Below are 72,089 nucleotides of genomic sequence, written 5' to 3'. Positions count from 1 at the left end.
TTTGTCCAGACTATTCATACTGTAGTTCAGTTTGAACTGATCATACCCGCTATGAAGAGAATGGAGGATGGTGTCTATAGCCATTTCCTGAGAAAATTGCTGATCCAGCCGACTCATATTCTCAATGAGTCCAATCATTTTGAGAACATGTGGACTTACGGGCTCGCCTTTCTTAAGCTTGGTCTCAAGAATTTGCCTATGAGTCTCGAATCTTTCGACTCGAGCCAGATTTTGGAACATGTTCTTCAACTCACTGATGATTGTGAAAGCATCTGAGTTGATGAACGTTTTCTGCAGATCTGCACTCATGGTGGCGAGCATTAGACATTTCACATCCTTGTTGGCATCAATCCAACGATTGAGGGCTGCCTGAGTGACCCCGTCTCCTGCGGCTTCGGGCATCGCCTCTTCTAGGACATACTCCTTTTCTTCCTGCATAAGAACTATTTGCAAGTTCCTTTGCCAGTCAAGGAAGTTTTTCCCGTTCAACTTCTCCTTTTCGAGAATTGATCGAATGTTGAATGAATTGTTGTTTGCCATATTTAAAACTACAATTGAAAAGAATAAACAAATAAATAACCATTCACAGTTTCTCTTAATAAACTTAAATTCTAGCATACATGCATAATTCAATGTTCATTAAGCATTTTATTCAAGTTATGTGTTCCGGCAGGTGTGAATAAAATGATTCCAAGATCCTAAAATCATTGAAGAACTAAGCACAGTTTGTCGACTTAATCCTAAAACATCTTAGGTAAGCAAAAGCCTTTTTCTAATAGTCTAGAAACTATTCTTGGTTGATAGGTACGTCTAAGAACTTATTAGGTAAACCTATCGATTTTGCCACGACATAAAAGGACTCCTTACTTATATCGTTGAGTTTCACCAAAACTAACATGTACTCACAATTATTTGTGTACCTTGCCCCTTTAGGACCAATAAGTAACACCTCGCTGAGCGAAAACTATTACTAGATTGATGTAAAGGATATCCAAGCAAGTGTATATTTTGGCATGACACCTTTTAACTCAATTTTTTAAGTTTGGAACTTAAGGCTCTTACTATGTTGGTTAGATTTTAAGTGAACTAAAATCCTTAATCATGCAACATAATCAAGCTTTTGATCTCATGCATTTTAAGACATATTTAAAAGCAATAAATAACTTAAAACATGCATAAGATAAATGTGATCTAGTATGGCCCGACTTCATCTTGAAGCTTTAACTTCAAAGTCCGTCTTGAAAATCTCCGTGGGAGGCACCATTTTCTTCAAATAGGATAAGCTATAATTAAAACTAATTACAACTATTTGATGGTACGCAGACCATATTTTAATTGAAAAACAACTTTGGTACTTTAGACCAATTACATTCAAATTAATGGTACGCAGACCATATTTTCTATCCTATTTGGGCCATACTAGTCACTTCATAACCTGCAAAACAGTACATATACAATATATACCATTCACCCATTCATTATCATGAATGGCCCACATAGCTGGTTAGTAAAACACATTATGCATCACATAAACATTTGCAGCAGTTAATCAAGGGTACCAATAATCTACAAATTATTCAGTCCTTATTAATTCTAATCAAGTTGTTTTAACCTTAAGGATTTGTAGACCTAATCAAGAGTTTATGACTAAAAGGGGCTCCCACTTAAACCAATAAATTCATATGCTTTACTAATTTTAAACATAAAAATGTATTTCTAGTCTAACCGGAAACATACAAATTTAATTAAAATTTAAAGCTCATATAAATTTATAATTGAATCCAAAAGGTTTAATTTAATTTCAGTCGTATTTAAATTAATTCATGATTTTAATTTTAGTAAAATAATTAGAATAAATAAATTTATTATAATTACAATATTCAAAATTAAAATCCAAGAAAATAATTTAAATTATTAATTTTAAAATTAATTAAAATTACGTAAACTGAAAATTTCAAATTAAAATTTCAAAATGATTTAATCGCAACGCAACAATCCTACGCAACGCACGCCCATGGGCCATACGCACACAGCCATCGCTGGCCATGTGCGCGCAGCCCATGCGCTGCGTCGCATCGCTGCTGCACACCATCGCAAGGCATCATGCGAGCTGGTGCTCGCTGCGCGCGCCAGCGCTCGACGCAACAAGCATGCTGCCGCAGCCCATCGCTGGGCGCAGCGCTCGTCGCACGTCGCAACAAGCAAGCTGCTTGCCATCGCTGGGCGCAGCGCTCGTCGCACGTCGCAACAAGCACGCTGCACGCCATCGCTGGGCGCAGCGCTCGTCGCACGCACAATAGCGCTCGCTGCGCGCGAGCGATCGATGCTGGGCATAGCACTCGTGGCACGCGAGCTTGCGCTCGCTGCGCGCGAGGCTCCGCACGCTTGCGCGAGGCAGTGCGCGCTGTGGCGCAGCTCGCTTGCTGCCCACACGCGACTGCTCGTGCCTTGCTCTCGCCCTCGCCCATTCGCCCATCGCACACAGCCCACGACACAAGGCAGGTCTGCTGCCTTGTGCTCGTGCACCATGGCCTTGCTCATTGCATACGTACCGCATGGGCGGCGAGCTCCCTTGCTCGTCGTCACATGCCCGCACTATACAACACCCCTTAAGGGTAACACGTAGCGTCCATTGCTTTGTGCGTGCAAGTTATATGAGCGAATCGCATAAAAATTTAAAATTTATATTCAAAATTAATGACAAATTAATAAATAATATTAATTTCATAATTTTAGGGCGAAAAATCGAAAATTTATTATTTAATTGATTTCCGATTAACATGGATTCAAGTCTAGGTCATAAAAATTTAAAATTTAACTTAAATTTACAATTTTTATGGTGGTTTTTAATCATAGGTATCTAATTAAATTATAACTAATTATGAAAATCAAATTAATTCTAAATTATTCCAATTTTCAACAAATTAATCATAATTACAAATTAGATTGCATAATTAACAAGGCTAGGCATTCAAACTTGTTAAACATATACAGTAGGTCAATCAAAAATTCAAGATTTATCAACAAGAATCGCAAATATTTAATTTAACATCTTAAATTTACGAAATTTTGCATTCGAAAAACTAAAACCTCCGAAAAGTCATAGTTAGGCTTCGAATTTGAGAATTCTGGGTTCGGCCGAAAAGAAACTATTTTTGTCAAAATTTTAGAATGCCTTTTACATGCGGAATTGACACAAAAATCACTCGTGTTGGATGAGTAACGAAGAAACTGCCGAAAAACTGCGTACGTATAATTAAATAAACGCAATTTGCAATTAATTAACAATTACGAAAATTAATCAACCCTTTTAATTCTTGCAAATTTGTAGTATTTAACCATGTTCATGCAATTTAGATTATGAAAATAATAAGAGGCTCGTGATACCACTGTTAGGTTATGATACATATGACAATACATAAATCATGCGGAAAAACCATAAAGTCAGGAAAGCATATTATTTACACATAATCATTTAGCATAGTTTAGATGCATACACTTTGTTGCGTGCCTTCCCTAGCTGCGCCCGAACCGAACAAGAACTAGTCTTTAGGACTCCAAGTGTCGTCCCTCCGTAGATAGTCCACAGCACGTCCGGATCCGCCTTAAGCTTGACCAACTAGGATCGCCCTTAAGGTACTTAGAATTTTCGGCTAGTATAGGCAATTGTATGACTGATTTTTTGCTCTCAAAAATCACTTTGAATACTTGAATACTCTATATAAAATAATGACCCTAGGCCTTTATTTATAGAGGTATGGAAAGGGAATCGTAATCCTATTAGGATACGAATTAATTAAACTAGAATCCTAATAGAATTCTTATTTAATTAATTCATCCTTTTAGGTTTAGGAATTTAATCATTAGTCGAAACCTGATAGCTTTAGGATTCGTATAGCACACCAACACACACACGCACGCACAGCAGCCCACGAGGGGCGCCATGCGCGCGCGCGCAGCCCGCGAGCTCGCAGCCCCATTGCCACGAGGCCACACGCTGCCGCAGCCTTGGCGCGCGCTGGGCCTGCCTTGCGGTGGGCCTGGCGCAGCCTTGGCTGGTGCGTTTGTGGCGCGCTGGCTTGCTGGGCGATGGCCCGGCTTCGTGCTGGGCCTTCGTCTGGCAGGCCTCGTCCGATGCTAATTCGTACGATACGCTTCCGATTAATCTCCCGATTCCGGAATTCATTTCCGATACGAACAATATTTAATATTTCCGATTCCGGAATTAATTTCCGTTTCGAACAAATATTTAATATTTCCGTTTCCGGAATTATTTTCCGATTCCGATAATATTTCCGATTCTGACAATATTTCCGTTTCCGGCAATATTTCCGATTCCGGCAATATTTCCATTTCCGATAATATTTTCCGATACGTACCATGTTTCCGTTTCCGGCAACATCTACGACTTGGATAATATTTATATTTCCGATACGATCCATATTTCCGTTTCCGGCAATATCATCGTTTCCGGAGCATTCATTTCTTGCCTGTGACGATCTCAGCTCCCACTGAAACCAAGATCCGTCGATTCCAAATATCCATAGATGGAGTATTTAATGCCATTAAATACTTGATCCGTTTACGTACTATTTGTGTGACCCTACGGGTTCAGTCAAGAGTAAGCTGTGGATTAATATCATTAATTCCACTTGAACTGAAGCGGCCTCTAGCTAGGCATTCGGCTCACTTGATCTCACTGAATTATTAACTTGTTAATTAATACTGAACCACACTTATTAGACTTAACATAAAATGCATACTTGGACCAAGGGCATTATTTCCTTCAGATTCCAACATGGTGGTCAACATGTCGACCAAAATGTCTTTGAATTGGTATATTCATTTGGGGATCTAAAGCTTAATGCTCCACTGGGTTGTTGCTTTGACGTCGAAAGACAAAAGGCGAGGGAAAGGGTCATTGATCTTAAAATGACAGATGGAACGCCAATTAAGGCTCATACAAAGAAAATGGTTGGGCTTCTCAACCGCCTTGAGCTACTTGGTGAGCCATTCCCAGATTCTGCAGCTGCGGGAATACTTTTGAATTCTCTTCACCCTGGTTATAAGAAATTCAAGCTACTTTATTTCTCCAAGAAAAGGGACAACACTGTTAGTGAGCTAATCTATTTGCTTAATCAATATGAATTGGACTTTGTAAATGATAAGCAAGCGTCACTAAAAGTAAAGAGTAAGAAAATCAAGAAAAAGGTTCCGGGGAAGATCCAAAGCAAGGGTGCATCTCCATCTACTCCTGGAGGGCAAGTGGCGCCCTCCAAGAGAAAAATGAAGAAGTTCTCCATCTTCACCGCAATGCTTCAATTGTAATAAAATTGGTCATTACAAACGAGATTGCCCTAAACTAAAGGAAGAAAAGAAGGACGGAAACGTTGCTTCTACTTCAGGTATGTATGTTATACATTGTAATCTTGCTAATTCTACTTCTTGGGTATTAGATACTGGTTTTGGCTCACACTTATGTTCCAATTCGCAGGGACTAAGGAGAAGTAGAAATCTTGATAAAGGCGACATGGATCTACGCGTGGGAAATGGAGCACGGATTGCTACATTAGCCGTAGGATCTTATTTTATTTCTTTGCCTAGTGGTTTTGTTTTGAAACTAGAAAACTGTTACTATGTTCCTAGTATCACTAGAAACATCATTTCCGTTTCAAGTTTGGATTCTAAAGGTTTTAGTTTTCAATTTAAAGACAATAGTTGTTCTTTTTCTTTGAATGAAATGTTTTATGGTTCAACACAACAAGAAAATGGTCTATATGTGCTAGATACGAGCAAACACATTTATAACATAAATACCAAAAAGGCTAAAACTGGTGATTCCGATCTCACATATCTGTGGCATTGCCGATTAGGCCATATAAACACAAAACGCATGGAAAGACTTCAAAGGAAGAGCATTCTAGAATCATTCGACTTAGAGAAGATTGATCAATGTGAATCTTGTTTACTTGGAAAAATGACAAAGTGACCTTTCTCAAAGGTGGGAGAAAGAGAAAGCGAACTACTAGGGCTAATACATACGGATGTATGTGGGCCTATGAGTAGGAAAGCTAGAGGTGATTCCAGCTATTTCATAATGTTTACGGACGATTTCAGTAGATATGGCTATATTTACTTAATGAAACACAAGTCTGAATCGTTTGAGAAATTCCGAGAATTTCAAAATGAAGTAGAGAATCAACATGGAAAGAAAATCAAAGCTCTAAGATCAGATCGAGGAGGTGAATATCTTAGCCACGAGTTTGATGACCATCTAAAAGAATGCGGTGTTCTTTCTGAATTGACTGCTCCGGGGTCACCTCAATGGAATGGAGTGTCAGAACGGAGAAACAGGACCTTACTCGATATGGTCAGGTCAATGATGGGTCAAGCCGAACTTCCTTTACAATTTTGGGGACATGCGTTGCAAACAACATTACTCACACTGAATCGTGCTCCGTCAAAAGTTGTTGAAAAGACTCCATACGAATTATGGACTGGGAAACTTCCAAAGTTGTCTTTTCTAAAGATTTGGGGTTGCAAAGCATATGTCAAGCGATTAATTTCGGACAAGCTCGAACCAAAATCTGACAAATGTTTCTTCGTTGGGTATCCAAAGAAACAAAGGGGTATTACTTCTACAACAAGTCAGAGAACAAAGTATTCGTTGCTCGTGACGGTGTCTTTTTGGAAAGAAATCATATTTCCAAATTGACAAGTGGGAGAATAATAGACCTCGAAGAGATTCGAGATGAAAAACGAACCAAGAACTCTTTAGAAGAAGTTCAAGGTGAAGAACCTCCAAGTCCTTTAGAAGAGCCAGTGGGAGTAGTTCCTCAAGACGTTGTTGCCCATCGTAGGTCACATAGAGCTAAGGTTCAGCCGGACAGATGGACAGGCGTTCTCTTGACTGAAAACTTAGATGTTCTCATATTAGATAATGATGAACCTATTACCTACAAGAAATCTATGATGAGCCCAAGCTCCACTAAATGGTTAGAGGCCATGAAATCTGAGATAGACTCCATGTCTGAAAATCAAGTCTGGGATTTGGTAGATTTGCCGGATGGGTTTACATCTATCGGATGCAAATGGGTCTTCAAATTGAAGAAAGACAAGGATAGAATTGTATACATGTACAAGGCTAGATTGGTAGCAAAAGGTTACATGAAATTTCACGGCGTTGATTACGATGAAACCTTTTCTCCAGTCGCTATGCTTAAGTCTATTCGGATAATCCTTGCGATTGCCACGTTTCATGACTATGAAATATGGAAAATGGATGTCAAAACTTCCTTCTTGAATGGTGTTCTTGAAGGACTGTGTTTATGACACAACCGGAGGGTTTTGTCGATCAAAAGAATCAAGGAAAGGTATACAAGCTTAAGAAATCCATCTATGGATAAAAACAGGCATCAAGGAGCTGGAATAAACGATTTGATGAAGCAGTCAATTGTTAGGTTATGATACATATGAACAACATAAATCATGCGGAAAAACCTTAATGCCAGGAATCATATTAATTGCACATAATCATATAATTAGTCTAGGATGCATACACTTTGTAGCGTGCCCTCCCTAGCTGCGCCCGAACCGAACAAGAACAAGTATTTAGGACTCCAAGTGTCGTCCCTCCGTAGAAAGTCCACAGCAGGTCCGGGTCCGCCTTAAGATTGACCAACTAGAATCGCCCTTAAGGTACTACTTATTTTCGGCTAAATAGGGCAAGTGTTTTGGCTGATTTTTCTGCTTAAAAATCCTAGCTTTGAATACTTGAAAACTTGTTGTATAAATTTGTGAACCTAGGCACATATTTATAGAGTCATGGAAAAGGATTTAGAATCCTATTAGAATACCAATTAGTTTAATTAGAATCCCTTTAGAACTCTATTAAATAAATTCTATCTACTAGGATTAGGATTTAATCATAGAACGAATTCCAATAGCTTTAGGATTCGTATCGCACACAACCACACACGAGCATGGGCACCGCACAGCCCGCGCAAGCCTCGCGGCCCACGCGAGCTGCACAGCTCGCAACCCATGAGCATTGCTCGCATCCCACAATGTGCGCGCGCCATGCCTTGCTGGGCCTGGCGAGGCTTTGGCAGCGTGTGTTGGGCGTTTAGCTTGCTGGGCGCGGGCATGGCTTCGTGCTGGGCCTTCGTCTAGCAAGTCTCGTCCGATGCTAATTCGTACGATGCGCTTCCGATTAAATTCCCGATTCCGGAATTCATTTCCGATACGAAAAATATTTAACATTTCCGATTCCGGAATTAATTTCCGTTTTGAACAAATATTTAATATTTCCGTTTCCGGAATTATTTTCCGATTCCGATAATATTTCCGTTTCTGACAATATTTCCGTTTCCGGCAATATTTCCGATTCCGGCAATATTTCCATTTCCGATAATATTTTCCGATACGTACCATGTTTCCGTTTCCGGCAACATCTACGACTTGGATAATATTTATATTTCCGATACGATCCATATTTCCGTTTCCGGCAATATCATCATTTCCGGAGTATTCATTTACTTGCCTTTGACGATCTCAGCTCCCACTGAAACCAAGATCCGTCGATTCCGAATACCCATAGATGGAGTATTTAATGCCATTAAATACTTGATCCGTTTACGTACTATATTGTGTGACCCTACGGGTTCAGTCAAGAGTAAGCTGTGGATTAATATCATTAATTCCACTTGAACTGAAGCGGCCTCTAGCTAGACATTCAGCTCACTTGATCTTACTGAATTATTAACTTGTTTAATTAATACTGAACCGCATTTATTAGACTTAACATTAAATGCATACTTGGACCAAGGGAATTATTTCCTTCATCAATAAGTTTGGCTTCATCAAGAATCATGACGAATCTTGTGTATACAAGAAGGTCAGTGGGAGTAAAATTGCATTCCTAGTCTTGTATGTAGATGACATACTACTTATTGGAAACGACATTCCTATGCTAGAGTCTGTAAAGACTTGGCTTGGAAAGTGTTTCTCAATGAAAGACTTAGGAGAGACACAGTACATATTTGGCATCAAGATCTATAGGGATAGATCTAAGAGGATGATTTGACTAAGCCAAAGCACTTACATTAACAAAGTGCTAGCTAGGTTCAACATGAAGGAAGCTAAGAGAGGTCATCTACCCATGACACATGGCACATATCTAAGCAAGACTCAGTGTCCCAAGACATCTGATGAGCGTAGAAAGATGAGTGGAGTTCCATACACTTTGGCTATTGGATCCATCATGTATGATATGATTTGTACAAGGACGGACGTTTCGTTCGCACTCAGTGCAACGAGAAGGTACCAGTCAGACCCAGGTGAGGCTCATTGAACTGCTGCCAAGAATATCCTAAAGTACCTGAAAAGGACTAAGGATCAGTTTCTGGTCTATGGTGGTACAGATGAGTTGATTTTAAAGGCTATAAGGACGCAAGCTTTCAAACCGACAGAGATGATTTCAGATCACAGTTTGGTTTTGTGTTCTGCCTCAATGGCGGAGCAGTAAGCTGGAAAAGTGCTAAGCAAAGCGCTATTGCGGATTCTACAACTGAAGCCGAGTACATTGCTGCCTCAGAAGCAACAAAGGAAGCTGTTTGGATTCGGAAGTTCATCGAAGAATTTGGGGTTGTCCCCTCCATTAAAGGACCAATGGCTTTGTATTGCGACAATAGCGGAGCCATTGCCTAGGCAAAGGAGCCTAGGAGCCACCAGAAGTCCAAGCACGTACTGCGGCGATTTCACATACTTCGAGAAATCGTTGAAAGGAAAGAAATCGAGATTTGCAAGGTTGGAACTGACGACAACGTCGCGGATCCATTGACTAAACCGTTGCCACAAGTGAAGCACAACGCACATGTAGCAACCATGGGAATCAAGCATGTTGGAGAATGGCTTTGATTTTCTAAGTTTTGTTTTAGAACATCTGTTAGATCTGTGTTTAAAACAATTGGTTTAACCATTTCATATTTATTAAATTCTTTATTTCATATTCATTTAATTTGGTTTAGTATTAAATGAAAAGTCCAAGTGATTTAAAACATTCAAATGGGATGTCAAGATGGATTCTTCGACAAAGAAACACACATAAGTGAACTTGAATATTGAAGTCACAAGGGATCCCTAATCCAGGTCCTTGAAAGGTGGACGACCAATGACTAATGAATATTAGATTGCAAGTAGATTTGTAGTTCGGTTTCTTGAACTAGATTGACTGGATGTCAGAATCTTTTTGCATAGATACTTCTTCGATCTTGTATCGGATTGACCATGAGAACACTTTAAGAGATTAAATTCATGTCATAAGCAGTTCTCATTAATGGTGATTAGAACCATTCCTCAGAACATGAGTAATTATGATTGCTCGTTTTGAGAATTAGTTCGCTCTAATGCTCGCAAAACGTCGCACTGTAAAAGGAGGCTATAAAAGTAGTTATTGGGCGTACTATGAATCAAAGTCAGTATTCATAGATTGCAAGAATGGATTATCCTCCTATCTTTGATAGGATATGGTGTTGTTGTGAAACAAGGCCTCTCGGAGAGTTAGATACTGTGAAAATGCATGGTCGTGCTCAGAATGGTTAAGGCTTAACCTTCTGTAAAAGTTTAACAGTTGAACTCAGCAATCCGAGAAACAATTCTGGACCTAATAAGGATGGCTTGGATCTTACCTTATGTTCAACAAGTAACACTAAGCGACAAAGGAATGTGAATGCACACTTGTCTGAATGACAAGTGGGAGACTGAAGGATATGTATCCTTCACCCAAGGTGCATTAGTCTAATACCAAGGTTCAAATTAATTACGAACAATTAATCAAGTGATCGGAACAGCTAGCTGGAGCAATGCTTCCGATCAGTGAGTTCTAATCTATATTAGGCTCACAGCTTACTCTTCACTGAACCTATAAGGTCACACCAATGGCATGTAACAGATCACCGGATTAAATGAATCAGGAATTCATTTAATAGCTTTTCAAGAATTAGTACGGAAAAACATAAATATACGATATGACGTTGGATCGGGATCGTATATCGTATCGCGAATATTTGTAAGTTAGGCGAAACGAATAATCGTATCGTACGACGGTGATTCGTCAAGTACGATACGATAAATAATAGCCGTAAGGCGTTGGTCGTGAATACGAGCTGCAACGAAGCTGTCGGCCCATCGAGCCAAGTGCGCATGCGCGCAAGGCCCAACGAGCCAGCAGCAAGCAGCCTGCCCGCAAGGCTCGGCGTGTGCGCGTAGAAAGGGCAGCAAGGCAGCGAGCAAAGCAGCGAGGCCCAAGGCCCACGGCTGCGATGCCCGCGTGCGCTATGGGCTTCGGGTGTGCGTGTGTTGTGGCCGGTTGAGGCCTTGTGCCTTGGCCGATCACATTATAACCTAAGGGTTATAACACACAACACAACTTATGTTTTTCTAACCCTAACCTAATTCTAAAATTACGTAAGTTCAGTTTTGCCTCCGTTCATAATTGTTCTTCCCAAAAGGCTAAACACTATTGAGCATTGTCTAAGCTACAAATCTCAAGACGGATCTGAACGTGTCGGTGAACCAAATAGAGGAACGACGATTGGAGTTCTTTGTTCGGGTTCGTGAATCGATAAACTAGGGAAAACACGCTTCGAATGTAAGTTTGCTCTGTGCTTTATACACGTTTCCTGGCTTTGGGGATTGTTCCGCACATGTTAATATGTATTTAACTGTATTCCCCTAAAACTGAGTCATTTAATCTTTCACACTTTTCCATTAGGATATTAAATTTTTCTCATTTTCCCAAAATCGGAATTTTTATAAAAGTGAAAACATTATAAATAAACGTAATTTGCATTGTTTAAATAAAAAAAATAAAGGAATCTCAATGTACATTAATGAGTCGTTAATAAACGTGTAAAAAGCAAACGTAAAGAACAACAAAAACGGAGGGAGTAGTACATAATTTTTAGCATTAAATTTTTATAAAAGAACAAATTTTTTCCCCTTTTTAATTGTTTTAGAGTCACAACTCACAAGTTCTATCACATTAACATATGAGAGGTCATGAGTTCAATGATAAGTAACAACTTTCTTTTGTGAGGACACAATAAACAATCATGTATGTGTATCACATGGCGTGATCATGACATGTCACTTGCCAATTCATCATGATACGTGGAGAGATGTCATGGATTTCCTTGGAGATTTAATAATGTAGTTGTCGAGTATAACAACTTATACTACCCTATACAAATGAGTATAACAACTTATACTACTAGGAAAGATAAAGGGGCATGAAATTTATTGGAGTATAAACTAGGGAAAAGTGTCATGTGTCCTTGGAGATTTAATCATGCCCCTTTATCTTTTAATATTTCTATTAATTTTAAGTAATACGAGTATAACAACTTATACTACTATTTTCACTTTTTTTAGTGAATCACGAAATGAAATACATTTAATCTTTTAGTTATATGCTGAATTGAAAATTTAAACTCACCTTTAAATATAACAAAAGTCGTGCATGGCACGGGGTCAATACTAGTTCCTTCTATTTTTTTGGAGAAGGCTAATCATATTTGTATGATACATTTGGTAGCCAATAATTAAGGGTGAAAATGTGAATAAATATAAGTGTTAGTTGACAAAAAAAATAACATCATATTGTTCATGCAATTACTCAACGTTTTTTTATGAAATGTCCATGAGGTTTCACGAAACGCACTAAATACCCCTCGTATTTTCAAAAAACATAATATACCCCTTTTTTGATAGTCTGTTAGTGCTCTGTTAAGTCATGTTTATATTTCATCAAATACACCTATTATTGCACTATATACCCCTATTTTAAACTTGTTGTACCAAATACCCAATTGGTTTTTAAAGTGCCGAATTAGCTTCTAACGGCTAGTTTTCTGAAATCTAAAGAACTAAATATATTCGTTAGGTTCTTTGTCCTTATAAATAGTACATTCTTGTGAATAGGTCAACAGAGTTAACATCAGTCAGTCAGTTACGTGCATAGTTAACATCAGTTTTTGTGAGCAAGTCAATGCTTAAACAATTAATTTTTGTGCAGTTGCAGTGGCATTTGTGCACATACAAATTTGTCAATGAGTTTTTGTAAAGCTATTATGCAAAGACAAGTATTTATGGAATATAACCCATGTTTATTGCTTTAAATTTGTTAGAAAAAAAAAAGAAGCAAACATTAATACTCCTATTTTTATTGCTAAATTGATTTGTTATTTCTGTTGTTTTTGCTGTTTCATCTTCTCTTCAATTGCTTGAATTCTTCATGCATTCCCCTATTTTCTTCATCCACTCCCCTATTTTCTTCATGCCCTTCTTCATCTCTGCTTCCGTTGCACTACACTTCTTCATGTTTCTACTCGGCATATCCTTTGCACCACTTGAAATTATCAGATAGATCGCACTTGTAGTAAAGCTTTTGTGGAATATTAGTCGTTTTCAAGCTCCTTGTGGAAAATCTTCTCCCACAATAGCAGTTTGTATTTGGAACTCTTATGTATGATAAACTAGGTTAAGTCCCGTGCAACGCACGGATGAGACTAATTTTTTTTTTTTTTTTTTTTCTGTTCTGAATAATTTATTTAAATGAAGTTTCTAATAAAATAAAATCAATTTTTATCAACAGTTGTTGAAAAATTTAGAGAAAATTATTATTTATTTGGATTGTAAAGTGATTATGTGATTTTAGGAGTTTAATGTTTCGACAAAAATACTTACGTTGGGAAAATATAAGAAAAAAACTTATCAGACAATTATTAGATATCATTTTTTTTTGGATTTGAATAGTATCCGTAGCCGTAACCATACCCATGCTCGATCTATCCAAATTTTTGGATATGGTATTGATTTGATAATCATATCAGTTATAATAACCTATTTTCTAGATTGGGTATATAACAAGCTTTCAGGTTTATAAGTAATTTTGTTGGACCCACTTTTTAACACTTGTTTTACATAAAATAAAAATAAATAATTGATAGTTGTTTGGATATGGTCGTATAATAACATATTTCAGTGTAATTTATTTATTAACTATTGTGGTTAAGAGTATAATGCATTTGTTTTGAAAATTTTATATGATTTTTTTTTTTTTGCTATTTTTCTTTTACGGAGTTTCCGTAATAGTTTACTACGTACTTCCTTCGTTCTTATTTACATGACACAATTGGGTTTATGACACTATTCACACAAGCTCCTTTGACTTCCTTTTGTGATTTATATTTGAGAAAAAACATAGTCGTGTGGGGTCTTATTAGATTCGTCTCAATAAATATTTTTTAAATATCAACTTTTTTTAATTTTTTCTTATCCATAATTGAAGGTATTAACGTTTGAAATCATGCATTGACAAACGTGTCTAAATAATTATGTCATTTAAAAAAGGAACAGAGGAAATATATTATAAAAACAATAATATAAAAAAATTATGTGTTTTCTTACATAATAGTAAAAGAAAAATTGTCAAGTTAGTTGATAGAGTAAATAATGTCTAAACGAGAAATGATGCAAATATTGTTAAACGGAGGTAATAATAAAAAACGTGATGAAGTAATATTTTAGCAATGGGAAAAAGAGTATCCAAAGTTATACGTGGAGACAATACTCCTTAGTAAAATAGAAAAATGATAGTCCTTGTAAATTGTAATAGAGCTTGTAATAGTATATTCCTAGGAATAAATAAGTTCAGTCTATTGCATGTGAATGTATTGTACTAGATTCAGTATTACCCGACCTTCGATGTCTCCAGAACTCACTGCTTAGCGGATCAACTGTCTCCGATTCTTTTCTAGCCGGTTCTGACTTGCATCTCATTAACATCAATCGTTTCCCAAACCCATCATCTCCATTTGAATCAGGAACAATACTCTTTTCATTTTCTAATTTAACAACTTGTGCACAACTTCCCATGTCATTTTTTAAACTAATGTTTGTACTACTACTACTTCGTCTACCTTCAATACTGTCTCGATCTTCCCTCGATTCTGATGAAGTGGAATCTCTGCTCACCTCAATTCCCGATGCTCTGTTTTCCAGCTCCACCTTCTCTGACTCTTCTCTCGATGGTGAACCCAAAAATCGACACGCTAATGACGACGATCTGTACGGCGCAGATCTACTCCTTGTTAACAATAAAGCATTCTTCGGAGGCGTTGTCGTCGTCGTTGTCATCTCCGTTTCGATTGAAATCGATACTCGTCTCTCTTCATCCCGGACCCGGACAACTTCTTTTCCTTGTTGCTCATCGTCTTGCTCGAACCGACTTGACCCGAATTTTGAAGAATTTGTCCGGACCTTAACACTTCTACAGTTAAAAAACAAAACCCATTTCCGAAACTTCGGTTTGCAACATAATTTCAATTTACAAAACTTCTGTAAATTCAAACAACAACAACTGTTATTACTCTCATCAACGACATTACCATTGTCATTCTCATTTCCGCTGCATTTCTGTGAGCGGGTTGTTTTTGACACTTGAGAGGATTTGTTACGATTCTTACTCTTGGACCGTCGAACCCGAACTTGACCAATACATGTAACTTTCGGGGAAGAGGGTTCTTGAGTCGTTTCGATAGCAGATGCTGCCGTTAAAGACTTCTTTCGCCGCATAAACAACGGTCTTCTCCTTGTTCTTCCCCTACTGCTTCGACTTCCCACATTGCTTCGCAGAAACCTCATTAATGGCGGTGGGAATTTATCTGTCCTACCAGGACTTGATATGGGCTTTGAAATAGAGGATAACCTCATCCTCATTTTTTTCTATTTAATTTTTTTTCTTAATTTTCAGTTCTTCAACTTTTTTTTTCTCTCTTCTTTTCTGTGAAGTTATCCAATGGAGTGAGATTCAGAGGAAGGAGGGCGGAGAAATTTTGGGTGTTGCCCGTTTTATTTAGGAAATTTATATTTTTACTTTTTTTTTCTTTTTGGATTTTATTTATGGTGGATTTGCTGTCACTGTAATATGAGTACTGTTTTTACTTAAAATAAAAATAAATAAATTGTCTTCCCTGAAATAAAAAATGGTCCAAGTTTAAATTTTGATTAAGGTGCACGGATGGGAGATTCAGACTGTAGCTAACTTTTCTTTTATAAAGCCTGTAAGGTTCTGGTTGTCTTACTATAGAAGATACAAGTCAAATGAATATGTGCTTATTAAAACCCGCTCCATTATTATTCACCCGTCCTATTAATTGATCTGACTATTTTTCTACTTTATTTATAATTTATTAAATGGTGCACTTTGACCGACTTAAAAGATAAGGAAATTGAGTTAATTTTATTAAATAAGAAATAAGTGGGCGAAAATATGATTGTGCTCAAATTGATTATAAATTAATCATCTTAATTTTAACAGTTAAATTCAGTAATTTGAGAAACATTTCTGGATCTAAAGATAGCTTGTATATTATCTTATGTTCAATAAGTCTAAGAGGCAAATGAATGAGAATACACACTTGCCAAAAGGACATGTGAGAGACAAAAGCAAATGTGTTCTTCAACCAAAGTGCATTGTTCTAATATTATTGTTCAGATTAATTGCCCAAACAATTAGTTCAACGAGATCAATGCTTCCGACCAGGAAGAACTAATCATTCTTAGACTCGTAACTTACTCTTGATTGAACCTGCAAGGTCACACCAATGGCATGAAGCGGGTCGCTAAATAAAATGAAACGAAAATTCATTTAATAGTTAAACGAAAAACTTTAGATCCATAAAACAATACTACCGATTTTGTCTGAACCAAGCCCTCACGTTCTCAAGGCTTTGTTGGCCCAAAAGAAAAGGGTCATCAATAAGTAAGAAGCTAAGTAATTAGCTCCTTCTACTGTCTCGCGAGTTCTCGTTAGAAATAGTCATGTCGATTGCTTCCGTTGGATAAATTAGTAGGGTTGTGAGCGAAGGGGAAACTTCGTTTTGGATTCGAGCAGCCTACGGAGAGAAAACGGCTCGCGTCTTTTTTCGTGCAAGGAATTAAACGACATCTTCTTACTTAAAAACAGCATCCGTTGATGACTTCATTTTCCCGATTGTGACAGTCTTCATCCGTTCCACAAATATATCACACCATATTCATGTTGTATCTTTGGCCATCTTTTGTAACACAAACGTAAAAAAAAAAAGATTTGTATCAATATACATACTTTCTATAATTTTTACTTATGCATTAATTCGAGAGATAACGAGTAAAGTCATGTGTCGGGAAACGTGAAGTCAACATGGTATAATGTTTAAGAAACGGGAAAAGTATGATAAAACTTCTCGTAAATTGTAGCGCGTATGTCGTAGGCTTGGTCGCACGACTCATTGTATAGCAAGGTCATCAGATTGTCGTGGGCTATACGATATATATTGGCTGCAAGGCAATTGGTGCCTAACGAGCCACACAAGCAAAGCTGCTAAAGCAAACACGCAATTTTGACGGGCAAAAAATGTAGATAACTATTACATACGAAGTATACAATAGGAACATTTAAGTATTTTAAGTTAACTTTTATTCCAGTGTACAGTAAATTTACAACTAAGAATACGTAATAATAATTTGCCACACTTGAATATTTAAATACTGACACTCAATTTAAAATAATTTAAGTAGAAATTAACAAATATTCATCAACATATGTCGTTTAAATAATAATTATTTTGCAACAATTGATAGTAATTATAAATATAATTCAGACTAATAAATTATATTTTACAAATATTTCAATAAGACCGTCTGACGCGTCAGACGTGTCGACGTGGCAGAGCGCGGGTCGTGACGCGGGTCAAATCTTAATCGGGTTGAAAACGGTTATTTTTCCGGGTTTAGTATAAAAGGCTTTCTTTCCCACCTTTTTTCCCATTTTCAAATCACTGTTCATCTTTTAGAGAGAGAAAACCGCCGAGTTCTTCCATTTTAGGAGAGAGAAATCTTCTACTATTTGATCTTCTCTTCGATTTCTTCAATTTCTGTAAGTTTTTTGCATTTTCACTTGTTTTTCTTTGTTCGTCTGTAGTTCTTACTAATTTATCCTCTTTTTTTTTCGTTCGATTTAGGGTTTTGAAGGTGTGATTGTGATATTTTCCGATTTACTTCAACATTCGGTAAGTTCTTTCTATTTTCATCTACTTTTTGTTCAATTTTGTCATCATTTGATGTTCGTTTTGTTTCTTACTGTTTTTGGTTTTGATTTAGGGTTTTGTAATTGTGATTTGTGATAATTTCGGTTGTTCTTCATTTTCGACAATATTTTTGAAGCTTCTTGTCATTTTTTCTTCTTTTTGTTCAATTTGTTCATAATTTGAAGTTTGTTTTGGTGTTTTTTTCGGTTTTTTTAACTGCGATATTTAGTTTACTATTCATGATTTTATCAACCTGTAGATGTTTTAGTTTAGAATTTCGTGTATTTAGTTAAGATTACAGTATTTTTAGTTTTAATTTTCGTCATATTTTCCATTTTATTCTTGTTCATCTGTGCACATGAATTAGTTTTGTATTTGTTGTTATTAGTTTAGTAATGACATTCATTAGTTAAGTTTTTAAACACATTAGTGATTTATTAAAATTAAAAGTTCGCTGATAAATTAGTTAGTTTTTTATCCAATTAGTTAATTATTTTTACCAATTAGTTATTCTTTCAAAGAAATTAGTCATATTCTGACATTCATAAATCAAGTATTAAACGAATTAGTTATTTATTTAATTTCAAACTTTCTTGACCGGCCAATTAGTTTATTTTTTTGACCAATTAGTTAATTGCATAATCCAATTAGTTAACTATTTTAACCTGTTAGTGAAACATTCAAAGCAATTAGTTACACAATGAAATTGTTTTGTTTTTATTGTTATTTATACTGCTTATGTTCATTACACATTCTTTTTATTTGCGTATTGAAATATATTGAACTACATTCATTTATAGTTTCAGTTCACATAATGAGGTCGAAAAACGCAAACAAACCATCTGATTATCACGATGCTGGGAAGTCGAGTCAAGATGTGGAAGCCAGTTCGAGGCCGACTGAAGATATTCCAGCTAGTCCAAAGCTGAGTGCAGATGAGAGGAAAATTGGAAGAGGGCCAAAGAAGTCGAAAGTTAAATTAGAATATACGGAAGATGGCGGGGAAGTTGTAGAGTTGGATAGGTATAACTCCTATCTTTGTAACTATTATTTATCACTGTTTAATTAGTTGGATAGGTATGACTATTTGTTATTTATTTTTAAATTAATTACTTGTGCTTTGAAACAAATTATTTTACCTATATGAAGTAGTTATGTAATTAAAATAATTAGTTAACCTTAAAACACAATTAGTTAAAAATTGATTTTGCAATTATCATAACCTATTTTACATTTAGTTAACTTTTTTCATCATTTAGTTAACTTTTGACTGCAATTAGTTACATATTTTTCAGTAATTAGTTAACCTTTTTTTAAAAAGAATCTTTCCATTAGTTTCATATTCAGCTTTTGGTCATTTAGTTAACCATTAAATAGTTAACTTTTTCCATTAATTAGTTAACCTATTTCATCAATTAGTTAACCTATTGCATGATTAGTTAAGTTTTTTCTTTACTTAGTTAACCTATTTCATCAAATAGTTAACCTTTTTCTTCAATTAGTTAACTTCTTAAGCAATTAGTTAAATATTTTCATTAATTAAATTCTTTTGTTTTGTGTAGGGGTTACAAACTAAATTGTAGAACAGAGGCGTTGATTAATCTTCTTAATTCTATAAAGAAGAATGATAAGAAAATGAAAGCTATTAAAGAAATTGGTTTTGGTGGTTTGTTGAGTGTTCGACTTCATGAAGTCAACACACGCCTTATTTCATGGCTACTTCAGCATTTTAATTGTGTTGGTCATATGCTCCAATTTGGAGAAACTCATAATGTTCAGTTATATGATTATGATGCCTATGACGTCTTTGGCTTACCATGGAACAAGGATGTTGATGTTCAAGAGACGCCAAGAAAGCGGGTTGAAGGAGATGCCAACCATGTAATGATTCAGAGATGGAATGAGAAGTTCCACAAGAAACCAAATGTGTAGGCTCCCACCTTGACGGAGTTGGAGTCTTTTTTGAAAACAAATGAGTGTGGAGATGATTTTAAACGTGCCTTTGTGGTATATGTTTTAGGTAAAACATTTCTAAATTATTTATGCTTAAGTTATTTACTTTTAACAGCAAGTATGTAGTTAACTATTTACATTAATTAGTTTACCTTTTTTTTTTTATTAATTATTCTTCTTTTTTCATTAATTAGTTAACCTATTTAACAATTAGTTTACCTTTTTTATCCATTAGTTACTGTTTTCATCAATCAATTAACCTATTTTACAATTAGTTAACCTATTTTACATTTAGTTAACTTTGTTCATCATTAGTTAACTTTTTACATCAATTAGTGAACTATTTTTATCAATTAGTTAACCTATTTTCTTATCAGTTTCATATTCAGCATTACATCAATTAGTTAGTTAACCGATTTCATAATTTAGTTAATCTATTTCCTAAAATAGTTAACTTTTTTCATCAATTAGTTAAACTATTTCGTAAAATAGTTACCTTTTTTCAGCAATGAGTATTGTTGACTAATTTCTTTGCTTGGTTAATGAATTTCTTCTTAGTGTAATTGATTGAAATAAATGGTTAAATAATTGATGTAACCATTATCTTATTGATTTATGTAATTATCTTATTGTTTTTATAGGTGTCTTTTTGGCTCCTACGTTTAACCAGTTGTTAGACATCAAGCTTCTCAAGGCTGTTGAGGATGTTTCACAGATTGTGAAACAAAATTGGTGTAAATATGTGTTAAACCAGCTTGGGTTTGCTGTCGAGAGGTGGAGAGAGAGTGTCAAGAATGACAAAGTTGGTGGCTGTGTTCTATTTTTGGAGATAATTTATCTCCAAAGATCGTTATTTCGGGGTGTAGTCCCCCCTAAGGAAATCCCACTTGTTCAACATTGGAATGATGAACAAGTGACTAAACGTCTGGTCTCCGAGGACAAGATGGGTTTTGGGGTAGCTTTGGTTGATATAACCAGCTATCCCGTGTCTAAGACTTTTGCTGATTTGTTAGGGGGTCTTAACCCTATCAAACTCGAGGTTCCTGAAGTTCTGCTGCTCCTGCTGCTTCAGCTGCTCTTGCTGCTTCTGCTCCTTCTGCTGCTCCTGCTGCTTCTGCTGCTCTTGCTGCTTCTGCTCCTTCTGCTGCTCCTGCTGCTTCTGCTGCTTCTGCTAAACCTTCGGAAGGTGCAGCGGATAATTCCCAAGCTGATCGAAGCAGGATTATTGAGTTCCAAATTCCGGAAAGTCTTCAAACTGATGCTGAAATTCAAGATACCTGCGATGATGTAAGTCATGATAATGTTCATATTTATTTTTGTTGTATTGTTTTTTTAATGAATCTTTTTAATAGTTAACCTATTTTGTGAATTAGTTAACCTTTTTTATGAATTAGTAAACCTTTTTATTCAATTAGTTAACTTATCTCACAATAGTTAACCTTTTACAGCAATTAGTCAACTTTTTCCATCAATTAGTTAAAAAAGTGTTACTTGTTTTATGAATTAGTTAACCTATTTCAGCAACTAGTTATCTTATTTCATCAATTAGTTAACTATTTTTTCTCTATAAGTTAACTTATTTTTTAATGAATTTTTCCAATAGTTTCATCATTTCATCAATTAGTTAACTTATTTCATCAAATAGTTAACCTTTTCCTTCAATTAGTTAACTTTTTACAGCAATTAGTTAATGTATTTCATCAATTAGTTATCTTTTCCCATGAATTATATAATTATTTAGATAATTCAATTAGTTAACTATTTAGCTGTTGTTTTCTTTTCTTAATATTTTTTTTTTGTGTGAAGGAGTTGCAATTAGCAATGAGAATATATTGCCGTGATTTATATGTTGTGTCCAGTTTCCATAAGGACCGTATAAATTTGTTAAAGAGTAGGCGACAAGAATTGTCAGACAGTCCAGGATACAGTGATCCTGTGTTTTTGGAGATTATTGACTCAATTATTGCTTATGCTGAACACTTGAGAAAAGAAAACAATGCTGTTGATGATGATGTTCATTGTGATAACGCTGGTGGTGATTTTGTTGGGAAGTCTCCTTCTCATGTTGGTGCTGCTGACAAGGGTCCCGGTGATAATGGACCTGGTGATAAGGGGCCAATTTAGAAGAATGTTGAAGGTTCTGGAAATGTTGATCCCAAAGCTGCTGAACCTGAACGAGAAGCTAGGAGTTTTTATAGCAGTCTTCCCATTGGTTCTGCTACAGAAGAAGTGCACTGCATATCTGATTTAATGGAGAGATATCCAATGACCCTCGGTCGTCTAAGGAGACTAGAAAAAGAAGTTATTGATTTCTGTTTCTTGGATGATGAGGTACTTCATCAAGGGTAAGTTAACAATTAGTTATCTTTTGACATGAATTAGTTAACTATATATGTCATTTAGTTAAGATTTTTACATAATTCAATATTTTACTTATTTATTTGTTTTAATTTTTGTGTTAAGGGCTGATGTTTTTGTTTTTGGGATGCTTTACAAAATATCAAGGGAGGAAATGCAATGTTTGGTTCCTGAGAAATATATCTTATCAAACATTGTTGATATTTGGTCTATTCTCTTAAACAAAAATCAGTTCATGTTGAATGAAGAAAGAAACAATTTCTATTTTGGTCTTGAGTACACGGTTTGTTTCTATTTTACGTAATTTTTTTTTATTAATGTCCTTAACTTTTTTATGTTTTATTATTTTATCATTTAAATGATCAATTACTTATCTTTTTACCACAATTATTATTTTTTTACATCAATTAGTTAACATTTTCCATCAAGTAGTTAACTTTTTAACTCTTTAAATCATTTAGTTAAATTTTTCTGACAATTAGTTAACCTTTTCCATCAATTAGTTAACTTTTTCCATCAATTCGTTAACTTTTTCAAACAATTAGTTAAGTTTTTCCATCAATTACTTACACTATAAAGTAACTAGTTTTGTATTCAATTCAATTAGTTTGTGGTACTATTAGTTAATTTTTGCTATCAATTAGTTAACTTTTGCTATCAATTAGTTAACTTTTTCTATCAATTAGTTTGCCTTTTCCATGAATTAGTTATACTATTAAAGTACCTAGTTTTGTATTCACTTCAGTTAGTTTGTTGTACAATTAGTTAACTTTTTCTATCAATTAGTTAACTTTTGCTATCAATTAGTTAACTTTTGCTATCAATTAGTTAACTTTTGCAATCAAATAGTTAACTATTTCTATCAACTAGTTAACTTTTTCCATGAATTAGTTATCATTTTCCATCAATTAGTTACACTATTAAAGTACCTAGTTTTGTATTCATTTCAGTTAATTTGTTTATACTGTTTCCTAATTAAATTTGGTTTTTTGCTTATGCCAGAGGAAGCTTGAAGGTGTTCTTAAGACGAAGTCAGCTGAAGTTCTAAATCGAATTATTGAATAACTTATCAATAGTTGGAAATATTGGGTGCAAATCAATGACCACAGATTCGATCTGAAAAATGTGGGAATGGTAAGTTTTTATTTTAGTAGTTATATCTTTATATATGTAATAGTTAATTTGTGATATTAAATAGTTAAGTTTTTATATATTTTAGTTTCATTTTTCTTACTTTTTTTCCTTGATTCATTTGCAGTTTTTCTTTCCCATTCATTACAAAGAACACCTCTCTCTGTTGATTGTCAATATAAATCAGAAAAGTATTGTCTATGTTGACAACATAATTTGGTGTGACAAGATTAAGGATGATTATATGTCAATGGTGTCATTGCTTATTGAAGGATTCGCACAGTTTCTGCTAGAGATTGGGCATGCGGCTGCTGCTGATTGCTTAACTTTTGAAATGTCAATTCTGGACTTTCCTGGGAGATCAGATAACCCTGATCATGTAGATTGCGGAGTTTTTCTGATGACAGCAATGCAATATTTTAATGGCCAAAATATTCCCTTGGATCTTTCCTATGTAAGTGTACTTAAGTTAAGATTTTCAAGCAATTAGTTTATCTTTTCTAATTTCAATAGTTTCAAATTAATTATTTCATGAATTAGGTAACTTTTTTCTTCAATTAGTTAACTTATTTCTTCAATTAGTTAACCTTTTTTCAGTTAGTTAACTTTTTACATTAATTAGTTTACCTTTTGCATCTATTAAGCTTTTTACAATAACTAGTTTACTTTTTCCATCTATTAGTTAACTTGTCTCATCAATTAGTTATCTTTTTTCATCAATTAGTTATCGTTTTACAGTAATTAGTTAACTTTTTTAAACAACTTTTTCCATCAAATAGTTAACCAATTTCATTTAGGTAACTTTTTACAGCAATTAGTTAACTTTTTACTGCAATTAGTTAACTTTTTACAACAATTAGTTAACTTTTTACAGCAATTAGTGAACTTTTTTAATCTATTAGTGAACTTTTTTAATCTATTAGTGAACTTTTTTAATCTATTAGTAAACCTATTTTTTGTTTCATACAAACAGTATTTAGTAAACTTACATTATCCTATATTTTTATGTTTTTATTTCAGCGCGGTACAAGGACAATGTTACGGGCTAAGATTTGTTCAACCTTAGTCCTTTCTGATATGAATGAAATTCGAGCTAATGTGCTGGAGGAAATGAAATCATTCAACATGATTAAAATTGGTATTTGCCATGCTGTTCGTGATCGCCGAAAGAAAAAGAAAGAAGAAGAAGAAAGACAGAGAAAAGAAGCAGAAGCAAAGAAGAAGCTAGAAGAAGAAGAGGCTGTTAAGTTGAAACAACAGGCTGATTTTAAAAAGGCTGAAGCTACAAGGAAAAGGTTAGAAACAATTGCAAAAAGGAAAGCAGCAGCCCAAGAGAAGTTAGAAAAAGATGACAATGCTCCTTTGAGAACATACAAGTCATCAAGGCGAATTTCCAAGAACAAGGAACAAGTGGCAGCAGCTGAAGCAGTGCCAACAGTAGAAGCAGTGCCATTCTCTGATATGGATCAAAACAAAGCTACTCTTGGACCGAAACAAAAGAGACCAAAAGTTGTTCATCATAAGCCACCTTCCAGTTAATCAGTAAACTTATCTATCAGGTTGTTTTTAGTTGTTATTTAGTAAACAATTTAATATGTGAATATTTTTATTAACTGCTCTGTTTGGTTGATATATTTTGAGCAATAGGTCATTTAAAACAGAAATTTAATCTTTGAATATTTTGGGCAAGTAGCTCTTTTGTGTTGAAGTATATATATATATATATATATATATATATATATATATATATATATATATATATATATATATATATATATATATATATATATATATATATATATATATATAGGAGCTTATTTTGAATTATTTACTTGGTATATTTCACAAGTCAGTCAAGCTAATTGAATATATTAGTTAAGCATTAAATTAAATTAGTGAAATATCAAATTCAATTAGTTAATATAGAAAACAATTAGTTACATAATCAATCCTAATAGTAAACTTTTTACAACAATTAGTTAACTTATCAATGAAAATAGTTAACTAATTGCTGCAAAAAGTTAACTAATTGATGGAAAAGGTTAACTAATTGATGGTAAAGGTTAACTAATAGATTGTAAAGGTTAACTAATTAATGCAAAAAGTTAACTACTTTTAGGTTAACAATATTAGTTAAACATACTCATCCTGCATATTGTGACATCAACAATAATTACAGTAACTTGACTTTTGAAAATGAAATCAATTAGTTAACTAATTGAGGGAACAAGTTAACTAATTGATGGTACAAGTTAACTAATTGATGAAAAAAGTTAACTAATTGAAGAAAAAAGTTAATTAATAGATGGTACAAGTTAACTAATTGATGATAAAAGTTAACTAATTGATGGTAAAGGTAACTAATTGATGGTAAAGGTTAACTAATTGATGCAAAAAGTTAACCAATTTATTTGTGCTATTAGGTTATACACTTTTACAAACAATTAGAAATACCAATCTAATTTGTGGAGTATATAAACCAATTAGTGAGGTATTAGACAATGAATTAGTGACGAAAACTTATTAATGAAAATAGTTAACTAATTGCTGGAAAAAGTTAAATAATTGATGGAAAAGTTTAACTAATTGATGGTAAAGGTTAACTAATGGATGGTAAGGTTAACAATATTAGTTAAACATAGTCATCCTGCATATTGTGACATCAACAATATTTCATTAAATTACAGTAACTTTTGAAAATGAAATCAATTAGTTAACTAATTGAGGGAACAAGTTAACTAATTGCTGGTACAAGTTAACTAATTTGATAAACACTAAAATTCAATCTAATTTCATTCAATAGTATATATAATGCTTTAAAAAAGTTGTTCTTTTGGTGTAAAAGTTCCAAATTCTGTAGGTGCTGTTGACGATGTCCTTATCTCAAAGTATCCTTTTTCCCTTTTACTTCTTCCTTTTGTCTTCACTAGTGGTGGATTTTCAACTATTATTTGTGGTGCATTTGATGATGATGATGATGTAGACGGTGCTATGTTGATTGTGGTTTGTTGTGTTTCAACATCGTCTTGTGCCTTTTGTGCTGCCTCCTTTTCTGCTGCTTTTTCTTTTTCTAGAACCTTATTTATGCTTTTGTTAGCATGAGCATAAGCCTCTTTAAGCATCTATTAGTTAAGATTTAAAGCAAACTAGTTAGACTCTTGAAGTATTTAGTACTTATTGTTATGTATTAGTTAAATAATAGTTAGTAAAAACCTTTTTAGCTGCATCACTCCCTTGACATTTAATAACCAAGTTGTACAAATTTCTTACCATCTCATAACGCCATGGAGTAATTTTTCTCTTTTCTGTTCCATTATCTTCTCTATGTTCCATTCTCTTCCATACTTCACTTTTTGCAAACTTTGTCCACCTTTTTGAAATGTATTGCTCTGGAATGTTGACTATAGAATGTATATGTAGAACTCGTATTGCATGGAAACATAGCCATCCTGCATATGTGACATCAAAATATTTCAATTAATTAGTTAACTAATTGTTGTAGAAGGTTAACTAATTGATGATAAATGTTAACTAATTGATGCAAAAAGTTAACTACTTTTAGGTTACACACTTTTAGTAACTGTACATGTTATCTGTTCATTTAAAATCTCAATAAATTAGTTATGTTTTAGAAGGAAATAGTTAAGTTTTTGAAAATGATGAAACAAGTTAACTAATTGATGGTACAAGTTAACTAATTGATGAAAAAAGTTAACTACTTGATGAAAAAGTTAACTAATTGATGAAAAAATTAATTAATAGATGGTACAAGTTAACTAATTGATGAATAAAGTTAACTAATTTATGTAAAAAGGTAACTAATTGATGGTAAAGGTTAACCAATTGATGCAAAAAGTTAACTAATTTATTCGTGCTATTAGGTTATACACTTTTATTAATTGAACATGTTAAACATATTATATGTTCATGTAAAATCTCAATTCAATTAGTTACATTTTAGAAGCAATTAGTTAAGTTTAGTGTATGTAAAAATGCAATTAGTTAAGAGCATAACCTGATTCTTCGAAGTTCCTACAAGTGCATTTAATGGAATTTGTTGTTGGATCAAATGCTACATATTGGGCAGTATGTTTTGGCCAAGATTCATGTTGCACTTTGTAACCAAAGAAATTTCCGTTGATGTAGTTGACATTTGAGATGCAACCCATTGCATACTTGAATTCTTTTTCAAAATCTCTAAACAATGTAAGTGTGTAAACATTTGCCGCATGTTTTATCATTCCGACCATTGGAAAATCAGATTTAGGCAAAGCATTTCCACAATCATATTCATTTTGATCTTCTTGATATCTCCAACGATCCACTGTTGCTCCAAAAATGTGAAAGAATTCTGTTAGTGTAGTTGATTTGTTCCCTTTAAATCCAATTACATTGTTAGTGATCTCACTCCTGTGTAACAAGATTATTATTCAATTAGTTAAACATTCTATTCAATTAGTTAAGCAGGTAGAGGAATTAGTTAAGTATGTAAAGGAATTAGTTAAGCAAACAAAGGAACTAGTTAAGAAGGTGAAACAATTAGTTGAACATTTTGTTCAATTAGTTAGGCATGCAAATGAATTAGTTAATCATTTAGTTTAATTAGTTAATCTTTCTGATCAATTAGTTAAGTAGGCAAAGGAATTAGTTAAGTAGATGAAACAATTAGTTAAACATTATGTGAAGTATTCAAAGCAATTAGTGAAGTATTCATAACAATTAGTGAAATATTCAAAGCAACTAGTGAAGTATTCTGAGCAATTAGCTTAGCATTAAAAAAAATTAGTGGACTTCTTTTATTTAAGCATTTACCTTTGTGAAGACAATATTCCAGCTGAGAAAAAATCTTTGTTCAAAGCCGTACACCAATTTTCTTTTATTATATAGAGATTTGTAAACCAATCATGATTTTGAAGGTTATACTTAGCAATCATGTTAAACCAAGTGGTTTCAAATTCTTCTTCATTGTAACAACGATATAAGCACTTCTTGAATGTGTCTTTGAAGGTATTTGTCAGCTTTTAAGTCTCCAAATCTTGACACATCATTCTTTTGTAAGTGCCATAAGCATAATCTATGTCTGGTATTAGGAAACACCTGCAATTTTTTTGATGAATGTATTAGTTAAGAATTTAAACTATTTAGTTAAGTCAGAACAGAATTCTGTATTAGTTAGGTGATATGAAAATGATGCAAAAAGTCAACTAATTGTTGTAAAAAGTTAACTAATATATGCAAAAAGTTAACTAATTGTTGTAAAAAGGTAAGTAACTAATATATTATTAAAACAAAAGTTTACTAATTCATGCAAAAACTTAACTAATTCATTGCAAAAGTTAACTAATTGATGCAAAAAGTTAACTAATTGTTTTAGAAAGTAAGTAATTGAGGCAAAAAGTACACTAATTGATGCAAAAAGTTAACTAATTGTTTTAAAAAGTTAACTAATGTATGTAAAAGGATAACTAATTTATGGAAAAAGTTAAGTAATTGATGGAAAAAGCAACTGATTAGTTAAAGAGCAGTAGCAAATAGTTAACAATTTTTAGCAATTAGTTAACTATAAAACCCAAATAGTTAATACACTCTTACTTGTTCAATAGCATTTGCCATTGCTTGATCTTGATCTGTAAAGATAGTTATAGATGATTTTCCTCCCATAGACTCCAGAAATGTTTCCAATAGCCAGACAAAAGTGTGTGTCTTCTCATCAGCAATAAAAGCACAACCAAACATCACATTACTCCAATGGTTGTTGACACCTACAAATGGCGCACAAACTAAATTGTATTTGTGTGTTCTGAAAGTTGTGTCAAAGACACAGACATCACCGTATACGTCATAATCTTCTTGCATCATTCCATCCCTCCAACACATGCTTATTACTTGGTTTTCCTCGTTCACCTTTACTCGAAAATAAAATGTTGGATCTTCTTCTCCTCTCTTAATTAACATGTTCACAACTGCTTGTGTATCTTTTCCTTCTAGTCTTTTCATTTTCAATCTACTTGTGAAATTCATGTGGTCAACTAATGTGTGTCCAACCACCCTTGCGTCGCCAGCTTCATTACACATATATCTATAGGAATCTGTTGGAGTCATTCCTGATAGTGTGAGTCCTTCAATTACTTTCCCCTTTTCTTCATCAATTTTTCTTTGTGATCTGAAAATGATGCAAAAAGTTAACTAATTGTTGTAAAAAGTTAACTAATATATGCAAAAAGTTAACTATTTGTTGTAAAAGGTAAGTAACTAATATATTATTAAAACAAAAGTTAACTAATTCATGCAAAAACGTAACTAATTGATTGAAAAAGTTAACTAATTGATGAAAAAGTTAATTAATTGTTTTAGAAAGTAAGTAATTCAGGCAAAAAGTAAACTAATTGATGCAAAACGTTAACTAATTGTTTTAAAAAGTTAACTAATGCATGGAAAAGGTTAACTAATTTATGAAAAAAGTTAAGTAATTGATGGGAAAAGGTAAGTAACTGTTTTATCTAGTTTATTATTAAAACAAAATTATTTAAACGCTTAAGTAATTAATGTCAAAGCCTAACTAAATATATTGAATGGTTAACTAATTACTTATATTTTGTTTTGTACCTTTCAAAGTTTTGCAGTGACTCTCTTGTTAAGTCATGATTGTGTTCTATAACATGATGAAAGACTATAAACTTTCCATCCTTTTGTAACTTCAATCGTATAGATGCATTGCACCCTGTTCTAGTAAGGTTTTGCTGCCTTGGGTTCTTTGACTGCCCTTTCTATTTGCTCTCACTTGATACAGTTGCTTCTTCTTTCTTTGTGCTCTTTGTGTTTTCCTTTCTCTTTCCTTCCTTTGAACAACAAAAGTATCTTTCCTTTATCTCTCCCGTTTTTTGATATCTCCTTAATGTATTTTTTCTTATTGAAAATCCAAGAAGTATTGAATGTTTGTCATAAAGTTCATGTAGTTCATCTACTATGCCAGTATATCTAGTTAAAGGTCCTCTAATATCATCCTCTGTTAAATTGTTCCAAATATCTTTTGAACCTGTAAAATGAACAAAAGTAATAGTTAACAAAAGAAACTAATTAGTTACAAAATTGAGGAAATTAGTTAACCAATTGAACTACAATGTTTTTTGATTAATTTTTTATTTATTTTTGTTTTATAATCAATTAGTTAAATAAATCTTCTATTTAGTTACGTAGTGGAACCAATTAGTTAAGAATTTACCGAAATTAGTGAAAAATGAAATTTGAAAAGTAGCATTAAAAAAAATTAGTTTAGTATTGATATTAATTAGTTAAGTTTTTAAACAAATTAGTGATTTATTTAAATTAAAAATTCCTGATAAATTATTTAGTTTATTATCCAATTAGTTAACTATTTTTACCAGTTAGTGATTCTTTCAAAGCAATTAGTTATACTTTGACATTCATTACTTTATTTTAAACCAATTTGTTTAGTTTTTTAACCAATTAGTTAATTGCACAATCCAATTAGTTACGACAAATAATCAATTAGTTAACTATATTCATTAAATTAATTTTAAAACCTGAAAAATAAGCTGAGGTTGTTTCTCCTGTTGTTGCAGAACTTGTCAGATGCATTTCCCTTTGTTCCAGAACTTGTTTCAGTAGTTACTTGTTGCATTGTTGTAAAAGCTCTTTGATTAGGGTTATCAAATCGCGCAGGAGGTTGAAATTGAGGAGGAGGATGAAGGTCGCTTTGATTAGGGTTATCAAATCGCGCAGGAGGTTGGAATCGAGGAGGAGGATGAAGGTCGCTTTGATTAGGGTTATCAAATCGCGCAGGAGGTTGAAATCGAGGAGGAGGATGAAGGTCGCGAGGTTGAAAAATCGGCGGTGGTAGAAATCGAGGAGGATGTTGAAGGTGGCGAGGTTGAAAATTCGGTGGTGGTAGAAATCGAGGAGAATGTTGAAGGTGGCGAGGTTGAAAAATCGGTGGTTGAAATTGTGGCGGAAATATCTGTGTTGGTGGTTGAAATTGCGGAAATATCGGTGGTGGTGGTTGAAAGCCGTCGGCCATGTCTGATCTGAAAGTTGTCGGTGGCGATTGTGGCGGAAACGTCGGTAGTGGTGGCTGAAATTGCTCATAGCCAACGTCGGCCATGTCGGATCTGAAAGTTGTTGGCGGCGATTGCGGCGGAGCAAGTTGAAGAATTTCGCGAAATTAGATTAGGGTTTGAGAAGGAATTTCGCTGTTGTCGAAGAAGGAAGGAGGAAGGAGAGAGAAAAAAAATATGAAAAATCGCTTTTATGTAGCGCGTGAAGCACACACGCGCGTGGGGGAGTCAGCGGACTGACAGGCGCGTGGCCGTCAGGCCGCCTGACACAAAAGGCGCTGATTATATTTTCTCCGTTTCATAAAAATTACAACATTTTTAGGCTTGCTACTATTCGTACACCAACTTTGGCCTCATTTTTCCCTTAGCTTATCAAAAGCAAATATTACCAAGTAAAATATCGTTAAACTAATTTCATTAGATACTTTCATAATATATTTTAAAATTTTTTAGAAAAGAATAATTAAAGATAATGGTCAAAGACTCAAAGTTATATCTTGACAAACGTATTAGTCAAAATGTTGCAATTTTTTTGACACAGATGAAGTATTTATAAAATGTATAAAAGTACTAGGTTAAGGCGTGGATGGAAGAGTGCCCACCAGAAACTTTGCCGTTTGTCTTGTTGGACAAACCCATAATTGAATGATAAGAAGCTACCGTTTTCCCTCAAAAAAAAAATAAACAGCAGAATCCCGAATCATCCAAATTCCGCCCCTGTAATATGCAACAGTAGCTTGAGCTTGAAGTCAGCTTATATATATTTTTTCCATCGGCAATCATTACAACGCGTTCTGCAGTAGTAACCATATCACTTATCAAGTATTGCATTTGAAAGCAAAATTAAACAAGTATGATAAACAACTGTAATTGAACCAAAAATAGGTACTCACGTACTCCGTACAAGTTACAACTGTTGGAATAAAAAAACATCGAATTTCCTGGATGTACATTTATCACCATGCAATGTGATTCTCCAGCGATCAGCTTGAAATACAAAGACAGAAGTTTTCTTTGGGACAACTGTACAAGTTTGTGCAAATTATAGGTTAGATAAAGATCTACTTTGTAGACAGGACAACTTGCAGCTATTGATTGACTACACACAATCACAGGAAAAGCAGTAACCCCAGACTCCAGAGTCCAGAATAAACACATCTGAAGATAGGAGGCTTGTGCAAACTGGAAATAGTTGACAGCAAATGATGGGATAATCTTACCAGTAACCAAGCACTTTAAGAACAAACAAAATCATACTACCTCCAGGTTTTTTTTTACAAGTCTACCCACCTTTGACTTTCCCATTTTCCGAAATTTGACCATCAATGTCATCCATTGTGGATAACTTTTTCAAAATTAATATTCGGACACTATAAATTTGAGAGATTTGAAACGAATCTAACAATATCCAACATCGCTGCATTTTTCCTGAATATAAATTCCCAAGATTGGTCAAAATTGTAATATGTGAATAGCGGCAAAAGGTAGTGTGTGTAGATTGAAAAATAAAACGTAGGGAGTAATATGACAAGATTTACACCTTTCATAGGCTTGACGTTCGTAGACGATTGACCCAAAAAAAAGTCCCACCGAACAAGGATTAAATTAAGAATCAAGGAAAGGAAGAGACCTAACAAGATATTGAGCAAGAAATGTATATTTTTTTCAGCCACTGTGCCAAGAGCACAAGACATATAGACACAAAGCCCATCCGAGACACAGAAGACATATAGGCACAAAGCAGATATGACACCGCCATCATACTACTCAATTATTTAGGAACTTAAGCTAGTACAACTTTTGGATAATCCAGTATCTGAGGTTAAAGCATATCAAAACTTTCCAAAAGAACACACATAAACATACCTTTTGCAACGGTCAAGCCTGGGAAACTCCATATAACACAGTCACGTAACATCTGCGTGAATGGACCAACTAAATCCCCGAACCCCATAAACTTTTTCTTGCAACATTACAGGCTGCTTGTACAAATAGGCGGAAAACGAGTTGTTCAATCAGGTTCTGTTAGGCTTAGTTAATATTGTGTATATCATAACCAAGATATGAGTCACTCAGTTTCTTTTCAGAGCTTATTATAAAATATAATCAATTCTATTCATCTTAATTTTAGGGTCAGTACAGTTCAGTTTGGATCAATGTTGGTTTGAGACATGTGATTTCGGGTTGGGTTGATCAACTCAAATGGGGTAATGGGATAGGGTAAATCCTCAAGTGCATATATATACACGTGTTTGTAAAAATAAAAATGAAATATATATCCAGTCTTCCATTAATTTTTATGAACAGAAAACTTCTCTGCAAGATTTTAATGTCAAAGTGATGCTTTTGCAGATGATGAGGTAATGGATGACTTCAGTAGGGTACCATAGTTCAGTTCCACAGAAATGTAATCTTGAAAGAGAATACAACTGGTTCATGTTACTCTTAGTATGGCTGGTATAGGCGTTTCGCAAGTTAAATAAACGAATCCTAAAAGAAGTTGTATGTTGATGATAGATCATAGATGGATAATCGATTATGAATGAACAACTCTAATCCTAGGTGTTGATAAACAACCTTCCTTAGTACCTTGCGACTTTATTTTCTTGTTATCTCTAAATATACATTCTAAAATAGTTGATAAAGCAAAGAAGCTATTGGACTATCAGTTTGAACTGCAGCCACGTAGAAGACATGACAAGCACAAAGGCCTATGAAGACTTACCAGCTGTAGGATTCGGAATGAGAGAAATATGTAAAGATTCTATGATTTTTATACAGTACAGCTACCCTCCTTTAGTAAGTCGGTAGAGGTTTAATAATTAAGGTTAATATTATTGCACTTGCAACAATAGAATGACATTCACTTGCTGGCTTAAAAAACCACCCATCGTGACTAACGCTCCGTTTGGTAGGGTTTAAACGATTTTCCTCTCAATCATTTTACAATGTTTGGTTTGGCAAGGATGAAAAATAATTTTCCATAACTCCCTCAAAGGTGGAAAACCATTTTTCATTTGAAAGGGAGGGAAACCACTTTTCCTCCTTTCCTCCTCCCTTTTTCCCTCAATCTTCACCATCTTCTCCCGTTTTCTTTTAAGAAACCAAACAAAGTAAAACTAGTTTGGAATTGTGTTGGAAAATGTTTTCCGTGGAAAATCATTTTGCACTGAAAACGTTTCGCACCAAACCAAACGGAGCCTAAAAGAAAGTGTCAAGAACTGAATTTAGCTATGTTGCTCTCAGACTCTTTCATTACCTCAAGTAATGTTGGATCCTTGAAACCCCGACATGAGCATGGACACTTGACATTTCAATGAAAAAAAAAGGAAAAATAGATAAGTGTCAGATACTTGGATATGTACCAAGTCTGATGCTCAGTTGTAACTCTGGTCTCGTTTACTCATACATTTACGCCCATTTGGTAGGCGATATGAATTAATGGTAAAGGTCATGAATGTATAAGAAATATTGTGGAAAAAATTGCATGCTAATGCCGAACTCTGACAGTTTTAAAAATTACCATTACCAATGTAGAGGTGGTATTGAGTGGTAATGAAAATTCAGGAAGAAGTTACATTTCTAGTTCATTCCCATTACCGCCTACAAACAAAATATTGCTCCAAAGAAGGCAATTGGATTTCTATTCCCATTCCCATTACAAGCATTAAGATGTGCTTGTTGCAGCATGGAGCTAACATGTCCTTAGAACCACTACCCTACCATCACTTTGAAATTCATTTCAGCGCAGAAGCAAATGACTGAAGAAAAGGAGCAATAGGGTTAGATAAAGTTTTAGAAAAAGCCACGCCCATATCATAAAGCATCTCATTTACCACAATGTTTACTTCGTGATAGTGGACAACCAAGATGACAAGTTCTACAGACACAGTCAACACAATTCCTTAACGAAAATATTTTAACATGTACCAACAATGGAAATCTTAAAAAGGGGCATCAAGGATGAAGGAAGACACAAAAAAATTATTGGTACATGTTAACCATATGAAAGCATTTTAGGCATTGAAGTTATTGCATATTTACCTCGGAAGTTATTTTCTCGTGTAGTTATTCCAAATGTCTCTGCTGTTTCACGGGTCATGATGCCGACCACCCCAGTAAAAGAGTTGGTTTCACATTCTACCACTGCCAGAAATACAAGAAAAAGGATACTTTTAGCTAGAAACAACAGGTATAAAAAACGCTCCTTGCCGTAGAATTCTTAGGTAACGCCAGTTTCCTCTTATAGACAAGTGCTTATCTCATCCATTATTTTTAAGCATGAAACAGACCCTTTAGTCACAGACACAAAAATTTGTAATTGCAATAGCATTTACAGCGGCCAAAAGGAAGATCTAACCTTATGTCAGAGCTTTCGTCACAGACACAAATTAATTTCAAATCCTAAGTACTAATTATTTGCAAGTACCAAAAGAATTTTGTTATACTGGATTTTCTGCATACATAATGTAATCTAATCATTGGATTATTTCCAATGCATTGTGATTATACAAAAAATACAATCATCCAACTACATAGACTTGACATTTTTTGAGCTGAAGTTGTAAAATATAGATATTAATACATAAACATATTATAACATCATTGAGTATGATCCTACAAACCCTGATATGTAAAGGATATACATCATGTAACAGCCCATGATATTTTATACCATAATTAGACCTCATAATATTGGTCATTGGGTCACAAGATTACGTCCTCGTGTACCGGATTTCTATTACGTAATGATGTTACATAAGGTATTGATCTAAATTTGGTTCCATGTCTGTAAACTAATTCAAATGAAGGCATTTAAATGTTAGCCTAGTAGACCATGATTTATGAAATTCGCATGTTTGAGTACCGGAACTCCGGAACCCATGTTGCCCAGAGTAAAAATGCCGAATTGTAATTGAGAACTTCATAACAATTCAGGAGATAATCAAAGATCAAATAAGAAATGATGTAAAGAGGCGTTGACAACTCGACACTGGTAAGCGCAACTCGAAGAAAGCACAAAGTCATGCAAAGAATTGGCCAGCTAGCTATGTATAACATCACTGAATTTCAAAAAATTCTCGACAAAAGAAAGATAGTCCAAACTTCGTTTTACGTAACTTCTGTAAATAATACCTAGTGATTACCGAGCATAATACTATGCATCAAAGCCCTTCCCCACCCACACCCCTCTTTTTACCAGCCATAATCTTTGTAATCCACTATCAGTCTACTGGTTAAGCAGAACCTAATTAAGTTTCTTAATTTCCTTACCCCAAACTGCTTAATTCTTTCTCTAACAGGTTATTGAATCCAGGATGTGCCGCAACCATCACGCTCGCAAAACCACTTTCACTGGTAATGTGGCTGGTTGGCAGCTGTCAGATATCACGGAAATGGCAACTGGTAGGTTGAAAATATATGGTCGAAAGCGAGATGAGGCCAACATTTATGTTGTCTCTATTCCATTTGGTCAAGCAATCTTGTCCTACAAGAATACCCAAAACTCCATTCCTTTTGGTCAAACAATCTTGTCTTAAGTCATAATGCCTCGATAACTCACTAAGTGGCTTGGGACAAGATCGGTTGGCCAAAATAAGGAGGGGGGTTCGGAATTAGGTGTTGTAAAGACTTTAAAAAAGCCTACTATCTCAAACTATGGTGGAGAAAATTAACCTTGTTCTGCAAATGCCAAGGTGAAATATTACATCTCAAGGTTGGGGTGAAAGTATTTTGCAAAAGGGTCTCACATCTGGAGGGATATAGGAACAGTTTAGGAGGTTTTCGTGGTGTGGGGAATGGCCATCTCATTCTTTTCTGGAGTAATAACTGGTTGGTGATGAGATCCCTCAAGTGTTCTATACATGGCCTACTAACTCAAGGTGAAGTTTAATTTACAATTGTGATCTAATAGCAAACAACCAGTGGGTCTCTCCCGTCTATTTACAACTCCTGCAAGAAAGCAGAGATCTAATTGATGCTATCCCTATCCCCAAGTTCTCTATTATGGATTTCATTCCTACATTCCTCTTCTTGTGATGGTAAGTTCCCATGCGTTAAAATTTATCAGGAAATCTTCTGGGAGCTCTGACTGTTAATTGAATTGAGTACAGGAGATTAATCCCCCCCCCCCCCCCCCCCCCGCGAAACCCAAAAAGAGAGCCTGGCTCATAGATTGGGTTTGTTTTATCAAAAAAAAAAAAACCCATCAACTCCCTTCATGTAATTGGTTCATCAATTTCAGTGACTATTTTATGCATTTGTCATAGATTATTCGTATGACAAATAAGTTTGGTGGTCCTATTGGATGCCCCATTTTTCTCTGATCACCTTCATACGGCCTAAGAAACCTCTCTTGCCTCCCCTCCCCCACCTCAATCTACCCCTCCCTTTAATTTGTGATGCTTCTTTAAAGATATTCACTCTGTTAGTGGATTGAAGAGGTGTTTTGTGATGAGACAGGAAGCTGACTGCAATGCAAAAAAGAGGTGCCTTGAATCTACAGTTGCGGAACTAAATGCAATCTTGAAAGGCTTCAAACTATATCGACAAAGAATGGAAAACCATTATCCAACGACTGGAACCAAGAAAAGAAAATTGACAGACTATAAGACCTTAACAACCCAAAAGCTTAAAGTGTTGTGCGTAAAAGCAGGGAAATGATGATATATGGAGGACTGAAAATGTGCCAAAAATCTGCAACAGACTCACAAATAGGATAGCTAAAGATTGTGGGCAGAAGGAAAAATTGTGCTAATGTTATATTGGCTTGATTCTGCCAATATCTTGATATGTGACCCAAGAATTTCCAGGTTCTGGCTAAATCCTTGGAACTAGAAACTTTTTCTATAAAATTACGAAGAGTAATCACTATGGCATATGCAGGCTGCAGCATCTTTCACGATGATTGAATAAAAGAGGAACAAAAGTAAACGGACGGTTATGGCGCAACAGGTTTGATCATGGGTTAAAAGATGAGAACAAATAAAGGAAGGAGGCACAAGTCACAACAAGAGGGACACGATCTAAGGGGAGAAGAAAGAAAGAAAGAAAGAAAGCGGGGGGGGGGGGGGGGGGGGAGGGGGTGCCATGGAAGTTAAAAGAGGTGGAAGAAAGAAGAGGGAGTGTACTAGAGTAGTAGAGTTCCCATAGCTAAATTAACTCAAGCATCTTAGTTTATGGGTTGCAACTGAAATTCAGGTTCTATTCTATAATCTTTTGTAATCATGTTGATTAAATTTTTCAATTGCAGCATTGTGACTGAGCTCTATGCTTATCTGAGGGAATCCCGAGCCTGAAATGCAGGAGGAATCAAATGTTTAAATGGCCCTCCAGATGCTTCAAAGACAAAAGAGCATTAAAGCTTATTTGTAAAACACCCTTTTGATGCACTGATCCAATTTGTATGCCATGAGAAAAACCATAGACCGTTCAAAGGATACCTTGTAATAATTACAATACATGCAGAGAAGTTATTCAAAGTATTGATCCAAACGAGTAGCCGAACAGATAAGACACTGGGTAAAAAGCAGGGACCATATTGGTTTTTCAATTTTACACTTGGAACTGTACTGTGGTACTGAGTTCTTGATCTCAAGCCTAGTATGCTACACTATTGGGAACTTTAAGAATTCAATCCCCTCCCCCCAAAACCCAAAAAACATAAATAATGGAAAGCCTGGTGTCTTCTATTTTGGATTTATTACGATAATTCAGGCAAACAACTGCTTATTTACATTAAAATTCAAAATTTAACCATGAACGTTGCATTTTTCTAAATAGATAAGATACGAAGTATATAATATATTAGAGCACCGTTTATTCAGAAACCTCGAAGAATAGCACCATGGAGGTCTGCAGCAAAAAGAGACTGGGCCACGTGATTTTTCCTAAAAACATGAAATGAAATCTATGAATATGCAATTCAAACAATATTCTAAAGAGCAAGACCAATGCACTTTCCTCATATTGAAATTAAAAGATTATTGAAAAGAAACCCACAAGGGAAGGAGCTCTTACCCACTGTTTTTCAAAAGTTGAATTACATACTTCTGCCACATCTCATGCAGTGGCACAAAAAGCTCAAATCTGGAAACAAAGGAAAGTGAACAACTCAAAATATTGTTACTGGCAAAAAATGGTTCTTAACAACTAACAAAAAAAAGTTAATAAAAAAAATGAAGAAAAGGTAGAAGGGAGAGAGTGAGGAGTGGAGAGATTCAAGAGGCAGCCTGATGCAAAAATTAGAAATACTTCAGATGAAAAAGAAACTGAAAAATATTAAAACAAGCCTAAAAGAACCATGTAATCATACAGTATAACCATTACAATTAGCAACCCACTTTTAAAACTCAGCCCATAACAAAAATGGGAAGAAAAAAGAAACTTGCTTCAGCGGAACAATCAGGGAAGATACCTACAACACTAAGAACTATACTTATACTAACACATTGCAGAGTTTTGGACAAATGTTTTAGCCAACACAACAAAAACTAATGACTTCAGGAAAGCAGGCCAGCTGAACTAAGAAATGTAGCACATGCAACACATTGAAGCGATGAAAAACATGTGCTCATCGCGAACTAGGAATGAACAAATACTCATGGCATAGCTAAGTCGATCAGCCGCCCACGTAATCCATCCACATTAAAAGAATAGGAGGGATTTTAATCTTCTACCTCACTCAGAGATCTGAGGTCTGATTTTCAAGAAAATTAGTCAAGCTATCTCTCTGTCCAATCACCCAGTGGCCAGCGTCAGCCATAACTCCCTCCTGTTCTGGGTTTTCTCTATCGTCTCCATTTCTCAGTCCACACAAGCACCACCTTCACCTCATTAAAGCAGGTAATATTAATTGTTAGTGGTTGGTCCTCCAAAAAGTGAACATCTTCAACATTTAGTACGAAGTATATCTCAAAGCAGAAGAAAAACAAAACTTCCCAACTTTCTTGTTCAGCGCTGCTGGACCGTTTGCGCAGGCCATAGCATTAGCACTGCACCGATCATTACCATTTTAGAATTTTAGAATTTATATAGTCCAATGGCCACTGAGTCGAAGGTATGGAGGGGTGGTGGCGTGGTGCCGATGGTCACAGAAGATGGTGTTTGGAAAGTAGCAATATGTTGTATGTTACTGCAAAGGAGGATATTGACATGCTTATAAAAAATAAAAATCTCCACGGCATTTGTAATGACATACATTTCTAAGGGAAAAGAGATAATTGCAGTTGTAGAAATAAAAGCTGAAAATTTAATATGCACCAAAAAAAAGATAAAACTCACTTGTGTAGGTCCTGGGGCAGATTTAATAACCCATACTTTTTAAGCTGTTTCATGGACATATGCCTCTTTGAGCGTTTGGAGTTTGCACACAAAGCATGCAAGCGAGCAACAGATGTGTTATTCCCTTGGACAAAATTATCAAGTAGGATCCAATTGTCCAACTTTATGCTCCTAGACCCCTGAATGTACTTCTGAGCTGAATTGAATCACCTTTTTGATGGTGCTCATGTAAAATTTTATCAACCGTAGACTTGTCTTTATTAGATATCTGGATGAAAAAGAAAGAATTTAAACATTCCAGCCACATACACGTATGTAGTACCATAAAACAGGAAGCTCTATGATGATAATTCAAATGTCAAGCACTCACCTCTACAGCCGTCAGAAGATTTTCATGTACAGGCTCACATAAACATGAGTAAGTAAGACCCTCTCCTCCCAAGTCTGCGAGTATAATTAGAAACTTCATTAGATTTTATCCAGAGAAGTTCCATTGCATGCACCCGAACATACACGAGTGAGTTCCATCAAATAAATCTAGTAGCATAACCAGTATGAGGAAGAAAGTCATTATCAAGCCAGGCATGGTCACCAGGAAAATTAACTGCAATCTGTTAGTACAGAAAAACAGTCATATAAATATGCACTTTCTCCAGCACCAAAGTTCAAAAAATCAAAACAAACAAATAACGACATAAAGCAAGCAACTTGTAGCAGAACTTTCAGTATTCCTCTACAAAATACTACTCAGCCTTAGGGATGGTTTGGTTCACATTGGAATTAAATATGGGACACTTTTTTCAGGGGAAGGTAATTCCCTTCTGAACTTCCTAGGAAATGGCACCACTTGTTTTTTTTTTTTTTTTGTAGGCACTCACACTTCCTGTGAATGGAAACTTTCACACCATATATGGTGGCATTTTGAAAAAGAAACGGAGCCAGCAACAGACAGACGAATATAGATTATGGATCACTTTTACTACAAGGGTTCTGTTTCTGTTCCAGCTTATATGACACTTGAAGTCATTTGCATTTCAAGAATCTTATTACACAGCTTCACTCAGTCATTCATTCTGAGTCAATTAATACGAATGTAACAAAACATACCTTTTCTGAGAGAAGCCTTCTGCACAGAAGCAGACGGTGCCTGGACCGAAGGTCCTACAGAAGAACCACCAGATGCACACTTCGAAAGTATGTCATCACGCCTTCTCTTCTCCCTCACTTGTGGCTGCGCCTCGGCTTTTGCAGCCGCAAATCGGCGTTCCAATGCCTCCATGGTCCGCTTTTTTTGTTCATTTATAACAATCTTTGTTCCCATAATACCAGAGGCAGCTAAGTACTATACTGCTCCCGCCAGAAATAAGTGGTCTCTGGTATAACCCGCAGCCGGTAATTGGCGACTGAGAAATAAGTGGTCTCCGATCCGGTTGAAGCGGCGTTTTTTCCCTCTTGTCTCCACTCTCCAGTTAATACGACAAAATAATTAGTAGTATTAATAAACAGAATCCACGTGGCTAAATTAATAATGACGAGTTTGACACGTGTTCCTGCATGTGAATAAAACCCAGGACGCGGCGTTTTATTGACTAAAAAGATGACAGGTGTTAAAGCTTTTTATAGAGACGTACTAAAAAGTTGGAAGTGCGCACAAATATAATAGTAAGACAATCACATATAGAGATAAGCTTAGCTTAAGGTGAAGAAAGCAAAGGAAAAAATGGGATCAGAGACGTTTGTTGAAGTGATACTTGCAATCCTGCTGCCTCCTGTTGGTGTCTTCCTTCGTTATGGGGTTGGGGTTAGTTTCTCAATCTTATTTCTTATTTGCAAATTTTATATTTACTCCACCTTATTATTCTTTTAATTTGTTCTAAATTGATTCTCATGTTGATAAATAATGTTACTTCAACTTGTAATGTACTACGACTTATGGGCTAGTGAATAGTGATGCCTCATAGTGAAAGTAATTTTGTCCACAATTACATATTGTCTCTTTTCATAATGTTCTTGATATTTAAATAGCAAGTAGTTGCACGAATATCGATCATAGGATAAATTAAGAAAAGAGTAAAAACATGGGTGATCGAGCATAAGTAAAATGGATAAAATATGAGAAATATAGTGAAAAAGGTGTAAATGGTGTGGGTAAATCCCCTAAAATTGTACGATACAGGCTATTTGTTCTACAATGATCTTTCAATTTTGACAATATCTACAATTGAAGAGAATTTTGACAATATCTACAATTGAAGAGAATTTTATAAATTCTTTCCTATTATCTAAGAAAATAAACATATTCACTATGTTTTTGTTTGATTTGATTATCACAATTTTACGTGTTAGAGTTTTATTGATACGCGTCACATAGTCCATGCGTCATCGGAACACTTTTACCATCAATGTAATATTTTTACTATACTTGATATAAAGTAAAGAAGGAAATAAATTAGAATATTAAGATTTTCCTTTTTTTTAAAACACGTATAATATGTTATGTAAGTTAAATATTTTAGTTTTCAATTTAAATCATGACAGATGACATACCATGTCATTATTGTGACACGACTTAAAGGTCGCATATTGCGACCTTTATCAATTTCGATTTAAGAATATCAAAGTTTTATAATTTCACTAATACATAATTAGAGATAAATGAATATAAAATGTGCATTGAAAGCCAAAAAAAGTGAAAATTGAAATCTCATTATAGACGAATAAAGTTTTATGTTCAAAGATGAGAGTAATTGGATAAGGGGGTAGTATGTTCTATCAGTATTGATAGTATCTCTTCGTCCACAAATAATATTCTTGTCGGGTTTGGGCATGTCAAATACGGATTTTAATAGGGCATGAAATATGTACTCTGTCTACCTTTTTTGTTTGTCTCATACTTTGGGGTTTTCATCTAAGATTGCATGTTCCATACCTTAAAGGAAAGCTTTACACTTGTTCTCTTTCCATGAAACCAACTTATTCAACCCATGGCATATTTGGCACCCGAATCTATTAAGTTAATTTTGGCTATGGGGTAATCAAAAAGTGACGGGAAGTAGTATGTTTATGGTAGATAGGGAAAATGTGACCAAAAAAATGGTTGAAAGATAGACAGAAAGACAATAGGACAAAAGAAAAATTATAAGGTACGATCGTACGGAGTATATAGTAGGACTCGTATGACATAGTTTTTGGACAGAGGGAATGTGAGAGACGAAGGGTTCATGGCTTTACTCGACAAACTATCTATTTAAAGTAATAGAAAAATTTTGCGTGAGGCATTTAAAAAGGGACAATGGTAAATGATTTGTGGATGGGTGATATTGAAAACATTTTTATATATACTTGGAAAGACAGTTTGACTTTAACATTATTCATACTCCTTCCTTTAACCAGATTGTTATTTATGCGTAAGGTAAAATATAGTCATTCTTGTTAGATTCGTCTTGATAAATATTTTCAACATCTCAGCTTTTTATAACTTTTCTTTTATATAATTACAGATATTAATTAATGATTGAAAATGTGTATTGTTAAACGTGACTTAAGAAATGTGTCTACTAAATAAGAACAAAATAAGAACAGAAGAAATAATATATTAGAAACTTGTTGCATCATCCAAGGGGAACGTGCTACGAATGACAACAAGAGTTGCTTATAGTGGTTTTTGAATTTAAGCAAATTAGTTTTGGGCCCGTTTGACGAACGGGCTGGATATATGGTGGTCATGTAATGGAGGTTAGAAGGTATGGTGTTCTTAAGCAGGTGTTGTCTTCTTAATCATTACATTTTTCTGTGTATGTTTATCTCCCCTGAAAAAATAGATCAACTTTAAATCACCTATTACCACAATAACATATTACTTATACAAAGACCAAACAAATTTGCAATTGTTACAATTTACGACTATACTTATGTTATCCAATTAAGGGAAAGGCTTAACAGATTCTAACTATTGAACTATATTGACAAAACTTTTCTTATAAGAGGACTAAAACTAATCGTACGTAAGTTTCCTTTAAACTAATTTTGAAAGAATGCTGCAGGAGAAGGGAGAAGAATTGGGGAGGGGATTGAATTAAATTGACATTGATAATAATGTAGTTTGGAGTTAATGGGAAGGTAAACAATGAGGAAGATGAAGTAGGGGACAGTTGTTTAGGTATAATCAAGTTGAGTATCGATCCTAATTTTTGGTAAAATTTTAGTAAATTAAAGAGACGTGGATTAGTAGTATACTATGTAATAATTAATGGCAATAAAGTGGAATAATGAATGACTATTATTTTTATAATAAATTAGTAAGGTTGGAACACGTGTCCTCAAAATGGTGTTGCTTAAGTTACGTGTCATTGAAATGATGTTGGTTGACACGTGCCCTCAAAATGGTGTTGCACACTTGTCATTTAAATGATGGTGGTTTTATTTTTTAAATACTACTCCCTCTGTTTCTTTTTGTTTGTTACGTATTCCTTTTAGGGTGTTTCACAATGTTTGTCACATGGGAGAACTTTTCCTTTTATAAACTTATTATACTATTATTTTTTGTGCCATACTTTAATTTTAATTGGTCAATTTTTTCAACTCATTAAATAATCTTTGCAATTTCCCAAATATGTTAAGTTAGCAATCTTTGTGCTTTTCCATTATTAGTTCATTTTGATAAATGATGCCCCGGTTAGGAGGATAGAAGGGTGGCAAAGGGATAGAATTGCAAGGGGTAGAGAAAGACCTAAGAAAACTTGGAGGAAGGTGATTGAGCACGATATGAGCTTTCTTGGAATTGAGGAAAATATGGCGTTGGATAGGACATAGTGGAGGGAGAGAATATACATTGATGACTTCATTTGACTTATACAACTTCAATGTTTCTGATTCTCTTTATTTTTATTTTTATTTTACTTGTATTCTATTTTTAAAATTCTTTCAATTTTTTTTTTCACATGCTATTTTGAAATGTACTTATTTTACTTATTCATTTATTTTAAATTTTACTTATTTTTTATTATTTCTTACAATATTTCTTCTATAATATATATATATATATTCATTTTTTCTCTTATCCTACTTTCATTAATTTCACTTTCTTTTCCTTGTATTTTTCTTTTTACTTCCTGCCCCCTTTCTGGTTTGATTGGTGACAATGACGATCTCCTACGACGATTCATGCTAGCCGACCCCAAATCATTTTGAGACTAAGGCTTTGTTGTTGTTGTTGTTGGTTCATTTTGATAAATAAAACAATCTTATTGGTTGTTGTAATGATTAGTGGATTGGGGGTTTTACATGGGTTTTTTTTTTAAAATAAAAAATAGAATCTTTATTATACGTTAATAAACGTGCAAAAGTCCAAACGTAACAAACAAAAAGAAACGGAGGGAGTATGTATTGATTGATTGATTTGTCAACATGTACATTTTTGTTCCTTTTGCGAACTACTAGCTAGTATCTTAATGGTTTGATTTTGTTTAAGCTTTAACTTGTTTTTTCAAAATCTTTTATAAACATGCCTTCAAAGACATTTTCGAGCGAAATAATCAGCATTTTGGTAGCCTTTTTATTAATTTATTTTTATCTCTGTTTTTATTTTATTTATTTATTATTGCATCTTCTGCAATTTTACACTATTCATGCATTATCTTCTTTTTTTTTGTGATTTATACATAAGGAATTATGTAGTCATGTAAAACCTTGTTAAATGCGCCTATATACATATTTTTAAATATCATTTTTTTTTATTTTTGCTAATGCATTATAAGAGATATTAGTGATTAAAGTTTTGCATTGGCAAAAATGAAACATCAAAGGGTGCAACAATAAAAAAATAAACCCGAGGAAGTATATAAAAGGAACTCTTGAGGTAGCATTAAAGATAAAGATTGGGAGGTTCTCTTTTATCCTTCAAATAAATTTTATAAAAAAGCTTTAGAAAAATAATAAAATTATTAGATATGACTTCTATAAATAATTAGTGTGGAGTAGTAAAGAACATTGTGTGAGTTTTCTATACATATGTTTATAACCTTCAAAAGGAGGAGATCGAAATTATATATACTCCGCAAATATATATACGCTATATTAACGCAATTATTTTAAAAGGAGGGAGCACTTAATTTTAATAAAATGTCTGCAATTATTTTATGAATATATTGCGCATTGCATTTTATTGATGCACGTGATGCGTGCATATATATATATATATATATATATATATATATATATATATATATATATATATATATATATATATATATAGTTTCACATAGCCCGACTTAGTTGATTTTTTATGAAGAAATTTTTGTATCCACATCTTTTTTCTCTCCTAATCTCTGGTAAACAAGTACTCCCTCCGTTCCTAAATAAGTGTCACTTATAGGGAGTGGCACGGTAATTAATAAAATTATAAAGTGTGTAAGAAAAACAATGATTGTGAGTATTTTTTTGGGAAAAGGATAAAATAGATAATTGTTTATTGATAAAGTACAAAGAAAAGTGGATGTGGGGATTGAAAAGTGGAAAAAGTTTAAAATGTGTAAGAAAAAGTTATCATGATTTATGGAAAAGTGAGAAAAATATATGGAAAAAGTGGAAAAAGTGTATGTTCAAAAATGTAAAGTGGACACTTATAAGGGAACGCCATAAAAGAAAAAGTGACACTTATTTAGGAACGGAGGGAGTATATTTTTATTTGATTTGAAACTCAAGTATCCAAGCCAATTAACATAGGAGATTTTATTTAAAAGAAAATCTTTTTATAACGCATTTTTTATATGAGCACATACTCATACGCACACGTACTCAAACTAGATTAGGTCGCATGCATGCACAAATAGTTTTAAAATTATTTAACTGAAATATTTCTCTCCTAAATGTATTGTAATTAATAAATATTAAATATATTTATTTAATAATCTCATACAAAATATGTCATCTACGTATTTCATATTTTATATGCTTGATATGCTAATTTGACAAAAATATTTGATATACTAATATGCTGATTTGACCAAAATATATTTTACATATTAATATAATGATTTGACTAAAATATTGCCAAAAGTTATTAATATACATGGAATATAATATATTCCACAATATATAAACAATATTTTTTTTCTATACATAAACATAAAATAAAAAGGATAGAAAATAAATAAAGTAGAGATTTCGTTGAAAAAAAAATTTGGCGGAATTTTTTTACACCAAGAAGTGACACGTGTTTTTCCTGGTATCTGTTTTTGTATAATATACTCATTTGATGGTTTATTTCATTCACCTTATTTTCACTTACTTATTTCTGAAATATCTTATTTACTTAATTAGACTTGTTAGCATGGGCGGTTGTGGGCAGCGCGCGCGAGGTGAGCGAGGGACCCAAATTTAAATTTTAAATGTGTAATTAGATTCTTAAATATACATAAAAACTAAACCGGAGTATCATTTAAGGTGTTGTGATAATATGTCAAAGGTCCCGGGTTCCAATTCCCTAGCAAATTAAATTACTTTGTTGAATTTTCGATTTATTACTGTATGACAGTTGAGGTCGTGTTGTGATTCTTTGTTTTTTGTTTGACGGAGATACCTATGTACAAGAGAAACGCTAATTGACTCATTCATCCCCAATTCTCATCCAATTTTCCGAAATCTTTCAATCTCCCAACTTAATTTCATCTTTAATTTCTTATCAAAAGTCTTTTTCAACAGCTAAATCTTCAATGTTGTCACAAAATTGATAATCAAATCGTTGTTTCTCTCCTTATTTTTTTGTATAATTTACAAGTTCTTTCATTTTCACAAAAAAAAATACAAGCTTGATTGCAAGATATTCAATATGCTTTTTGTTATCGTTTCGACCAACTTTTATAAGTGAAGATTTATCTTATATTCCCTCTGTATTTTAAAAAGAGATACACTTTGACCGGCACATAGTTTTAGGAGAGTGAGTTGAATTTATTAAAATAAGTTGAAAGTGAGATAATGGTGAATTATGTATGAGTAAATAGGTCTGGAGGTCCCTAAACTTTGCCAAAAGGAGCAGTTAGGTCCCTCAAGTTTCAAAAGGAGCATTTAGGTCCCTCAAAATGGATGGAAACCGCTGCTTTTTGACTTCTGTTACTAACGTCTGTTAAATGAATTAAAAATAAAGGCAAATTAATATAAAAGGCAGAAAAGGACAAAATAACAGTTACTTTTACATATTAACAATAATTAAATAAAGGGAAACCATTTTAAGTTAGCTTTTTACAAAAAAACTAGCAGTTCAAAGTATTTAACAAGGCCATTTGTACCCAAATTATTCAACACTTAATAAAATAAAATAATGGATCAACGCTTCCTACTAATCAAATCCCCCAAATTAACACACCCAACAAGCATAGGTTAATCAACAACATTTCTCAGAGACAATTTATCAAACACCTTGTGTGCACACCCAAGTAACTTACATTTCCGGTAAAATTCATCCGAGCTCAAACCCATAAACTCCATGCATCATCATCATCTTCAATCTCATGTTTAATCAGCAAGTCAGCAACTCATACATGAAATCTAACGAGCCTACGACTACTAGTACTCTGCTCAACCATACTCTTTCAATTATATTCTTATCAACAGCCTAGCTAGCTAACATAACTTTGTGGATCAAACAACAATGCAAAATCGATCGAGAACCAATACTCACAACCACAAAAACAAAGCACCTTGCTGGATGTTCCTTAACAACAGGGCCCGACTCCGAATTTTCAATCGGAGCCTCTAAGTGGGCTTAGCCAAGCTCTGGACACCTCTTGGCTGATTTCCTGAAAGGGGGTTTAATTTCCTCCGCCTCTTAATTCTTACTCAAAGTCTCGAACCATCTTAGTTTACTCCTCTTCTTCTTCGGTATTTCGTGGCTGCAAGTAGGGAAAAATCCCATGGTTGATTGGTTTCTTCACTGCTACTCTGCATCATCGTTGATCCTCATCATGATCACCATCAATCATCTATCAACTTGAGCTTGAGATCACAATAATCGTGCACCTTCAAAGATCACTTTCAACAGTATCCCATAATAAAAGAGGAGAGAGAAAGAGAGAGAAAAAGGTAGAAGAAGAACTAGTGGTAGTAGCAGACATCTGGGAGAAGAGAATTTGAAACTTTAGAGTTGTGGAAGAACAACAATTAGCTGAAGTTTATGGCGATAATTGCTGAAAATTTAGAGTAAATTTGCTTGGGTTACTCACTAAATTCGATTTGATTAGGAAGAGTTGTGGAAAAACCTAGAAAAGGGAATATAAAGGGTGAAACGTGTAAATGGAGAAAAAGCCATATGAAAAAGCTAAGTAAGTGGAAAAAGCTAAGTCATAATTAAAATCAGCTGTTTTCATTTATTTATACACGTGTAAATTAATTTTCCTTTTCTTTAAAGCGGTTTTATTATTATTTTATTGAACTTAACGGAAAATGAAACGGTGTTAACAAAAGTAGCTGATTCCATCCATTTTGAGGGACTAAAATGCTCCTTTTGAAACTTGAGGGACTTAACTGCTCCTTTTGCCAAAGTTTAGGGACCTCCAGTATAGTTTACTCTATAGTAAAAAGATGATGTGAGTAAGTGTAGAGACCACAAAAAAGAGAAATATGCATATAATTGGAAGCAGAGACCAAAACATGTCAAGCGAGGAAAATGTATCTCTTTTTAAAATACGATCGTTTAAAGAAAATGTATACGACTGTTTAAGGAAAATGTATCTCTTTTTAAAATACGGAGGGAGTATAAAAATTGGATATTTGATTAAAGTAATGAATTGAGGGCGCATTTTGTGAAATTACACAGGCCTTATTGTTGTGGTGTAATAGTAGTACTCTTGTTAAAAATGTCATAATTGAAATTTTCTTTATTGTAAATATGTAATGGCATGGGTAGTATATAATTCGAAAACCTTTATGCCCCATGTGTAGGCGGTAATAGAAGGGTGGTAATGATAATGAAATTTTCATTACCATATTTTGAGCGTTTGGCACCCTTCAATGGTAATGCTAAGGAATAAAATCTGGTAACAAAAGTTCTCATTTACCCCATTTTCATTACCAATTGGAACCTTGTATTTGAGTGGAATGGTAATGCATCAATCCACTTGGGGAAGAAACACACGTGCACTTGTAAAAAGGAAATCCACACTTTGTTACTGCACCTTCTTCTTTCTCTCTCCTCAATTCCTCTCTCCTTTGTGCAAACATCAATGAAGATCATCAATTCCGAAAATGATAAAGGTCGCAACATGCGACCTTTAAGCCGTGTCACAATGATGACATGACATACTTATGTGTCATGATTTAAATTGGAAATTAAAATATTTAACTTATATAATCTATTATATACCTTTCAAAAAAGAAGTTGCGACAACATTTAGTTGTCGCAATCTTACGTGTCGCAGTTTAATTGGTACACATAGGCGCCACGTAGGCTATGCGTCATCAGAATATTTTTACTATCAATTCAATATTTTTACTATAAAAATATATAAATAAGGTAATCAATGTAAAGAAGGAAACAAATTAGAATATTAAGATTTTTCAACCTTTTTTTGAAACATGTATAATATATTATATAAGTTAAATATTTTAGTTTCCAATTTAAATCATGACACGTAAGCATGCCATGTCATCATAGTGACACGGCTTAAAGGTCGCATGTTGCGACCTTTATCATTTTCGACTTTCTTTCTCCGTCCTCTGCATTTTTGTATTATTGATTTCTTTTTTGAGTTTTATATAATCGATATCCAATATATACACTGCAAAATGTAAGGAATCAATTTGATTTTGATTATTTTCTTCATATCTTCAATCATTTGTTTGTAGTTTTGTACCTCGTTGGAAGCCATGGTAGATGAAGGATATAAATGATTTTATTTTTCTTCCATTACCATTCTTACTATTCCCATTACCGAACACCCATAGCAAAGATATGAATTTTTCTTTCTTCCATTACCGTTCTTTATTAACACACACCAAACAATATAATTCAATTACCATATCTCATGTCCATTCCTTCATTACCATTGCCATTACCTTATTTCATTCCCATTACTGTATTATCAAGTACCAAACAGGCCGTTAGGGTATCATAGATGTTCCATTCCATAAGGAGGTTCGCTGAAAAGTAAAAGACCCTACTATAGAGATAGAAAGACTAGATTACGATCATACTATTTTTTTTTTGGCAACACGATCATACTATTTTCATTTCTTAATATTGTTGGTATGTACGTTATTTCATAAAAAATATAAAAAATATAAGTCTTCTCATTCTTTACGTGTGTATAATTTGCAGGTTGAGTTCTGGATTTGTTTGTTATTGACAATATTGGGTTACATACCAGGCATAATATATGCCCTTTATGTGCTTGTTGCTTAAATTTATGTGACATGGAACAACTTCTGAATGTACTGAATTTTGTAATGATGATAAAATGTACTCTTGTAGTGTTATTTGTAATAGAGGTTATGTAGGATAGTATTGTATGTACCCTTTTTCGCGATCGGATAAGTATTTGGTGTGTGTAGAGTGTTTTTCTTTTTTTCGTTCTTTTGTATATATGTGTGATTTTATCCTTCCGAGTATAATAATGTATTAATTTTTCTTTATTTAAAGAGAACAGTTAGGCAGACATTTTATAGTAAACGAAAATCTGAAAATGGTTGGATATTTTGGGAGTTCTAAAACTAACTTACAACTACTAGGGGCGGGTCTAGGCCGTAATTATAGAATGGGGTCCAAAATTTATAGTCCACATTAAACACACTAACATATTAAAAGTTAAACAAAATGAACGAATTGTTTACAAGTTAAATGATACTACTCCGTACGAAGTGATAAGAATGTAAAAATAAAATCAGTGTAGTCGACTCATTTGAAAGGTAAAAGTTTTGACAAGCTAACCCTAATCAAAACAAAAAACACAATTCATATTTCTAACAAATTAAATGGATATTTTACTACAAAAAATGACATAATCAGAAATCATATGAAAAAAAATCAAATCAACACAAACTTTTGCCGGACCTAAAATTCATACTTCGTACATATAAAACTTACAAATCAAAATCAAGTATTCAATTAAATTCAACCCCTCAATGACTTAATGTAGCGACTAAACCAGAAATTAGAAAAAACTTATCTGATTCGATGAACTGAACGAAGAACAATTGTTGCGTCGTGGACACACCACTCTCACGCTTTCTTAAACAAGAGTTACGCTCATTCCCCAATTAATAAACAAGGAGAATATGAAGAGTTTTTTCCATGTGGGACTCTTTTATTTTCACTCACTTTTTTCCCTTTGTGTTTCCCAATGAGAATTTCCAACAATCCCCCACAGGTTCGAATATGCGGAAAAGAAAGGAAAAAGGAGAAAGATATTGGTTTTGGGCAAAACAAAACAATTGAATAGGTGTCAATGTCTTTCGACTTGAATTAACACTTACTGACATTTAAGCTATGATCTCTTTCCTACCAAGTGACTTTCGTATTGAACTTGATAGGGAGTTAGAAACCCGTCACTTAAAGCACGCAACTGAATATGTATGACATTCTGACCCCGCGAATAAAGTGACGCCTTATACTGGCCATACGTCCGACCTGGATATGCTCATAGGTGCTCTAGAGAATAGCCCACATCGCAATTCTCATAGGAAGCGGCCACACTTCCACACCTACGTAGGTGAATCCCATCAAGTGTGAGCTACCTTCACACCACCAAACTTATGGTATGGGTTCATTAAGAGCCGTATGCTCAACCTCTTTCCGATTGTAGCAAGCACATTATAACATCTAGGGGATGGACAAAAAATAAAATTTTGTGCTTCCGAATTATAACATAATGTCGTCCTTTGAACTCTGTGAGTAGGAGTTCATTATTTTACAATTCATTCAATGGGCTTCAAGCCCATCCCTTCCGATGTTTTCAAAACTAGTTTTCTACATAGGTCTTTCGTTAACGGATCCGCAATGTTCATTTCAGACTTTACATAGTCTAGTGATATCACCCCACTTGACAACAATTCTTTGACGGCCTTGTGCCTCAAACGAATGTGCCTTTTCTTCCCATTGTAGGCATGGTTGTTTGCCACAGCAATAGCCGCTTGCGAATCACAATGAAGTGCAACTGAAGGAGCTGGCTTCCCGCACAGCGGAATATCTGCAAGCACATTTCTCAACCATTCTGCCTCATGACCTGCCAATTCAAGAGCAATAAACTCAGATTCCATAGTAGACATAGCAGTACAAGATTGTTTACAAGATTTCCAAGACACAGCTCCACCCCCTAGGGTGAAAACATAACCACTGGTAGAGTTAATTTCATCATTGCCAGAAACCCAGTTGGCATCACAATAGCCTTCCAAAACTCCTGGAAACTTGGAGTAGTGCAAACTCCAATCCATAGTACCCTTAAGGTACCTAATCAATCTCTTCAAAGCATCCCAATGTTCATGACTTGGGTTATGAGTGTACCTGCTCAATCTACTCACAGAATAAGCAATGTCAGGTCTAGTGTAGTTCATTAGAAATATAACACTACCAATAATCTTAGCATATTCAGATTGGCTAACAGGATCGCCATTATTTTTCTTTAAGTGGATGCTTGGATCATAGGGAGTCCTAACTGGATCGACGTCAAAAGAGTTAAACTTTTTAAGTAATTTTTCAACATAGTGAGCTTGGCTAAGACAAATGCCATTTGGAGTTCTCTTGATTTTCACTCCTAAAATCACATCTGCCTCACCCATATCTTTCATTTCAAATTTAGAACTTAGAAAACTTTTTGTCTCATTTACTCGATCCAAGTTAGTCCCAAAAATTAACATATCATCCACATAAAGACAAATAATCACACAACCATCATAATCATGCTTAGAGTAAACACAAGAATCACCTTCATTTACATGGAACCCATTACCTGTCATAGTCTTGTCAAATTTGTCATGCCATTGCTTTGGAGCTTGCTTAAGCCCATACAAAGACTTGACTAATTTACAAACCTTATTCTCTTGACCAGGAACAACAAACCCTTCTGGTTGAACCATGTAAATTTCCTCATCCAAATCACCATTTAAAAATGCAGTTTTAACATCCATTTGATGCACAACAAGATCATGAATGCAAGCAAGAGCAATCAAAGTTCTAATAGTAGCAATTTTAGTGACAGGAGAGTAAGTATCAAAATAATCAACACCATGCCTTTGGGTGAATCCCCTTACCACAATTCTAGCCTTATACTTGTCAATGGATCCAGTGGATTTCAATTTTTTCCTAAAGATCCATTTACAAGTAATGGGCTTGCAACCCCTAGGCAAATCAACCAACTCCCAAGTATTGTTACTTAGGATTGACTGAAGTTCACTATCTATTGCCTCTTTCCAAAACACTGCATCAACAGATTTCATAGCCTCTTCATAGGTTCTAGGATCATCTTCCAAAATAAAGACATAAACAAAATCATCATCAATCAAGTAAGGTTCAGTTAAGAAAGCAGTAATAAAATCATCACCATAACTGGTTTCCTTTCTTGCCCTCTTGCTCCTCCTTGGCTCCAATTCAGAATTCACATTAGAGGTGGGAGGAGCAGCAACAGGCATACTGGAAGAAGTGTTAGAAGAAGGCACATCATTGATACAAGATATTTTCAAAGGAAATACAGTTTCAAAAAACTCGGCATCTCTTGCCTCAATGATGTTACCACCTGCATAAGAATTGTTAGCACCCTTAACAAGAAAACGATATGCAGCACTTTGGTAAGCATAACCAATAAAAATACAATCAACAGTTTTAGGACCAATCTTGTCCCTTTTGAAGCTGGGTATAGCCACCTTTGCTAGACACCCCCACACTTTCAAGTAACTTAGGTTAGGTGCACGACCCTTCCATATTTCGTATGGAGTCTTGTCTAGCTTCTTGTGAGGTACCCTGTTCAAAACATGACAAGCAGATAATATAGCTTCCCCCCACATGTTATCAGAAAACCCAGAACTTATAAGCATAGAATTCATCATGTTCTTCAATGTTCTGTTCTTCCTTTCAGCAATCCCGTTCTGCTCGGGTGTGTAGGGAGCCGTTGTCTCATGTATGATCCCACTCTGCTCACAAAATGCCTTAAGAGTGTTAGGGTCATACTCACCACCCCTATCACTCCTAAGTCTCTTGATCTTCCTATCAAGTTGGTTCTCCACTTCGGCCTTGTATTTGAGGAACATTTCCTCAGCCTCATCTTTTGACCTGAGAAGATAAACCATGGTAAATCTTGAGCAGTCATCAACAAAAGTAATATAATACCTTTTACCACCCCTGCTCTCATAATTTTTAAAATCCCCCAAGTCACTATGAACAAGCTCTAGTACTTCAGTTTGTCTATCTATTGATTTAAATGGCTTCTTTGCAAACTTGGCTTCAACACATACTTCACATTTTGCAAAATCAGTTTTAGAAAAGCTGGGAATCAAGTTAAGTTGTTTAAGCTTTTTAATTGAAGCAATGTTGAGATGACCCAACCTTGCATGCCATAAATCAATAGACTCAGCAATATAAACAGAAGAAGTACTAGCATTCTTATTCATAATTTCAAGTTTGACATCAAGAGTAAATAAACCCCCATTACAGAAACCCTTTCCCACAAATTCCCCATTGTGAGTAATAACAAGCCTATCAGAATCAAATGAAAGCTTCAATCCAGCCTTCATTAGCAAGCTACCAGAAATCAGATTCCTACGCATTTCTGGAACATGCAACACATTGGTAAGAGTAATAAGTTTTCCAGAGGTAAGAGTGAGAACGATCTTCCCTTTGCCTTGAACAGTTGCAGAAGCTGAATTACCCATGAAGACATTTTCACCATCAATTTTTTCGTAAGTAGTGAACATGTCTTTGTTGGTGCAGATGTGTCTCGTTGCTCCAGTATCAACGATCCATTCAGCAACATTACCTGTCAAGTTAGCTTCTGAAACAACAGCAATAAAATGGTTAGGATCAGAAAATTCATTAGCTTCAGCAAGGTTGGCTTGGTTCTGATCAGGCTTCTTCTTGGATCTGCAATCTACAGACTTGTGACCAGTTTTCCCACATTCAAAACATTTCCCCTTGAACTTATACTTCATTGGTTTCCCTTGAGGCTTGAAAGGACTGCCCATTCCCTTAAACCTATCAGAATATGCATTAGGCTTAGGTTCTACAAGGTTAGCCTTAGCGGAACTGGAAAACACAGATTGACCCTTATCCTTAATACGATTTTCCTCCTCAATTTTCAAGTGACCTACAAGCTCCTCTAAGGTAAGGTCCTTCTTTTTATGCATCAACTGATTACGAAAATCTTTCCAAGAGGGTGGGAGTTTCTCAATTAAAACTATAGCAAGAGTAATATCACAAATACCCAAACCCTCGGCAGCCATAGCAATGCAAATATTTTCATAAGCATGAATCTGATCAATAATTGGTTTATCATCTTGAACTTGAAAACCTAACCACTTACTGACACAATAACGCTTAGTACCAGCATCATCAGTTCCGTACTTCTTTTCTAATGCATCCCAAATATCCCTAGCATGACCAAACCCCATATAGATATCCAGCAATGCATTCGACATATGATGCAGCAACATGCCCTTACATGTCCTATCATCTTTAGCAAATTTCAACTCAAAAGCATGCAATTCAGTTTCATCATCTGGTTCGACAACATCATCAAGCACATAAGCAATCTCAATTTGTTCTAAATAGAATCGTATCCTAACAGCCCAACGTTTATAATTCTTGCCATCAAGAGGTTCTAACTTAGACATATCAGGAATCATGAATTTCGAAGTCAAAGCCATAATAATCGTCTTTTAGATTGTAGCGACTAAACCAGAAATTAGAACAAACTTATCTGATTCGATGAACTGAACGAAGAACAATTGTTGCGTCGTGGACACCCACTGTCCTAAAAGACGATTCCGCGCTACCTCCCGGTGCAGTAGTACAGAATGCGGTCGCCTTCCAGGATTAGCGCAACTCCGACGTTGTGTGCACTCACAAAGCCGGATGGAGTCAGAACGTATGCCCAAAATCGAGAGCAATTTTGTGTGAGAGAAAGAATGTGTTTTCGTATTTGTGTGAATGATTTTCTGTGTTTGAAGGAAACTGAAACTCTGATTTAAGTAATCAGAAGGAGAGCAACTCAACAGACAAAAACGGCTGAGGGAATGAATATTGCAACAGCCAAAAACGGTCAGAAACATTGAATGTAGTAACGGACGTAATTAATGGTAATTAATCCAACGGTTACGTAATCAATACAGATTCCCGTAACAATGACTTAAGAAAAACGGTCCAGTTACCAAAAAGAATAGGGTTGACCCACAAAACCCACCCCACGCCCGCGAACCGCATTCCCAAGAGCCCAAGAGCCCATGGCCCGAGGCCCGAGCCCGGCCCGGCGCGCGCGCGCGTGTGATGTGTCCACCCATACCACTCTCACGCTTTCTTAAACAAGAGTTACACTCATTCCCCAATTAATAAACAAGGAGAATATGAAGAGTTTTTTCCATGTGGGACTCTTTTATTTTCACTCACTTTTTTCCCTTTGTGTTTCCCAATGAGAATTTCCAACACTTAAACATTAAAAGATTTATTCAGTTACTTTCTCTGTTCCTGAAATATCGAATCATGGTTGACTTTACTCCTTTGACCATTACTTTGACTTTTAATATCTCAAATCGTGTGCAAATAAAATTTATAAAAAATAATACTCCATCTATATTTATTTAAGGGATACACTTGCCTATTCCGGCCGTATTTATTTAAGAGATACACTTTCCATATTTAATAACTTATCAACTCCATCATTTAATTAAATAATACATATAATTTATCCTATGACCCACCGTCCTATTAAACAAATAATTTCAGAAACCCATCCCACCTCCCACCCCCTAAAATGACATGGTCCCCACTTGTTTACTTATTAAAATATCTACCTAACCCTACTTGTTTTATTACTTTATTTCATTCAATTCTTCTTTCTTAATACCCGTGCCCGGCCAAGTGTATCTTTTAAATAAATACGGAGGGAGTATTTAGAAAATATATATCGATACGAATCTAACATGACCCCACATGACTAAAATTTCCTTACGTACGAATCATAAAAAATGGCTAAAGTCGTAGTGTGAATAGAGTAAAAAACAAATGGTGCGACATTTCCGAAACGGAGGAAGTATATTATTTGTACTAAAACACTACAAAATTAACTCATTTTGTTATTTTGGAATACTAGGTGTCGGATAGCGCGCGAATGCTCACCTAAAGAAGCGATTAATTAAGTTTTGTACCACGTAATATGAAGGGATTAATTAAGCCGTTTATCGTAATATTACTTCGTGGATTGTTTATGCTAAGTTTCTAACTATTATGTCTTAAGGCACTTTTTTTTATGCATTCAACTTATGTAATTATTGTGCCTAAAGTTTTCAGATCATCGTATTGAAGCTAGTAGGATAGGAGTACAACTCTAATAAATGTCTGACGAAGTTAAAGTACAGTGTTACCTATCCTCTAAAGTTGATGGGGTTGATACGTGCCCTGTATTTCTAATATCGAACTTGGTGAGATTAGGTGTTAGTTCAGTAGGAACACTTGGCAAGAGGGGGTGAATTGTTTCTTGGGAACTTGAGTAAGTTTCTTGCGGAATTTAAACAATAAAGAGACTGACAATAATGAGCGAAGAAAGATATAAAACTGAGGAACCTTCTTGATCCTAATCAAGAAGAACCTCACAACTCTTTTGTATTAATGCAATAACTCTGTTACGAATACACTCTTTAACTCGAGTTCCTCTCGAACACGAGTTCCCCACAGCAATTCCCTTCGATTACTGTGCTACTCTTTCTCTCTCTGACTTAACTCTAAGTCGCTCATTTTCTCTTTGACTTAACTCTAAGTCGCTCTTTCTCTCTTTGACTAAACTCTTAGTCGCTCTTTCTTTCTTTGACTTAACTCTAAGTCACTCAAGGATCACTCAATCCTTATACCCAAGATACAATATGATAGATAGATTCTAGTACATAATAAAGCTTATAGTAATAAGGAACTCAAGGAACACTCTATTTTGCCAACTGATTCTTTTAAAACGTTTAAGCTCTTTAAGATATATTTTGTAGAAATCAGTTGTGTTTGAAAAATCAAAACTCTTCTCCTTTTATAGAGGAGTTTTACTTAAGGTTGGATACACATGTTCTCCTCAACTACTCACTAAATGTTACTGCTCAGTAACATGGGCATAGTTGGAGAGAAACAGGAAGACCAAATCAAAACACTACTTGCACGTTTAAACAGAAATACGTGGGAGAGTTTTAAGGATCATGGAAAATCTTTTGCTAGAGAAACAAGGAGAATGAAAACAGAATCCTATGTTTACATTTATTAATTAAATTCATTTTATTTATTAACAAAGATTTTCCAACTTAAAACTCTTTTATAATTACAGTTAATATATTTCAATTTAAAACGTACCAAAATACTTAGGTTCCTTTTGTTCCAAATTACGTATAAACAATATTAAATACTTACATAAATCCTAAACATAAACTCATATGTTGTAGTCTTCATGTTGCACCTTTAGAAGCTTCACTCGAAGTCTTCCCAATTTGTTCCTTCTCTGGAACATCGAGGATCCACATAATATATGAGGATCTCGCCTTAGGAACTCGCCTAAGGATCTCGCCTTTGTAAACTTGCTTAATGATTATTTCTTCAATGTAGTGTCTGACATGGATCAACTACTTGCTTATATTCCACGTTGCTTATTTTATCCGACTCAGGATCTCCTTAACTTAGCATTATCCCTCTAAGGATCTCGGAACCTATTATGCAACATAACTTAACCAATAGTCAGGAGTTTGCTTTTTCATCATCAAAACTTTAGGGTCAACAATATTCCCCCTTTTTGATGATGACAACAAAAGCAAACTTTCACTAAATATAGTTTTAATCAATTAGCATAAATATAAAATAACACAATAAAATAGATTTATTAAAATTAATTTAAGCTACCGAAATTGAAATTAAGGAAAGGCAAAATTAATTTTTAATAAACGTTTTAATAAATGTAATTAATTTTAAAACGAAAAACAAAATGTAAAAATTAGCTTACATCGAGAAGAGAGTAGTGAGACGGACACAAGTGATCAATTTAAGTTAAGTTTGCATTCATTTCCCCCTGTTGGCATTAACAAAAAGTAGAAATACACAATACTAATATATACCGATTAGAGCACCCTCCGATCAACGATTGGCAAACTAAGTTAAGTTCCAACGTACTAAATTTGAATATAAAACATAATACCTAACGAGCCAAGTTTTTAGAGATACGATCATTTATGAGTTCCACGGAAATAAAAGAATAAAACTCGTTATGTTTCCCAACAGAGGGTTACATACCAAAAAAAAAATATAAAAAATAAAAATAAAAATAAAAATAAAAAGTTCCAAAAAAAATCAAAAGCGTAATGTAACACAAATGGATAGGATCAGGAAAGATGGCTTGGGTATGTAACAACTTTAGGTTGTTCCTTTCTCAACTGCATATCGATCCACATTTTTTCTCAATTTTTACTGCTTCTTTGCATTCTTTCACTTTCTCATCATTATCCTCATTATCACAAGATATATCAACAAACAACAGAGGACTGTTCACCTTAGGAACCACGTTGTTAACCCTTTCATATTTACCTTTTTTTTTTTTGGAGAAATAAAACAAAGTTTTCCCTTTAATATTTACATCATAACCCATAAGTTCCTCAATATCAATTGCAAACCTCTTCACAAAATTTACATCCTCAACCAAAGGAACACAAGATGATATAATTCCCCCTGAGAACGGGCACTCCCTTTTTTTCGGGTTTTTGGAAGGACCCCACCACCGAACGCCGCTGTCTTTTCGTGGGTCGATGGGGCTCCTCTTCGGTTGTCGGGTCGTATGGACAGAGAGGGAGGGGGAGTTTCGGTTGGCTGACGGGTCGGTGCTATGGGTGTTGGGTGCTGTTGGTGGTGGTTAGGCGAAAAGGGTCAGCCGTTTGTGGGTTACCGGCGCCACCAGAAGGAGGGGAGGCCGTCGTCATTTCGGTGGTTCGCGGCTGGCTCGACGCTAGGATTCGCGGCTGGCTCAGCCGATTTTCCGGTCAGGTCCGGTTGATTTGCTGGGCGAGTCCGGTCGTCGGGTTGAGGTCGCCGGTGGTCGTGGCTTGTTGGGTCCGGCCGCCGGTGATGGTGGTGGTGGTGGTTTGAATTTGGGGATTTTCATTGTTAGGGTTTGAATTTGGGGATTTTTGAGTTTTAGGGTTTGTGGTGATGGAATTGATGAGATGTAAATTTGTGGGTGCTTTGGGTATGAAAGATCCATAGGTGTGATCCATTAGCTTTTAATTTTGGAAAAAATAAACTTTAATGGAAAAAAAAAATTATGGATATATATGTAAAAATTGAAAAGAAAAAATAATATGTGAAAAAAATAAAATAAATAAAAGATGTAAAAAAAAATTATAACAGAAAATAATATATCCATGATCCTTCTATTTTAGTGGAACTGTTTGAATCACGTATCTCATATTACTGACTAGTTAAGTACATATTTTATTTCAAAATTTTTGGTTGTTCCTTAATGTTGGTAAACTTCAGTTATGCTTTACGCACATGTATTTATAATGGTATATAGTAGTTATGCGTAAATCTATAAAGGTAATACCTCGTGAGGAACTATCCTGCTTACTTATCTTAGCTTGATCATCCCGATGTCCAATCTCATTTTCCCGTGCTTCTCTCTGCTTACTTACTTTGCAAGTTCCTTGCAAAAACTTTCATTAGTTGTACCAAACAGTATTTTATCAACGTAAATTTGTACAGCTAGTGAGTTAGATCTTTTGATTTTAAAAATAGAGTTTTATCAATTCTTCCTCGTTTAAAATCATTTTGTAAAAGAAACTTGGATAATCTCTCGTACCACGATCTAGGAGCCTGCTTTAACCCATAGAGAGCTTTGTCAAGCTTATAGATGTAGTTCGGAAATTCGGGATTCTCAAAACCGGGGGGTTGTTCCACATAGACGTGTTCTTTAAGAAAACCATTTAAGAAAGCACATTTGACGTTCATATGATACAACTTGAATCCCATAAAGGCTGCAAAAGCAATTAATGTACGAATAGCTTCTAATCTAGCAACAGGAGCAAAAGTTTCTTTGAAATCAATACCTTCCTGTTGATTGTAGCCTTTGACTATTAACCTTGCCTTGTTCCTGATGATTGTTGCATGTTCATCGAGCTTGTTCCTAAACACCCACTTCAAACCTATGACCTTCTCATTCTTTGATTTGGGTTTCAGATGCCACACCTTGTTCCTTTGGAACTCATTTAACTCATCTTGCATGGCAGTGATCCAATCAGCATCTTCCAATGCTTCAGTGTGGTTCCTTGGTTTGATTGTGGAGAGAAACGCATGAAAAGCACAGAAGTTCCTTAGTTGAGACCTTGTTTGAGTTCCTTTCATAATTTCACTGATGATTAGATCCATTGGGTGAGAACTTTGATGTTTCCAGGGCTTAGGTTGAAATTGTGCCACTGGAACATCTAAGGTCTCCTCAGTTCCTTCTGTTTCCTGAGATCCTTGTTCCGGTTGAACTGTAACTTCTAATAGATCCTCTGCATCAGAAGTTTCTTGATCTTCTTCCGGTTCCTCAGGATCAGCAGTTTCTGGTTCCTCAAGATCAGGAACTCTTGGATTTCTTCTTACAGGAACTTCTTGGTTAGTGGCAGTTTCTTATGTTTGTGGATCAGCTATTTCATTTTGCTGTCTTCCAGGAGAGATTTCCTCATCATTATCTGTAAAACGAATTAAACCAATTTCGAAATCTTCCTGTTCCTGAACTTCATCAAGATTGTCAGCTTCATCAAAAATAATATGTACAATTTTAACTCTTTCAAAAGAGTCTTTAAGAGAGGTATTCCTGACAGGCAACTTAAAGAACCTACCATGTACATCAGATTTAACATTATCAAGGTAGGTTGTGTGTTCTTTGCTAAGTTCCATTGCCTTGTCACTTTGAGCCTTTATTACGATAAGCTTTTTAAAATTGTCTAGAGTTTCTATCAATAATTCCACTAATTTAATGTTAGACAGAGATAGAAGAGTTGAGGACCTTACTTCACTTGATGGATCTTGGGTGGTTCCATCGATCTTTGCCATAAGACAAAGGTTTGCTGTTTCTTCATCTGATTGATCCTCATCTTTTTCCGAGTCTGTAGCATCTCCCCAAGCTGCGATCATAGCCTTCTTGAAGTTGGGTTGGGCAAAGGTTGATTTGTTGAATCTTTCCTTGGACAGATCCTTTCCCTTGCCTTTCCCTTTTTCATTTTCCCACTGAGGGCAGTCTTTGATTAGATGGTCAGAATCTCCGCACTTGAAACATCCTTGGTCAGACTTGGAACCACTTGATTTTCTCACTGAGTTCCTTCCTTTTAGATTTCCAGGTTTAGAGTTCCTGTAAAATCTTCTTATTCTTCTGACCAACGTAGCAACCTCATCTTCATCAGGTTCTGAGTCCTCCTGTTCCTCAGCCTTGAGAGCAAGGCCTCGGTTCTCAGGAACAGCTGCTCCTAGATGTAATTCGTGAGTCATCAAGGATCCCGCCAATTGTTCAATGTTGAATTTGGTGAAGTCCTTTGTTTCAAACAATGTTGTGACCTTGGTTCTCCATCTATCATCTTGTGGCATGCTCCTTAGGATCTTCCTAACCTGTTCGTCAGAGGGAATAATTCTTCCAAGAGAAACTAGCTCATTAGTAATGTTAGTGAAACGAGTAAACATTTCCTGTATCGTTTCTCTTGGTTGCATTTCGAAACGTTCATACTTAGACATTAATAAATCAATTTTTGAACGTTTGACCTCATTAGTTCCTTCATGAGTTATTTGAAGGAGATCCCAGATTTTCTTTGCGCTCTTGCACCCCATAACTTTGTTATGTTCGTGAGGTCCAAGGCCGCAATGCAAGATTTTCACAGCCATTGCATTGATTTCAAATTTCTCCAAATCTTCCTTAGTAAATTAAAACATGGGTTTAGGAACTACCTCATTTTGAGCATTGGTCATTGTTACCTTGAAATCACCTACTTCTATGACTCGCCAGACTTGATAGTTCTCTGCCTTGATATAGATCTCCATCATGTTCTTCCAATAGGTGTAGAATTTCCCGTTGAACATTGGAGGTCTTTGAGTGGAATATCCTTCCTCGAGTTTCTCGTAAGCGTTCATACTTTCCAGGAACTTTTTCTCAACAGGGTTTCCTGTGTTTTTGTGAGATCCTGCTCTAATACCAACTGTTAGTTCAGTAGGAACACTTGACAAGAGGGGGGGGGGGGGGGGGTGAATTGTTTCTTGGGAACTTGAGTAAGTTTCTTGCGGAATTCAAACAATAAAGAGACTCACAATAATGAGCGAAGAAAGATATAAAACTGAGGAACCTTCTTGATCCTAATCAAGAAGAACCTCACAACTCTTTTGTATTAATGCAATAACTCTATTACAAATACACTCTTTAACTCGAGTTCCTCTCGAACACGAGTTTCCCACAGCAATCCCCTTCGATTATTGTGCTACTCTTTCTCTCTCTGACTTAACTCTAAGTCGCTCCTTTTCTCTTTGACTTAACTCTAAGTCGCTCTTTCTCTCTTTGACTAAACTCTTAGTCGCTCTTTCTCTCTTTGACTTAACTCTAAGTCACTCAAGGATCACCCAATCCTTATACCCAAGATACAATATGATAGATAGATTCTAGTACATAATAAAGCTTATAGTAATAAGGAACTCAAGGAACACTCTATTTTGCCAACTGATTCTTTTAAAACGTTTAAGCTCTTTAAGATATATTTTGTAGAAATCAGTTGTGTTTTGAAAAACCAAAACTCTTCTCCTTTTATAGAGGAGTTTTGTAGACACCTACTTTTGTCCCCGTTCCCGCAAGGGAAAGGTTCGATGATGAAAGCATAAAAACTCCACTTGACAACGCATCTCCTATAAAATAAACGAATCTCGATTCCCCATTTCATTTTACCCGAAACCTGCTATTTATGGAAACCTGCTAAAAATAGTAACTGCCGTAAAAGGTAGCTTCTAAAAGTGGCAAATCATAAAAGATAGAAACCTGTCAGAATTAGGTGTTGCACTCCAACATAAATCCTAAATGAGATAGAAAACCGCGAGAATCCTAATCCTAATTGATTCGGAAATAAGAGTTACGTATTAATTAAAATCCTAACGAACCTAGAGTTCGTAACGGGCCCAGACGCATTCCGTCACAAAATTGATACGCGCTAAAAGACTCGAATTAATCTCAAACTCTACGGATTTTAGGAATCCGAATCTGACTAAACAAAACTGCCCAGACCCTATTTTCAACGCCTGGCTCTGGGCGCCGAAATCTTCGGCGCCCAGGCCTGGGCGCTGAAAATACCTGGGTACGTCTCTTTTCCTAATTCTTTATGGATTAGAACTCTGCAATTCTATCTTTCCACGAACTCTTCCCTATAAATAGGCCCCTAGTTTCGACGTAAAACAACACACAACAACACATAATATATTCTGAGTATTGACTCTAAACCCCTTAGCCTGAGCCTCTCGCTGCGAAACTGTTCACGCGTTCTGTCGCAATCGATCCATAAATCGAACAGAACGTATCCTGTCCCATAATTGAGATTCGTTAAATAAAAAGGAGAAATAGCAAAGTCAAAGTGGTTAGTTTTCTGAGAACCGTGACGCACCTCTCAAGGGTGCGTCGTAACGTGTCCCTTTTCGATGATTTAACTGCTTTCCTCGCCCTTTTTATGAACTGTTAAACTAACCTAATCTGATTGTTCTATCACGCCTAACAAATATAATATTTTTGAGAAATCGGATTATCATGCTAGGTCCCTTAATGTTATTTAAATCAGATAATCACGATCGAATTAGTATTATATGTTGCATATTGCTAAAATCAATTCAGATTAGTTTAATAGTTAACGCATGTCCCTTCAATTATTTATGCTGAGCTAGTAAGGATATCCTGCCTCTGGAGTTATCGACGAGCGAATTACTCCTCTCGGTAGTTACAGTCCCCCGAACCCTCAATCTCTACCTTGCGGGTGTATATTGAGAGATCCCCACACCAGGGATCACAAGGGAACCTACGGCCGTCGTGGTCAAACATAATTGCACTCCCTTTATGTCACGATAACCGGGTTTTGTCAGTTTTTCTCATTGTTGTTAAAAACTGAATGGCGACTCCTATATTACTAGTCAATTGGGTGTATACTCACAGGAAATCCAATTACACTTGATTGAATAAAAAGAATCGTCACACCCACGAGGGACAAGGTCACGCATTAGCCTCGCGCTTTTTCGACCCCCTCACAGTGGCGACTCCACTGGGGATAGTGAAGGAAATACTCGTGCTTGTAGGTAATCAAAATAGCCGAAGGGTGAAACGATCCTACCCCGCGTTTATTTCCCCATCAAGTTGGGACGACCTGAAAATCAGCATATTAATGTGAACGGGCAGAACATCATAACGAATCTCGGCTCCCTCGGGAGTTGGGACTAAGGATACCTTTTTTCGCCAACAGGGGGGTGCATACGCCGCGCATGTTTCCCACTCGGTACTTGTGCAGGTAGTACACCTATCCCGAACCCAATCGCTCGCTCATTAGGTCCCTCTCGCCTGCATGCCCCCTTGGCTTGCACTTGCGGGTTGGCCTCTTGAGCGAAATTCGTCTGTTGAAGACACTACCTCGACCGGGGCATGTGTTGGATCTACGATAGAAGCGGTACCAAGCCAGGCGCAAATAAACTACCCATAGAAGCCTATCATAAACTACATGACATATTTAATTTTCAAATCCATGTTTGTAATGTAGTTATGTGTAGCGAAATATGTGATTGTGTGTGACAAACTATCCTAGAAAGCCAATGACCTTAAAAATTGCCCAAACATTCATAGACTAATTTGCCAAAGAGTTATACCGAAACACGTGTTCCTCAAACCCGAATGATCGCCACAAAATAAGCGACGCTCGGGATGGCCTGTAACGAATCCCACAAACGCTGTTACGCGTAAAGGACGTTATTAGGCAAGCACGCAAAAGTCGCATAAATAGAAAACAGAAAAACGAGAACCAGCCAGGGACGCATTTTCAACGCCCCTGGCTGGGCGCCAAAATTTCTCACGCCCATTGCTGGGCGCTGAAGTTGCTGCTTGGCTTTCTGGTCAGGCGCAGCGGCCTCGGTGCCCAAGCAAAAAGAAAATACGTAGCAAAAAATATTCATAAAAAAGGAATTGCTACGAGGGCGTAAGAAAAGCACTCGATTTCAAAAGCGACTCGCGAAAAATTAATAACTCTTTGCGTCGTTGTTAGGCCTCCTACGACGGCAATGCTCGACACTAAAAGTCGACCATGCAAATAATCATGAATGTCACACGGGCAGAGATTTTCAAAAACATAAAGAGTTCAAAGTGCACACATAACAGTCCAAATATACTAGTCCGACTTAAGGGTAGTCATAGAATGCCTAAAAAACTGACCCACGAAACAAACTAATGTGTCTCCTACTCCACAACAATAATGCAGGGCCCCTGAGTACTTGCCCGTGATAGCCATCAAGAAACGCGATGGAAGAAGCATATCCCGAACATCTGTACCTAGAGGTCACACAAACCCAAGAGATGCATGCTCTGGGACACGACCCTTTACGTTCTCAAAGGCCACTCGCCCCAAAGAACCATGCTATGCCAAAAACGCTCTCCAACTCACATGCTTTCGGACTATTGTTTGGGTTAGAAAAGAAAAGAGCGAAGAAAGAAACAGAAATTATGGCATTAGCTCTCTAAGATGAAGTGTTCGATCCTACTAAATTGATCGCTTCATCACCCTCAAAAGATGACCAAATCCAACGAGGGTGGCGCAAGACTTTCAAATGGACTAATGCTCGTGGGATGAAGTTCAAGATATCTGCGGGAGAGGGTCCGATGTACGAAGAATTAGAGTCTGAATCCGAGTCTGACTCCGAGTCCGAACCTAGCAAAATTGTAACCCCTCCCAAAAATAGTTTAGACCCGGAAATCTCTACTCCGGGAGATCTTTTTGATGTAATGCTTCATGACTTTGATAAGATAAACAAAACTTTTGAGTATGTGCCGCTTAAAAATCAGAGTAATGATGCAGAATGTCTCGCCACTAATGAGCACGAAAAAGAGCCAGAAGAGGAATATACCGAACTAATAAAAGCTGTAAATGAACAAGAACTCAAAACTCCTATAATTGAGGACACAGAATCAGTAAATATTGGAACAGAAGAAAATCCTAAAATTATTAAAATTGGCCTCACCTTAACTCCCACTGAAAAGGCCGATCTAATCTCCACGTTGCGGGAATTCTAGGGTGTCTTTGCTTGGTCCTACAAAGACATGCCGGGAATAGATCGAGAAATCGCTGAGCATAAAATTCCGCTAGATCCCAAAATGACGCCTGGTAAAACAAAAGCTACGGCGGCTCAAACCAGAGATAGCCTTGAAAATAAAAGAAGAAGTCGCTAAACAATTAGAGGACGGATTTATAAAAGTCTCCAACTACCCAGAATGGGTGGCCAATATTGTCCCCATAGCTAAAAAAGATGGACGAGTGCGAATGTGCGTAGACTTTCGAGACCTCAACAAAGCCAGTCCTAAAGATGACTTACCCCTACCTCACATTGACATACTAGTAGACAACACCGCAGAACACGCGCTCCTCTCCTTTATGGACGGGTACGCCGGATATAACCAAATACTAATGGCAGAAGAAGACATGGAAAAAACAACTTTCATTACCCCTTGGGGAACATATTGTTACACTGTAATGCCTTTTGGTTTGAAGAACGCGGGGGCCACCTATCAAAGAACAGCCACCACGTTACTCCATGACATGATACATAAAGAAATCGAGGTCTACGTGGACGACATGATCGTCAAATCTAAAGACCGGCGCGGTCACCTCCCGGCACTTAAAAAATTCTTCACTCGAATCTTGAAATATAACATGAGACTAAATCCACAAAAATGTGTGTTCGGGGTAACCTCGGGAAAATTGCTAGGATATGTTGTTAGTACGCGAGGAATCGAGATTGACCCATCTAAGATCAAAGCCATTACCGAAATGCCCCCACCAAAAACTGAAAAACAGATAAGGGGCTTCCTAGGAAAGCTGCAATACATTAGTAGGTTCATTTCCAAGCTTACTATGACTTGTGAGCCAATATTCAAAAAATTAAGAAAAGAGGAAAAGGCCGAATGGGATGAACAATGCCAAACTGCCTTCGATAAAATCAAAGAATACCTAAGCAAGCCACCCGTCCTCTCCCCACCTTTGCCTGGAATCCCTTTACGCCTATACCTAACCGTCACGGATACTGCAGCAGGAGCTATGCTCTCACAGTGTGTACATGGATCCGAGCGAGCCATTTACTACTTGAGCAAGAAGTTCATACAGTACGAGACGAGATACACAGAACTTGAGAAAACCTGTCTCGCCCTCGTCTGGGCATCCAAAAAACTCAGACATTACCTATTGGCCCACACTTTCCATATAGTGTCACAACTAGATCCCTTAAAATACCTGTTCGAAAAGCCCGCCCTGAGTGGTCGCCTGTCTAGGTGGCTAGTCATGCTCTCAGAATTCGACCTAAAATTCATGCCGGAAAAAACAATCAAAGGAAGAGCGGTAGCCGAATTCCTGGCCGAGCATGCCACGAATGAGGAAACCCCGGAAGCTTACCTCCTCCCCGACGAGGAACTTCTGATGATACAAGACGACTATTGGACACTATACTTCGATGGCGCGTCCAACCAAAAAGGATGCGGCGTTGGAGTTCTCCTAGTCAGTCCCGAAGGAGCCCATATACCAATTTCCGTCAAACTTGACTTCGAGGCCACAAACAATGCCGCCGAATACGAGGCCTGCATAGTCGGGCTAGAGGCCGCAGTTAACCTCGGAGTCAAATACCTACAAGTCTTCGGGGATTCTTCCCTAATAATCAACCATATATCCAAAAGATGGAAGGTCCGAAGCACTAGTCTCTCAAAATATCAAGCTCACTTGGACCAAATAGTCGAGCAATTTGAAAAAATCGAGTATACGTACCTGCCAAGAGACGACAACCAATTCGCGGATGCACTAGCGAAGCTAGCTTCAATGCTCAACATCCCGAATGAATGGGACGGAATGACCCTTCGGGTCGAGCGAAGGAAAGAGCCGGCTTATTGTTGTGCCATAGACTCCGAACCTGAAAACACCGAAGAAGAGCCATGGTACATGGACATCCTTCGTTACAAAACAAGTGGGGAATTCCCCCCAAACACTTCCCCGCGAGCACAAAAGGCCCTACGCCTCCTCGCTTCACAATATAGCATAATTCTGGGAGAACTGTACAAATACACGCCGAATAAAATCAAGTTACTTTGTGTCCATCAAAACCAAGCCCAAAGACTAATGGAAGAATACCATAACGGCGTGTGCGGACCCCATATGAACGGAAAAATGCTATCCCGAAAAATATCCCGCTCAGGGTACTATTGGACCACTATGGAAACCGATTGCCATCACTTTGTAAAAACTTGCCCAAAATGCCAAATCTTCAGTAACCTTAACCATTTACCTCCCTCAGAACTATACACCTTCACTTCTCCATGGCCCTTTTCCACCTGGGGTATAGATATAATCGGCAAGGTAACACCAACAGGCGTAGGGGGACATGAGTACGTTTTAGTTGCAATTGATTACTTCACTAAATGGGTAGAGGCAGTCTCCTATGCAAAGTTAACAGCCAAACGTGTCGCTCGATTCCTAGAAAAGAACATATTCTGTCGATACGGGGTTCCACATGAAATCATAAGTGACCAAGGTTCCCACTTCAGGGCCGAAGTCCAAGATGAAGGAAATAATGCCCTTGGTCCAAGTATGCATTCTATGTTAAGTCTAATAAATGCGGTTCAGTATTAATTAACAAGTTAATAATTCAGTGAGATCAAGTGAGCTGAATGCCTAGCTAGAGGCCGCTTCAGTTCAAGTGGAATTAATGATATTAATCCACAGCTTA

At 35.6% G+C, this 72,089-nt stretch overlaps 2 protein-coding genes and 1 pseudogene across 2 annotated transcripts; 1 reads left to right on the top strand and 2 right to left on the bottom strand.

Moving 5' to 3' along the window:
* Positions 1-14,558: 14,558 nt before the first annotated feature.
* LOC110803916 (uncharacterized) lies at positions 14,559-16,117 on the bottom strand. The gene has a single exon (XM_022009457.2). It carries the CDS (start codon positions 15,778-15,780, stop codon positions 14,713-14,715), a length of 1,068 nt encoding a protein of 355 aa, XP_021865149.1. The 5' UTR covers positions 15,781-16,117; the 3' UTR covers positions 14,559-14,712.
* A 15,994-nt stretch (positions 16,118-32,111) lies between these two features.
* LOC110803901 (ribonuclease MRP protein subunit POP4-like) lies at positions 32,112-42,380 on the bottom strand (annotated as a pseudogene).
* A 138-nt stretch (positions 42,381-42,518) lies between these two features.
* On the top strand, positions 42,519-52,554 carry LOC110803919 (low temperature-induced protein lt101.2). The gene is made up of 2 exons (XM_022009462.2): positions 42,519-42,731; positions 52,242-52,554. Exons 1-2 carry the CDS (start codon positions 42,651-42,653, stop codon positions 52,323-52,325), a joined length of 165 nt encoding a protein of 54 aa, XP_021865154.1. The 5' UTR covers positions 42,519-42,650; the 3' UTR covers positions 52,326-52,554.
* Positions 52,555-72,089: the final 19,535 nt, after the last annotated feature.

Source organism: Spinacia oleracea, chromosome 2, assembly GCF_020520425.1.
Source record: "Spinacia oleracea cultivar Varoflay chromosome 2, BTI_SOV_V1, whole genome shotgun sequence".
Taxonomy (NCBI): Eukaryota; Viridiplantae; Streptophyta; class Magnoliopsida; order Caryophyllales; family Amaranthaceae; genus Spinacia; species Spinacia oleracea.
Note: the sequence above shows the minus strand (reverse complement) of the source record. Positions and strands in the feature narration are given on the sequence as shown.

What these genes read in the sequence shown, in the direction of transcription:
- LOC110803916 (XM_022009457.2), bottom strand. Translation starts at nt 15,780, where the DNA reads ATGAGGATGAGGTTATCCTCTATTTCAAAGCCCATATCAAGTCCTGGT.
- LOC110803919 (XM_022009462.2), top strand. Translation starts at nt 42,651, where the DNA reads ATGGGATCAGAGACGTTTGTTGAAGTGATACTTGCAATCCTGCTGCCT. An exon ending in TCCTTCGTTATGGGGTTGGG is followed by an intron (nt 42,732 to 52,241) that starts GTTAGTTTCTCA and finishes TATAATTTGCAG; the next exon opens with GTTGAGTTCTGGATTTGTTT.